At 45.6% G+C, this 72,089-nt stretch overlaps 1 protein-coding gene across 1 annotated transcript; it reads right to left on the bottom strand.

Annotated features, from left to right (window-relative positions):
- Positions 1-22,438: 22,438 nt before the first annotated feature.
- RAB18 (RAB18, member RAS oncogene family) lies at positions 22,439-57,380 on the bottom strand. The gene is made up of 7 exons (XM_048837811.2): positions 57,241-57,380; positions 43,807-43,862; positions 29,629-29,690; positions 27,133-27,205; positions 25,886-26,004; positions 25,743-25,809; positions 22,439-23,753 (listed from the first exon to the last, which is right to left on the bottom strand). The coding sequence occupies exons 1-7, from the start codon at positions 57,306-57,308 to the stop codon at positions 23,578-23,580; spliced, it is 621 nt and encodes a 206-aa protein (XP_048693768.1). The 5' UTR covers positions 57,309-57,380; the 3' UTR covers positions 22,439-23,577.
- Positions 57,381-72,089: the final 14,709 nt, after the last annotated feature.

The raw sequence follows: 72,089 nt of genomic DNA, 5'->3' as shown, positions 1-72,089 counted from the left end.
GCAGCCTCCAATGCCAAAAAGAAGAAGAGCTTTCCATATATTTTGGAGGCCACCACAATGGCCGTGGGCCCCACCACCCTCGCCAACACCCACACATAGGTCTCTATGTAGGGCGAGATGGGTACCAGGAGGCAACGGACGCCATGCTTCCTGGTCAAGGTCGGGAAGGTGCCCTGGATGCTATCGATGGTAGCAGAGGCGGTGGGCGGGAGAGATGACGTAGCAGCAGGCGGGGGTGGGGGGGCTGCCGCCATGTAGACGCACGACCTGTGGGCTGGGGGAGGGGCACCTGCAGAGCTGGTGGAGGGAACAACAGGGAGAGATGCCGTGGCCAATGGCGGGACGGCAGCAGTGGGGGAAGCCCCTGCCATGCAGGGCTTGATCTTTTTTGTGGGGCCCTTACCCTTCTTTTTTCCCACCTGGCCCTTTCTGCTGGCTGGGGGGCTTCCCCAGAGTCGGAAGGGACGAGGGACATGGCAGCAACAGAGGTCAGCCCGGTATCCACTGCTGCTGGTACCCCAGCGGCTGCGGCAGTGGAGGTAGAGGCTTGGGGGGGGGCAATGGGGCGGCAGGTGGGGGAGAGGTGGCAGGGTCTTCTGGAGGGGTCCCACCCGCCTTATCCCCCGCCATCATGAACAGGGAGGGAAGGGGAAAAAACACCGGGGGGGGGTGGAAGGGGAAGCGGGTCGACCACTCCTCCCCACTGGGCTGCAGGCAGGGGAGGAGGGCACCAAAAGGGGTGGGCTGGATGGAGGGGCAAATCAGGGGCTACGGGTCAATCACCGACACAGGGTGGGATTCCTCCCACTTCTCCCGGGACGCCCCACAGAAGGATGGATCCTCTAGGCTGGCGGCCAGACGCCTCTCCAGCTCTAAGACCCCCCGTTCCAACTGCCCTATCGCCGCATCCCTCCGTCGGCTGGCACCCCAGGTGCCGTCACGGCAGAAGAGCCAGGCACACACCCTCCCCAGGTCCCACCACCGCCGCGCTGAGGGAAAGGCACGCCACTGCCCTCGCCAGGCCAGCCAGAACTCCCAGAAGAACGCCACAAAGCCCACATCCTCCAACAAGCTGTTGTTAAAATGCCAATAGGCCGGTCCCGGCGCCTCTGCACAGAGAGAGGCCGTCACGGTGGCTAAATGATGATCGAAGAACAGGGCCGGTCGGATGCTGGGGAGAGGGCCCGTGAAAGGTGGAAACATGATAAGTAGATGCGGTCCAACCGGGAGTGGCGCGACCGATGGGCCTCCACCCGGACAAAAGTGAACGTCGAGACGTCATCCGGGTGGTGGTCGCGCCAGACATCCACCAGGGAGTGATGGTCGACTATCTCCCGGAGGATGTCCGCGGTGGCCGGGCACTGCTCGGTCCCCGAGCAGTCCTGCTCCTCCAGGGTCGTATTAAAGTCCCCGCCCAGGACCAGGCACTCGTGAGGATCCAAAGTGCCGAGGAAGGTGGACACCTGCTGAAAGAAACGCAGCTACTCCGGGCCCGATGTCGGGGCATAGACGTTGACAAGATTGACCACGAGCCCCTCCAAACGGACCCGGAGGTGCAGCAGGTGGCCCGGCACAGCCTCGGCGACCCCCAGCACCTCGGGCCATAGGTCGGGGGAGAACAGGTTCGCCACTCCAGCCGTACGAACTGTGAGATGGCTAAAGTAGACCGTGTCCCCCCATTCCAGCTGCCAGCTAGCTTCGGCGGCCGGATCCGTATGGGTCTCCTGCAGGAAAATCACAGAGTACCCCCCTCCCGAAGGAAGGAGAGCACCTGGCAACTGCGGAGACCCATCCTACAGCCCTGGGTGTTTAACGTGATCATAGAATCATAGAATATCAGGGTTGGAAGGGACCCCTGAAGGTCATCTAGTCCAACCCCCTGCTCGAAGCAGGACCAATTCCCAGTTAAATCATCCCAGCCAGGGCTTTGTCAAGCCTGACCTTAAAAACCTCTAAGGAAGGAGATTCTACCACCTCCCTAGGTAACACATTCCAGTGTTTCACCACCCTCTTAGTGAAAAAGTTTTTCCTAATATCCAATCTAAACCTCCCCCACTGCAACTTGAGACCATTACTCCTCGTTCTGTCATCTGATACCATTGAGAACAGTCTAGAGCCATCCTCTTTGGAACCCCCTTTCAGGTAGTTGAAAGCAGCTATCAAATCCCCCCATATTCTTCTCTTCTGCAGGCTAAACAATCCCAGCTCCCTCAGCCTCTCCTCATAACTCATGTGTTCTAGACCCCTAATCATTTTTGTTGCCCTTCGCTGGACTCTCTCCAATTTATCCACATCCTTCTTGTAGTGTGGGGCCCAAAACTGGACACAGTACTCCAGATGAGGCCTCACCAATGTCGAATAGAGGGGAACGATCACATCCCTCGATCTGCTCGCTATGCCCCTACTTATACATCCCAAAATGCCATTGGCCTTCTTGGCAACAAGGGCACACTGCTGACTCATATCCAGCTTCTCGTCCACTGTCACCCCTAGGTCCTTTTCCGCAGAACTGCTGCCTAGCCATTCGGTCCCTAGTCTGTAGCGGTGCATTGGATTCTTCCATCCTAAGTGCAGGACCCTGCACTTATCCTTATTGAACCTCATCAGATTTCTTTTGACCGAATCCTCCAATTTGTCTAGGTCCTTCTGTATCCTATCCCTCCCCTCCAGCGTATCTACCACTCCTCCCAGTTTAGTGATGATGGTAAGAGGTTCCATGAGGAGGGCTGGGGGGGATCCTCGCCGGCAGGGACACTCGCGGTTCCCAATGGGCCGTGCAACAATCCGTGACCTACCCCGTAGGTGAGTAGGGAGTCATGGAAGAGGCGGACCTGCTGGTAGGCCACAGAGGCCTGCTTCCCGGTCCTTTTACCCGCCCACATGAGGGCCCTCGCAGCCCGGAGGATTTGATGAAAGTCCCCCCATTGCTGGAGAGCGAGCTGCATCTTGTTACGGGAGCCCTGGACGTCCTCAAGGAACTCCCGCAGCTCCTCTCGCAGTGTATGGGGGGCTGGGGTCACTAGCCCCCAACTTTCCTCTGGAGGGACCACTGACACAGCCCCATGGCCCACCAAAATGGGCAGGCAAGGGGCAGACCCCCGACGTGGCGCCCGATGGGCTGTCGTCACACAGCCTCAAACCCCAGCTCAATTGGGGGTGGCAGAGGGAAGATAGCAGCCCCTGGTGAGTTGGGACTGGGAAATACAGAGGCTGCTCCCTGGGGGCTATCCTCTAGGAGCGAGGAGATGATGGCCCCAGGGGCGGCAATGATAGCATGGGAGGTGGACAGGGAGGGGGTTGACATCAGGGGCAGGGCAGGGATCCAGAGTAGGGGCAAGACAGGGGTCGGGTGCAGAGTCAGAGAGAGGGGCAAAGGCAGAATCCTGGGCCCCAGTAGCCAGGCTGCTGGGAAATGGCCCCTCTCGATCGAGCTCAGGGAGCTGGGGGCGGGGAAGGGGGGTCTCCGTGACGCTGGGCTCCGGCACCACGGCCAGCATAGTAGCCATGGCATCTTCAGTGGGGTTCCCGCCCGGGAAGGAGGTTGGTCGCCCCACGCCCACGAGGGACAGCCTGTGGGGCTCGGGTCCCAGCCGCATGGCGCCGGCAGTTGCCTTGGTGGGCTTGGCAGCCAACACCAGGGTGCCACCCATGGCCGGGAAGATGGAGGAGCTCAGGGAACCCTTGGAGGCAGGAGCAGAAACAGTGGTTAGGGGGAGGGAGCATGGAGAAGGCGGGGCCAGGGTGAGGTCACTCAGATTGAGGTCCACTGGCAGAGGGTTGTCCTCCTCCTGGGTGACCGGGGTCAGACTCAGGGCCTCGATCTCCTCGTAGATGGAGGGGCGCGATCCTTCCACCACCCCGGAGGTCTCCCCGCCAGTGCCCAAAGCGACGCTCGCCCCAGGGCTCACAGGGGCTCTGGATGGTAACGGGGCAGGAGGAGCTCCACTGGGGGCTTGGAGGGGAGTGGAGCTCGAGCCTTCCGCTTGCCCCGCTTCCCCTGGACTAGGGCCCAGCCCTCCATGGCATCATCGGGGGGCCGGCTAACAGGGGTCAGGTTGGGGGGCAGGGACGATGGCTCAGGGACCATGGGAGGCAGCAGTGGGGTGGCATGAGAGAGGGAAGATTCCCCCTGGGGCGGGCCCTCTCCCATGCTCGGCGGAATCCCTGCCGCACCCTCCTCTAGGGGCCCCGCCGGATTGCAGGCAGCAAAGGCGGGGCTCTCCCACATGTCTGGGCGTGCTGGGGGTAGCGCCCCTTGGGCCCGAGTGGGAGCAGTGATGGACTGAGTAGGAGGAGGGGCGGCTTCGGGCGCCGGGCAACCAGGGGTGCCGGCAATGACGGGGCCGGCGCCCTGCCGGGGCTCAGGGGTCCCGGATGCCTCTCCTTGCCAGGCCAAGGGACAGTCCCTCCGGACGTGCCCCATCGCCTGGCAGAGGTAGCACCGGGCCTCCCCCGTGGAATAGTGCAACCGGTAATGGGCCCCCTGGTAGGGGATCAAAAATGACCCCTCAAGCGCTTCTCCATCCCGCGCTGCTGGCTGCAGTTGAAGCTGCACTTGCCAGCAGAACTAGAATCAGATTCTGAGAATCCCCCAGAATCTGAACAGGGGAGGGACGTCGCAGCAGCAGAGGTCGCCCCAGTGCCCTCCGTGGCTTGTGCCCCGGCGGGGGCTGTGGCAGCTGGTTTGGCAGTGGCGGTTGAGGTAGAGGCTTGGGGGGGGGGGTGACGGAGGGGCAGGCGGGGGAGGGGTATTTAGGGCTGCTGGAGGGGGCCCACCCATCATGTCCCCCACCATAATGAGCGGGGAGGGAGAAGAAAACACCAGAGAGAGGAGGGGAAAAGGGAGGCAGGCCAACCACACCTCTCCGCTAGGCTGCAGGCAGGGGAGGAGGGCGCCAAAGGGGGGTGGGCTGGACAGGGGGGCTATCAAGGGCTTGTGGGGGACAGCCACCAACTCAGGATAGGAATCCAGCTCCTCTAGCTGCACTAGGGGAGGGGGGGTCATAACATTGGGGGGTGCAGTGAGATAGGGGCAAACTCAAACAGGGGAAGGGCACAAGCGCATGGAAGGGGGCATGGGCGCACCGAGTAAGGGGCCAATCAGGGCAGGGGTATCACATGGGAAGTGGGGAGAACCAGGCTGGAGGCAGGACAGGGAACCGAGGGGCTAGCTTCAGAGGCAGGGGCGGGGCAAACAAAAGCTGCAGAGGGAGAAGGATGGGCAGGCAAACACACTGAAGCCAGCGAACTGCTGGGGTAAAGGGGAGGGCAAAAAGGCTGCAAGGGGAAAAATGGGGCAGGTAACAAGGGACAAAGCTGGGGGCTTGCTGAAGGGGGTCAGTCCAGGATGGGGCGGGGGGGCACGTGCGCCTACGTGCGCTTGTAAAGAGTCAGTGCGGGCTGGCTGCTGCTTCAGGCCCAAAAGGTGGTGAAAGGGGGCAGCAGGCCAAGCAAGCAGCAGAGTCCCAGAAGCAGGAGCTTGAGGCAGATGGTAAGTGTCCACTGGGGGTGGTGGAGGGGGCAGCGCCGACGGTGGTGGTGGTGGTGGGGGACGACACACAGAGGGATTGGGGGGCAGGCTCCACACCACACCCCCTGTGTCCCCACACACACAGTCAAAACCCTCACCAGAAGAGTACAGTTCAGAAGTTACTCAGCCTTCAGGCCCCCTCCACAGTGGTCTGCAGAGTCCCTGTGCGCTCCCCCAGCAGCAGATGGCCTCGTCCCCTCCTCCTTCGGGGTCCGGCAGCTCTCAGGCAGCAGCTCGAGGCAGCAGCAGCAGCTCCAGGCAGCAGCCCGGTGGCCAGGCAGGGAGAGAGGACCCCTCACAGGTGGTGTTGATGGTGGTGGTGGTATCCACAGCAGCGGTAGCAGCAACGGCTGGGGTAGGGGTCCCTCATTACTCCTCTCTGGGGAGCGGGCCAGCAGCCCCCCCCCAAAGGGGCTGTAGTTGGAGCAGTAACAGCAGCACCCAAGGGTGGGTGGGTGGGGGAGTCCAGCAGCTAGCCAGCAACCAGGTAGCCGAGAAGGGGGGTGGGTGGATGGCGTCCGGCCCGGCCAGGGGAGCAGCTGGAGCAGGGGCCCACGGCCCAGCAGCAGTCTCCCTCCTCCCTCCAGGCCAGTCGGGTTCAGCAGAGGAACCTTATTGGGATCCAGGAAGTGGGAGGGCAAAGCTCACCCACTGCTAAAGGATCCCCCCCGAGCCTAAGGAGGGGATTCACAGGACCTGGGAAACCAAATAATTACAGGGGACAACTAATGAACAACAGGGACGGGAGTGCGGTCAAAGGGTCAAACGAAGGGAACCGGACGGGGACACCGAGCAGAGAACCCCGGACAGCGTCCACCGCTCCTCAAAGTCGTCAAGGGAGTCAGTGGACGCCGCCCAGAGGAACTCTGCCCAGAGGTGTGAACGGACAGAGGATCGGAAATAGGCCCCGCAGTCGCAGGAGACTCCATCAGCCAACCTCCTCACCCTGGTTTTATAGATGGCCACTTTAGCCAGGGCCAGGAGGTTGTTGACCAGGAGGTCCTGCGACTTAGTGGGGCCATGGACAGGGAGTGCATAGATAAGGAGGTGAGGAGAAAAGTGCAACCAAAACCTTAACAAAATATTCGTGAGGAGCCGGAATAGGGGCTGCAACCTGGCGCACTCCAGATAGACGTGCGCCAGGGTTTCCCTCACGCCGCAAAAGGGGCAGGTGTCCGGGATTGGGATGAACCGCACCAATTACACGCCCGTGCTTACGGCCCCATGAAGGAGCGCCCAACTGATATCCCCGGCAGGCCTCGGGACTAAGGTGGAATAGAAGCTGGCCTACCGGGGCTCCTCACCCTCTAGAGGTGGCAGGAGGTTCCGCTGCTTTGAGTCAGGGCGGGACGCGAGGGTGAGGACATGAAGGGTGTGGAGCACGAGCGTGTAGAGATGTTGTTTTGGCGCAGTCTGGAACCGGACCGGCTGCAGCTCGCGCAGCCGGCTCACAGTGAAGGGGCAGGGCGGTCGGTCGGGTCCACGGGCCCGATGAAAAGGTCCGGAGGGCCTGGGGTGGAGGGTGGGCGGGGCTCGCCCTCTCGCAGGACCCGGTCGAGGTAAACCCGAGCAACGGGCGGCAAAGCAGCCCTTACCTCCTGAAGTACGCGCAGGGCAGTACAAGGTCTGGAGAGCCCCATGCGCTGAGCGAGCGTTAGGGGATCCAGCCAGTGTCTCCGGTCGTAGTCCAGGAGGTCTCCGACTCTGGTGACTTCTGCCAGGACTAACCTCTGGCGCACCGAGGGGGACTCCGTCACCTGCACACGGAGCTGGGGCGTGTGTAGCAGGGGCTCCGCGAGGAGATCTTCCCCCACAGTGGCCGCCACGGACCTGGTCACTGCGAACAGTTTCCAGGTCCGGAGGAGGTCCTGGTAGAAGACCGGCAGCCCGGAGAGGTCTCGCGGAAGACCCTTTGGATGGAGATAGAGGAGCTGCCGGTCATATCGGAGCCCTTGGAGGCAGCGCAGGAAGGCGTGCACCAATAAGCTCCACGCCAGACTACCTGCACCATAAAGGAGCCTCTGCAGGGCCTGGAGGCAGAAGACATGGACCTGAGTGCAGAGACACTTCAGGCCCTGCCCTCCCTCCTCCAGGGAAGGATGGAGAACCCCTGCAGAGACCCAGTGCAGTCCTAACCAGAAGAACTCCAGAATCGACTTCCGGAGGTTGGCCAGGAAATCCAGGGCTGGAACCAGGGTGTTGAGCTGGTATGATAGCAATGATAGCACAGGAGGTGGGGGGGACAGGGGCGGGGTTGACATCAGGGGCAGGGCAGGGATCCAGAATAGGGGCAAGGCAGGGGTTGGGTGCAGAGCCAGGGAGAGGGGCAAAGGCAGGATCCTGGGCCCCAGGAGCCAAGCCGTTGGAAAATGGCCCCTCTCGGTCAGGCTCTGGGAGCTGGGGGCGGGGCAGGGGGCCCCCCCATGATGCTGGGCTCTGGCACCATGGCCGGCATGGTAGTCACAGCACTGTCAGTGGGGTCCCCGCCCGGGAAGGAGGTCAGTCACCCCACGCCCTTGAGGGGCAACCCGTGGGGCTCGGGTCCCAGCCGCAGTGCATCAGCGGTCGCCTCGGTGGCTAACAGGAAGGTGCCACCCACGGCCGGGCAGATGGAGGAGCCCTGGGAACCCTCGGAGGCGGGAGCAAAGGTAGCGGTTAGGGGAAGGGGACATGGGGAAGGTGGGGCCGGGGTGAGGTCGCTTAGATCGAGGCCCGCTAGCAGAGTGTCGTCCTCCCCCTGGGTGACTGGGGTCAGACCCAGGGCCTCAATCTCCTCGTAAATGGAGGAGAGCTCTCCTTCCGCCACCCCAGAGGTCTCCCCTCCAGTGCCCGAAGCGACACTCACCCCGAGGCTCATGGGGGTTCTGGATGGTAATGGGGCAGGTGGGGCTACATCAGGGTCCTTGGAGGGAGGGGACTCTAAGGGAGGGACGGTACTGCCCTCCCATGCTGCCACATTTTCCCCAGCCGGCACCAGGGGATGGCATGCATCCGTGGGCAAAGCAGAGGGCTTGGCATTGGCGCCCCCCATTCTGGTCTTCCGGGGGGCTTCCGCATCGGTAGAAAGGAGCGGAGCTCGAGCCTTCCGTTTGCCCCGCTTCCCCTGGACTAGGGCCCAACCCTCCATGGCATCATCGGGGGGCCAGCTAACAGGGGTCGGGTCGGGGGCAAGATCGATGGCTCAGGGACCGTGGGAGGCAGCGGTGGGGTGGAATAAAGGAGGGAAGAGTCCCCCTAGGGCGGGCCCTCTCCCACGCTTGGCGGTATCCCTGCCGCACCCTCCTCTAGGGGCCCCGCCGAATTGTAGGCAGCAGAGGCGGGGCTCTCCCGCTCGTCTAGGTGTGCTGGGGGGAGTGCCCCTTGGGCCCCAGGGGGAGCAGTGATGGACTGAGTGGGAGGAGGGGCGGCTTCGGGCGCCAGGCAGCCAGGGGCGCCGGCGATGACGGGGCCAGCGCCCTGCCGGGGCTTGGGGGTCCCGGATGCCTCTCCTTGCCGGGCCAAGGGGCAGTCCCTCCGGACGTGCCCCATCGCCCGGCAGAGGTAGCACCGGGCCTCCCCCGTGGAATAATGCATGGCCCCCTGGTAGGGGATCAAAAAGGACCCCTCAAGCACCTCTCCATCACGCGCCGCCGGTGGCGGTTGCAGCTGCACTTGCCGGTAGAACGAGAGGACATGACGGAGGGTGGGGTCCTTGCAGCCCAAGGAGAGAGGGCTCAAAACAGAGATGGACTTCCCCAGAGTAGAGAGGGCAGGTAACAGGGCGGCATTAGGAAGGAAGGGAGAGATGGAAGTCAGGACCAGGCGGACGCCCAGGTCGTCCAGTGGCTTGAGGGGGACGAACACGCCCCCCACCGCCAGGCCCTTTTCCACCGCCTCCTGGGCAGCGGCCTCCGATGCCAGGAAGAAGACCACCTTCCCGTACATTTTGGAGGCCGCCACAATGTCCGTGGGCCCCACTGCCCTCGCCAGCGCCCGCACGTAGGTCTCCACGTGGGGCGAGGCATGCACCAGGAGGCAACGGACGCTGTGCTTCCTGGTCATGGTGGGAAAGGGGCCCCGGCCGCTATAGCTGGTAGCGGAGGCAGCGGGCGGGAGAGATGACGTAACGGTAGGCGTGGGGGCTGCCGCCACCTGGGCGTACGCCCTGGGGGCCGGGGGAGGGACACCCACAGAGCTGGTGGAAGGAGCAGCGGGGTGGGAGGCCGCGGCCGGTGGCAGGGCCGTGGCAGTGAGGGCAGTCCCTGCCATGGAGGGCCTGGACTTTTTGGCAGGGCCCTTCCCCTTCTTCCTACCCTGGCCCTTCCCGCTGGCTAGGGGGGGCTCCCCCAGAGTCTAAGGTGGGGAGGGATGTGGCAGCAACGGAGGTCACCCCGGTGCCCGCCGCTGCTGGTGCCCCAGCGGGGGCGGTGACAGGTGGTTTGGCAGCGGCAGCTGAGGTAGAGGTTTGGGGGGGTGACGGAGGGGCAGGCGGGGGAGGGGTATCTAGGGCTGCTGGAGGGGCCCCACCCGTCGTATCTCCCGCCATAATGAGCAGGGAGGGAGGGAGGGAAGGAAGGACACCAGAAAGAGGAGGGGAAAGGGGAGGCAGGCAGGGGAGGAGGGCGCCAAAGGGGATGGGCTGGACAGGGGGGCTTTCGAGGGCTTGTGGGAGACAGTCACTGACTCAGAGTAGAAAACCGGCTCCTCTAGCTGCACAAGGGGAGGGGGGTCATAACGACATTCAGAGAGTGCAGTGAGATCAGGGCAAACTCAAACAGGGGAAGGGTACAAGCGCATGGGAGGAGGCATGGGCGCCCTGAATAAGGGGCCAAGCAGAGCAGGGTATCACATGGGGAAGAGGGGGGAACCAGGCTGGAGGCAAGACAGGGAACCTAGGGGCTGACTTCAGAGGCAAGGGCAGGGCAAACAAGCAAAGGCTGCAGAGGGAGAAGCGCGGGGCAGGCAAACAAACTGAAGCCAGCGAAGTGCTGGGGTAAAGGGGAGGGCAAAAAGGCTGCAAGCGGAAAAATGGGGCAGGGAGCCAGGGACAAAGCTGGGGGTTGCTGAAGGGGGTCAGTCCAGGATGGGGCGGGGGGCACGTGCGCTTGCAAAAGAGTCAGTGCGGGCTGGCTGCTGTTGCAGGCCCAAAAGGTGGTGAAAGGGGGCAGCAGGCCAAGCAAGCAGCGGAGTCCCAGAAGCAGGGGCTTGAGGCAGATGGTAAGTGTCCACTGGGGGTGGTGGAGGGGGCAGCACCGCCAGTGGCGGTGGCTGGGGGGGGGGGGGGACGAACACACTGATGGACTAGGGGGCAGGCTCCACGCCACACCCAGTGTCCCCACAAACACAGTGAAAACCCCCACCACAAAAGCACAGTCCAAAAGTTACTCAGCCTTCCGCCCCCTCCACAGTGGTCTACAGAGTCCTTGTGCGCTCCCCCAGCAGCAGATGGCCTCGTCCCCTCCTCCTTCGGGGTCTGGCAGCTCCCAGGCAGCAGCAAAGGCAGCAGCAGCAGCCCGGTGGCCAGGCAGGCAGAGAGGACCCCTCACAGGTGGTGTTGGTGGTGTCCACAGCAGCGGTAGCAGCAACAGCTGGGGTAGGGGTCCCTCACTCCCCCCTCTGGGGAGCGGGCCAGTAGCCCCCCCCAAAGGGGCTGTAGTTGGAGCAGTAACAGCAGCACCCAAGGCTGGGTGGGTGGGGGAATCCAGCAGCTAGCCAGCAACCAGGTAGTAGAGAAGGGGGAGTGGGTGGATGGCATCCGACCTGGCCAGGGGAGCAGCTGGAGCAGGGGCAGTAGCGGCAGCAGCAAGGGCCCAAGGCCCAGCAGGAGCAGCCGTCTCCCTCCTCTCTCCAGGCCAGTCAGGTTCAGCAGAGGAGCCGGAGATAGGTCTACTGACCACTGGATGAACAGGGTTCTGTTCCCTGACTGGTCAGAGCAGGGGCTGCTCCAGGCTAATGAGAACACTTGACTCCAATTAACCTGCAAAGAGTCAGGTGAAGCCATTAAGCTAATGTGACCACCTGATTCTAATTAAGGCCCCTCTGATAATATGAAAGGGCTCACTCCAGTCAGGCAGAGAGGAAGTACAGCTGAAGGGCTGGTTAATGAAGACACCCTCAGTCATTGGTAAGGGAGCCCTAAGGTAAGAGAAGGGAGAAGCAGGAGAGCTGTGGGGAAGTGACCCAGGGAAATGTAGCAACTCTGGCAGTAAAAGGTTGGCTGCTAACAGCTGCTACCATTAGGGTCCCTGGGCCAGAACCCAGAGTAGAGGGTGGGCCTGGGTTCCCCCCAACCCACCACTACAGAAACATCTCCTGGGAGGGGAAAACAGATCCCTGTCAGGACAGGAAGCTAAACTGTTTTGGCATGAGGCTGTAGGAGCAACAGAGACTGTGGGAATTCTCACCGACCTCCATTGCTGGCTTATGATGGAAAGGGCTCAGACTGTATCCCTCTCCCTAGGGCCAGAAGGGCTAATTGGAGGGTTGCAGTGAGCCTCCGAAGCTAGCATAAACTGCCAGGAAGCATGGGAACAAGGTTGGAGCTCTACCACAACTGTTGTGAGCAGTGGGATTGTGATTGTTCAGAGCATGGCAGAACAAAGAGGTTTAAAAAAAGTGCACTAGGGTAAAAAAGTGCACTAGGGTTTTTGGTGTTGGATTTTTGTTTCCACCACAATGGAGGAGGTGGTGAGAGTGCTGGTGCAAGCCACGGCGGCCCAGCAGGAGGCAACCCGGGCTCAGGCGATGGCGCAACAGGATTGCATGAGTCTACAGCAGAAAACCAACCAATTATTAATGAGCCAGGCAACCCAAGATCAAGGCCTCCTGCGTGAGGTAATGGACCAGCTGAAGATCCTCGCCACTCAGGTCTGGTGGGACCCGAATGCTGAGGGCCACCAGTTGTCTGCCAAAGATGACAGCAGAGGATGAATTAGAGGCATATCTCCTCATTTGAAAGGTCTGCTCAGCATGACGCATGGCCCCAGGAGCAGTGGGCCAGCATTCTTGCCCCTTTTTTGTGCAGAGAGGCCCAGAAGGCCTACTTTGATCAGCCGACCGAGGACGCTGCTCACTATTCCCGGCTGAGGGCAGAGATCCTAGCACGATCAGGGGTGACAGCAGCAGTATGGGCCCAAAGGTTCCAGGAGTGGAAAAACAGGGAGAATAAACCTCCGAGGTCCCAACTATTCGACCTCATACACCTCACTCAGAAGTGGGTACGCCCCGAGGCATGCAGCCCAGAGAAGATTTTGGGGACTTTGGTAGTGGACTATTACATGTGGGGACTGCCGCCAGATCTCCGCAAATGGGTATGCCAGAATGATCTGTCCACCTATGATGAAATGATCACGTTGGTGGAAAGACTGAGGATAGCCAGGGAATTGACCAAACTGCAAGGAAGGCCCCTCATGAAGCAAACACTCGACCCTGACCCTGGAGGGTTGGGTGGCTAAATCCCCAGGGAGTCCTAGGTGGAAGAAGAGTGGGACCAAAAACCAGCAGGGAACCCAGAAGGAAGGAAAAGGCCTGAGTGGGGGGAACCCTGGGACTAAACCCCTTAACCCACGTGATAGGGGAGTGACTAGAAGTTATTATAAGTGTTATGGGAGTTGGGGCACATAGTGGCCCAGTGTCCCAATGTTGTAGAGTCCATGCAGTGTAACCTGGGGGACAGGACAGACCCATGCAGCCTACTCAATATTGTATGGGTTGCAGTCACCCCACATAAATATACAAGGCAGATAAAGTTGAATGGGGTAGAAACCATGGCACTCGTAGATGCGGGGAGTGCTATCTCCCTAATTTCAGGTAAATTAGTGAAGCATAGCCAGTTAATGTATGATAAGCGTACGGGCGTGACCTGTGTCTATGGGACTGCTAGTTACTACCCCCTCATACCAATGAAAATTGAAATTCAGGGAAATGTCACCAGGGAAAGCAAACCTCCAATACCCCATGCTCATAGGTAGAGATTTCCCTGGGTTTGGAAACTTGCTCCCTGAGGAGGAATTGGGGGGAGAGAGAGAGGAGCTCCGCGAACTTCAGGAGGCTTCTGCAGCAGAATGTCATCTCCCTTTTTTGTAGAAATGTCCCAGGAGCTATTCTCTGTCCCGGGGAAAGGCAGGAAGACCAAGAGAGAAAGAAGGGAGGCCAAGGTCTTGGGTACCAGAATCCTGATACAAGGACAGGGCAGCCTGTGTAGGCAGATGTACATGGGCAACCGAAGGGGAGGGCTCAGAGATGGAGGAGGGGTCAGAGACCACTTCCAACCAACCTCACGGACCCAGCCGAGAGGGCAGAGACAGATCCCTTAGAGTTCAGACTGATAAGCCCCGGGGGAGAGACTTTTGGACAGGACCAGGTAGAAGACCCAAAGTATGAGAATGCCAGGAAGGAAGTGGCTGAGATAGATGGGGTACCTATAGAAGGAAAGACCCAGGGGCTAGGGCCTTATTTTGTGATCAAGAGGAATCTCCTATACCAGCTCATGCAAATGCAGGAGCAAGAGATACACCAGCTCCTAGTACCCCAGAAACACCAGAAGGCAATATTAAGCCTCACTCACAATCGCCTTTTTGGAGGGCACCTGGGAGTGGAGAAAACCCAGGTGCAAATCTTACAAAGATTCTTCTGGCCGGGGGTACATTAAGACATCCGACGGTACAGTGCCTCTTGCCCTGAATGCCAACTGCATAGCCCTCATCCATATCTAAGAGCTCCTCTGGTACCCCTGCTGATCATTGAAGTTCCATTTGAGCAGATTGCCATGGATCTTGTGGGGCTGCTAGAGAAAACGTCCCAAGGCCACCAGTATGTGCTTGTCATCCTAGACTATGCAACCAGGTACCCAGAAGCTGTCCCCTTACAAAACAGCTTCCAAGAGCATTGCCAAAGAATTAGTGGCAATCTTTGCCTCGGTAGGGCTACCAAAAGAAATCCTTACAAACCAGGGAACACCATTCATGTCCAAGTTGATGAAGGACCTGTGTTTCCCTGCTCCATGTCTGGACCCTACAGACCTCGGTTTACCATCCACAAACCGATGGTCTGGTGGAAAGATTTAACTGGACCTTCAAGACCATAATAAGAAAGGTGGTAAGCAAGGATGGGAAAGATTAGGACAACCTACTACCGTACCTCATGTTCACCATCCGTGAGGTTCCTCCAAGCTTCCACTGGATTCTCCCCCTTTGAGCTATTGTATGGATGCAACCCCTGAGGTATCCTGGACATAGCCAAAGAAATTTAGGAGGAGGAACCCAGTGAGGGGAAGAATGTAATAGATCATGTGCTATGGATGAGGGACCGGATAGCCTGGGTCACTCCCATAGTGAGGGAGCACCTAGAGAAGGCCCAAGAGACCCAGAGAACCTACTCCAACCATCAAGCCAAGGTTAGTCAGTTTCAACCCGGTGACCAAGTAATGGTACTGGTACCCACGGCTGAAAGTAAGCTGTTGGCCCAGTGGCAAGGGCCCTACGAAATAGTCAAACCCGTAGAAGTAAATTACAAGGTGTGACAACCGGGACATCAAAAAGTAGAGCAGACATACCACATCAACCTTCTGAAACCCTGGCATGCGTGAGAGGCATGCAGAGTGGTTCGAAAAGAGCTGCACCCAGGGAACAAAAATCCTGAACAGGTGAGGGTGTCTCCTGATCGAACGAAAGCCCAGAAGAAAGAGATAACTGAGATGATCACCCAATATCAAGATGTATTCTCAACAAAGCTGGGTCGCACAACCAGGACATATCACCACATCATCACAAACCCTGGGGCCAGAGTAACTATGAGGCCCTACCAGGTGCCAGCAGCCAAGAGGGAGGAAATAAAAGTGGAAGTCAGGAAAATGCTGGAGATAGGGATCATTGAAGAATCCCACAGTCAGTGGTCCAGACCAACAGTGTTGGTCCCCAAACCTGATGGCACCATGAGGTTCTGCAACGACTTCCGTCTACTAAATGAGATCCCAGTTTGCCTACCCTATACCCTGCATAGATGAAAGAGTGGACCGTCTGGGGAATGCCTGGTACTGGACAACCCTAGACTTGACAAAGGGGTACTGGCAGATTTCCCTAGCCGAAGATGCAAAGGAAAAGACGGCGTTTTCTACACTAGAGGGTCTCTTCCAATATACGGTTCTCCCTTTTGGACTACATGGGGCCCCAGCTACCTTTCAGCACCTCATGGACAAGTTATTATGCTCCCATGCCAGTTATGCTGCGGCCTACTTGGATGATGTGGTGATACATACCCCAGACGGGGAGACCCACTTGGAAAAAGTGGGGGTGGTCCTTGATACCTTCAGGCAAGCTGGCCTTACAGTGAACCCTACGGCGCACTTAACAGGGTTCACCATAAGGCCAAATATCTTGGCTACGTGGTAGGAAAAGGTCTGGTAAAATCTGAACTGAATAAGTTAGAGGCCATCCAAAATTGGCCATGGCTGAGTCTTAAAAAGCAGGTCTGAGCATTCCTAGGGGTGGTGCGGTATTACTGGTGTTTCATCCCCCATTTTGCCACAAGGGCAAGTCTCCTAATGGACTTAGTGAAGGCCCGTGGTCCTGATCCAGTCAGATGGTCCGATGCAGCAGAGGGGGCATTTGCGGACCTACGGACCGCCCTCTGCAGTAACCCCATACTGCTAGCCCTGGATTTCACCAAGGAATTCATCCTAGACAGATGCATCCGAGGTGGGGTTAGGGGCCGTCCTGTCGCAGATGGTTGGGGAAGAGGAACACCCAATTCTCTACCTCAGTAGGAAACTCCTTCTGAGGGAACAAAAATACACAGTGGTAGAGAGAGAGAGCCTCACCGTAAAATGGGCCATGGAAATGTTGTGTTATTACCTACTGGGGCGCAGATTTATCCTTGTGACTGATTATGTCCCTCTTTAATGGATGCAACAGAACAAGGAAAAGAACACAAGGGTAACCAGGTGGTTCTTATCCCGCCAACCTTTCTAGTTCTGCATACAGCAGGAAGTTGCCATGGCAATGCTGATGGCTTATCACTCCTACACCGTCTCGCATCCCAAGCTGCCCAACCCTGTGGTGTTGAGCAGGGGGGAGCGATATGTGATAAACCCAGGCCACTTAGGTACACCAGAGTAGCAGAAGGCAGATATACTGGCCACTGGATTAACAGTTTTCTGTTCCCCAACTGACCAGAGCAGATGCTGCTCCAGGCTAATGAGAATACCTGACTTCAATTAACCTGCAAAGAGTCAGGTGAGGCCATTAAGCTAATGTGACCACCTGACTCTAAGGCCCCTCTGATAATATGAAAGGGCTCACTCCAGTCAGGCAGAGAGGAGCCAGAGGCGTGGAAGCAGGGCTGGTTAATGAAGACACCCTCAAGTCATTGGTAAGGGAGCCCTAAGGTAAGAAGGGAGAAGCAGGAGCGCTGTGGGGAAGTGGCCCAGGGAAATGTAGCAACTCTGGCAGTAAAAGGTTGGCTGCCAACAGCTGCTACCATTAGGGTCCCTAGGCCGGAACCTGGAGTAGAGGGCGGATCTGGGTTCCCCCAACCCACCACTACAGAAACACCTCCTGGGAGGGGAAAACTGATTCCTGTCGGGACAGGAGGCTAAACTGTTTTGGCATGAGGCCGTAGGAGCAACAGAGACTGTGGGAATTCTCTCACCAAGCTCCATTCGTGGCTTATGATGTAAAGGGCTCAGTAGACTGTAACCCTGGCCCTAGAGAGAGAAGAGCTAATTGGAGGGTTGCAGTGAGCCTCTGAAGCTAGCATAAACCGCCTGGAAGTGCGGGACCCATGGGGACAAAGTTGGAGCTCTGTTACGCTACATTATCAGATTTCCATTTAGCTCCACATCTAGTATAGATCAAAATAGAAATAAATAAATAAATCTGTAGCTGTAGGGCTCCATACAGAAGGCAGGCAATGCTCCTTTAGTAACTACTTCATTACCATAAACAAGTGCTACCCACTTCTACCCTTTCAAAAAGGTAAAGTTTACTCAAGTTTACATCATGAGCAGACCCCACACATCCTCACACATCATTCTATGCTAGTCAAGCAGGGCTTTATGATCAATATGTTGTACATCTACTCAAAAGGATAATCCTGGAGTTCAACACAGTTGCCAGTGTCAAGACCTGAAACCAAATTTTTAAATGGTTCTAATGTTCTCCAATCAGCATTCTCCTTTATTCCCCTAGTGAAAGAAAGGAGGGTTAAAGTAGGGCTGTAGATGGATAGGTTCTCAATGACATCTGCTTAACTACCAAACCTTAGGGTATATTAGCCAATTATTCTCCCTTTCAGGAGACAGTAGATCCTATCCAATGACATATTCCTTACCTACTTTCATAAACCAGGAGGAATAAGGCTCTCACCCATGAATGGCAAACCTAGGGTTCCACACCCTCATGAAGTACGCCCTGGGGTGATGCTGAAACCTAGCAGGGGCAATTTTTGTTTCCTTGCTCTGGTTGTCTCTGGCACGAGAGTCAGCAAAGATAGAAGAATGGTCACAGCCATCACATCTGCCTGGTGTATCCAGACTACTCCCTCAACCTGAATAACTAAGTAATTAGTTATTGCATCCATGGCAGAGAGTCCATTTCCTCTTTATCTCTACAATAGCCCTTTGGTAACCCTGCATCCAGACTCAAGCGTGTTGTCACTTAGGCCAGTATCTCTCCACCAGCATGCCAGACTCCTCTGTCAGTTAGCCATATGTTCTGGTGAACTCTAGTAACACCCAGGCTTATAGGTAATGTTGTCAGCAGCTGATCACAGCCAGTATTCCCCATGAAATGCTTGATAGTCTCTTTCTGCTGGGTATAGGTTTTTTAACATTTGTAGAATCCGCTGGAATAGACTTACTGGGGATCCTCAAGATGAGCCTCTACTTCAGGAGTTGTAGTGGTAGATTACATCAATACAACTATACAGCCGAAGCTGGTCCACCTATGGAAGCTCTGGAGCCCTCTAGGTTTTCAATTAACCATAGGAAAGCAGTTATCCGAATACAAGGCCAAGGTGCTGATGAGTTAATGCGAACAGTACAATCACCTAATGTCCACTACCATAGACATCTTGGCATCAAGCTGCCCACTCCCTCCACACTGACCTAGAGGATCACCAGGGGTCATAGATGAACTATGGCAGATGAAACGCACAGGCAGAAAGTCACAACACCAGTTTTATTGTAAATTCTGAATATACCTACCAGTAGCATAAACAACTCTTCCAGAACTATACCGCTCTAGTAAAAGAGGAAAAATGAACCTTTTACTCCCACCACCCCCTCCCACAGTCAATGCAGCAGACTCACAGCTAGCACAGAGAACTAGCTCATCATCCCAATCTGCATAGCCCAGAAATCCAACCCAAGTATCAACCGATGTGAAAAAACTATCAGCATACTTTGATAGTTCCATGCGTATTCATGTGATCTTAACTGGGAAAGAAAACTCCACCCCAATCCAATTGCATTATTCACCCCATCACCCTTGATTGAGTTGCCACACCCCAACACAAGGGTCAAAATTCAAGGAACCCTAAACAATATTAGTGCCACAACCTGTGAAACAAATCCATACCTCTCCTGGCTGGTAAAAGCCAGTGAACAACTACGCTCACTATTAATAGAAGTTTTCAATGCCTTTTCCAGGGAAGAACTCTTACTCAAATGCAATAGTTTAATCAACCCTCAAGAAACCATCATTTGATCTTGAAAGACCTGTCCAACTGCCATCTCACCTGCAATGTCCCATTCCTGGACAAAATAATTGAGAAAATAGAAGCCAGCAAGCTCCAACACGTGACATCAGCCAACATCCTGGATGCCTCACAAATCAGGGTTCAGAGCAGAGCACAATGCAGAGACAACACTAATAGCCCTAGAGGAGCACCTCAGTCAGTGAACACAGGCAAAATCTCCACGCTCATAATGCTGAGCTTCTCTTCGGCTTTTGACACAATAAAACACAGAAGTTAACCTGCTTACATCAAACAACAGAAGATGGTCCAGCACTGCAGTGGCTTTAATCATTCCTCTCCAGCACAACTCGAAGTGGTGATGGGTAATTGCTCCTTGTCTCTGCAGGCCATCACCTGCATTATCCCACAGTGATCCCCTCTTCAATATCTACATGAAACCACTGGGAAATACTGCGAGATGTTATGGACTCAGCTGCCAACAATGCAGATGACACTGTCTTATTTAGCACTGATGCAGTCACCACTGCTATGGGTATGTCTACACTGAGTTAAAAAACTCTGCAGTACAGACTCAGAGCCCAGGTAAGTTGACTCTCTCATAGGGCTTGGGGGTGGGGCTATAAAATTACAGTGTAAATGTTCCCACTCAGGCTGGAGCATGGTCTCCGAGACTCACTTCCCTCATGGGCTGCTAAGCACCACCAGTACAAACATTGCAAGATATGCTTTCAATCTCCCGCAGGAGGTTATGGTAGAAAGGTTGAATCTTGTGAAAGAATGAAGCTTTGTGGTATTCCACAAATGTAAGCTTTACAAGTAGTGGTGTAACTGCCCATCTCAACCTTCTACCGATCTGAGAGAAAGGATTTGAACCATCTCCACCTATTCTTAGCACCATCCAGTGGCAAAAGAAATCGAAGACTGAAATTCTACAGATATCCAGTAGAATGAGCAAGTATTAAGCAGTTTTCAGTGACAGTTATCTTCCACTAACATACAAAACAATTGTGCCATGGCCTGGTCTAGAGCCTTATTGGACCAATTTCTGACTGCCATGGAGAATATGTGAACTTCCAGACTTTGCTCAGGAATGGAAAATACTGACAGATAGTAGTGAGATATGTAGCATCAAGAACCTATTTCTTGCATATTGGTCAGACAATAGCAAATTTTAAGGTGGAAGGTAGACTTCTAATCCTTCCTTAGTGCAGTCTGTTACTGGAAGGTTCAGGCAGTCTTTCAGTCACAAAGGAGACAATAAAAGAGTCACAAGTGGTGACTTGCATTTTCTTCAGTGTTTACTGGATGTCCTACATAGGTAGGCAAAATTGTGGAGAGCAATAAGCTAGGCACATGGCTGGCTAATTGAGTCACTAAAATAGTCCACCACAGGCACAGGTAACAATTGTACTGAGTTCTGTAATACAAGGGAGCCCAGTTACTGTGGCTTCCTGCCCAGAATAGCTCTACTGGGTATTCTCAGCACAACAGAGAACTCCCATTAGTTGTGGCCACTGAAATTCCCAGTTTATGGAGCGGGGAGACTAGTTCAAGCACACCCTCCCAAGAATGCAAAAAGTGAGACCATTCCAAATTAAGACTTATGTTGCCCCCTTTATCTCCTCCCCACCACATACTAACTTCACAAATCCTACTATTTCAGCAGTTGCTGCTGGACCCAGAGTTTATCCAAGAGCTCCCACAAGCATGAAGTATAGACTATTGATTGAGTTAGCATTATAGCTTAGGCACAATCCTTCATTTTGCAAATTGATTTGCCGAACACTGCTCCTATGGAGGTAGCTGGTGGCAACATACAGACTGTCAAATAGCTGCTAAACAGCTTTCAACACATGTAAGTCAGAGCGCAGATGACAAGTCTAATTTGCAACACAATTGCAAGCACCAGCAATGTAAGCAAGATAGAATGGGATTTTTTTATTCAGTTAACTGGTATGAAGGATTTGGAGCTGCTCTGTACTAGACGGTACAGTGTGTTGTCCAGGTTATTGAGAAGTTTAGTGCATAAATGTTGGTATAGTTTAACAGAGGGTTGTCAGGAAAAATGAGGAAGGGAAAGAATGGCTTAAGATAAATCACCCCTCAGGAAATAGGCACAGAAGATCAAAAGGACTATAGCAGGGTTAAAAATTGGCATTTAAATGTGTGTGTTGGGGGTTAATTATTGCTGTTCAAAACTGCACTGAAACATTGAAACCCACTGAGAGGGTGGCTGAAGAAGTTAGGCCTGCCTAAGTTAGCAGGGGATGGTAAGGTATATATGCTTGCACACCAATTTAAAATCTTTCCTTTAATTCTTTTTTAAATGGGAAAATTAAAAATAATTTTAAAGGAGCTGGATCACTATAGCCCACTGGTCACAGCCTCCCAAAGACAGTCAGACCTGCAGGGTAACAGTTGATACACAGGGAACTGTAGTCCAGGGCTCAGCGAAGTGGCAGAATTCTATGCTGGAATGTAAAAAAGGTACAATGCCTGAAACCTGAGGGGATGCACGCAGCCCAGACAGGACAGAGCAGCAGCTAGCCCTGAAACTGACAAGTAGCTAAAAGTTACGCAATTAGTATTATTTATCAGAAAGTTGCATTTCAGCAGCTGAGATTTTAGGTTAATATTTTTGTAAATGTGTACCTACCCTAATCAAGCATTCAAAGCATAGACCCAGGACAACCTCACCACTGATGAATAATTAAGATTAGGTTAGCAAATGTATGCTGTATCAAGACACAGGAAGACACATCTAAAGCTTTAATGCAACATGGAAGTGTATTAAATTATTGATTACATTTACATATTTAAATGATCCTACTTACAGTAATAGTACTCAAGATACAATATTTGGTAAAAACAGCTAGTCTATTTAAGTCTTCAAATTTTTGTAATGTTTTCTACCAAGTGTAAGAGTAGAAAGCAAGGTTTCCATAAATGAATGAGTGTATTTAAACAGAAACAACCCAACTGGCTGCAAAATACAGACTTACTATAATGGAGTGCTGACATCTACACAAAATGCAGTATTAAAGATATTTTAATGTATATTTACAAGAAACTGCTTAGCAGTGTGTTCCAATAGGGAGATCAGTTACCTGATTAATTTTTAAGAAGGATGTGCCTAGGCTTGTTTTTGTTTTAATGCACCAGAAATAATCCCTCCACAAAAAGTGTACTAGAAAATATACAATTGTACAATAGGAAGAGGATAGAAAAATTGAATACTGTGGAAAAAATTTATTAGTCTATACAGGTAAGTCTTCTGAAACAGATAAACCATTGACTGTTTACAGTAAATCCAAGTGAAATACTCATTGCAGTAGTATTTTCCCCAGAGAGCCAAAAGCAGCATGACTTCCCCCATATTTAGTGTCTGACAGGAAATTGTTTCTGAACAAATAGCCACACACAGCAGTTGTGTGATATAGAACTTCATAGCTGTAAGTGAGCTACAGTTTGAGATACATGTACATTACCAAAGTTTAGGAAAAGAGCATCTGTACTTAAGTGTGGCAAGCTGATTCACAATGAAAGAAGAGACACCATTCAAATCCATGGCCAAAAAAATGAAGACTCTACAGCAGGACTATAGTGGGCAGCATCATAAAGACTACTGTGCAAGAATGCCATGAGTTTAGTATATAAATATGACAGGATTAAAACTCCAGTTAAGCAATCAAGTTATCAACTGAAGTGATGATTTTTAAAAAAATCATCTACTGTGTTTGCTCAACTTCTCAAAGGAAATTTTAGAAATCTCTTCAAAAAGTGTTCAGATTAACTATAAACTGGCAGAGGCCATAGTTCAAATAGCTCTGCTTAATGAAAAAGAATTTTTAACAGACTTAGCGGTAAGAATTGTGTAATCATACTGTTTATGTTGTTATATCAACAAGGACAAGCATTTACCAGTACAAGATACCACATTTTAGCTTGCATCATTTTTAGGATGTGTGCATATAAAGCAATTCTAGAATTCCAACAATACTTAAACAAAAAAAACCATAAAAAATAATCCAGACAAAAAGCACAGAATGCAGAAATGTATATTTGTTAGATAGATTTTTTTTTTTAAAGAATAGTTACATGATGAATGTATAAGGTCATAAAATTTGAGTGCATTCGTTCTTGCACACTATCTTATGCTACATATAAAAAACCTGAAGATTGCACGTTGGGCATGCTAACCATAACATTTTTCAACTGGGAAAGCTGCTGAGCATATTTTCTTACAAATGTTCATCGCCATGATACAAAACAAATATGTGCAAACTGCAAGGTCCCTAAAAATAGCAGTTAATGAATTTACAGAAAGGTGACACTATCTGTTTAAATATGCAAGAGGATAAACTTCCCAGAGTTTATAACATAGAGCAGTATCCACCACAGGCTCTTCCTCCATAGCCTTCTTCCTGGTTTGATAACTTTACACCTCGGTTTTGGCTCTCACTTTCCCACAGTCCAGGAGTCTGAATGATTTTTTCAACAAGTTCTTCAAAGGCACACTGTACACCATCACACGTTTTTGCACTTGCCTCTGGGGGAAGAGAGATTTAAGAAGTCAAGCAAGTGTTAATGTATCTTCCATCTTCTTACTTTAACTGGAGAGAACCAACAGGTGTTAGTCTCAACATGTATCCTACACTTTCGGTATAGAAGGGAAAGTAGCCACAGATGAACAGCAAGTCCTAGTATTTAAGGCAGTAGGCTGACCTGTACTCTCTACAGACAGATATGAGCTTTGACAAGCTATGTGAAATGTTATTCTAACAATTGGCATGTTCAATATTTTTTAACTTGAAAGTCTAGCAATGTTAAAGGGTCTATTATACTTTACAGCAAAGCCTTGTACTGACATAAGTCTTGTAATAAGCTAGTGGTACTGAGTTAGCCGGATATATGGTCCAGTCAGAGTAGCCAGAGTCATTGAGGTTTCTACTAGACACCACCAAGTTTAATGCCACTTAGAGAGGTCTCTTAATATGGGAGAGTGGAATAGAGAATGTGATTAGGAACTTAAAACAGCCTTTATTTTGACCATAGCATTTAAATACTAAGGTGATGGATGCACTGGAAGCGTACAGATTGAAGAGAATGACTCCAGCTCCAGTCAGGCTGTTTCTAGGTGCTGATCAGGTGAGAGCTCAATCTATTTCCGTTTACTGACTGTGGCCAGTACCTTGGAGAAACTCCATACTGGACAGTTCTGGAGTAATGTGCCTATGTTAAGTTTCTTCCTAGCCTTACACGATACTGGTTGATTTATGCCTTGCATTAAGGGAGTTTCTACAGGAAATTAAATAAAATAAAATATATTGTTTCAGAGTGGATGTTCTCAACAACTTAAGATCTTGACTTCTAGGATATCCTGTAGCAACAGGTTCTGCAGGTTTATTATGTGTTGTATAACGTAGTATGTATTTTTACAGTTTTCAAATTTGTTACCTTTCAGTTTCATTAAGTGTTCCCTTGTTCTTGTATTACAAGGGCAGGTATACATAAAGCATCTGATTTGCCTTCTCTATGCCATTCATTTTTTCCCCTGGTGTCCCCTTTAGATAGTCCCCTGATTCTAATAGTTTGTGTCCCATCTCCTGTGCTTTGTTTCTGCAATATCTTTGAGTATGTGTGACCAGAGTTAAACACAGCAAGGAACCAGATGAAGGCATACCATTATTTATGACATGTCACTCCATCCCTGCGTAACATGATTTGATTTTTGGTCACATCTGCTACATAAAGCAGAGAATTTAACTGACCATGTTATGCCACAATGACATCCAGGTCCCCACCGACAGTGGTTATTTAATTTAGAACTCAGCAATGGGCAAGAGCACTGAAGAAGTTATTCCTTCCAACCTGAATTACTTTATATCTGTCAATACTAGCTTGTTTGCCCCTGTGCTGCCCATACACCTAGCTTTGTCAGGTCCCCCTGAAGTGCAATGGTTTTCTCCAGTCCCAAAAGACTTAATTATCTGCAAGTTTGCCACCTCATTATTCTACTCCATCCCTCATTTACAGATCAATACATTTAGACACCAACCCTAATACAGATCCTTGGCATATATCTAATCTTTTTGATATGCTGAGGGTTGGCCATTTATTTAGTTTTCTCTCTCTAGTTCTGATTCTGCCATCAAGTCAATATGTTGCTTTGGGCACTTGTCAGAGGGTGAAATCCTGGTTCCACTGAAGTCAATGGCAATACTCCCATTGACTTCAATGAGGCCAGGATTTCATCTTTAGACTGTGTGTTTATTTTACTCATCTGCCATGAGTCTATACATTTGGATAGAGTCATTTTAAGACCAGTCTAAATAAGATGGGAATACCTATTTTGAGGCTTAAATTAATTTTGTAAAGCACTTAAACACTGCAGCTGAAAGATACTATTACTTAGCTGATACAGTAAAATGGTCACTTTGGCAATTCTGTAAAAATGGAATCCAGCCAGAGTGTTATTTGTTACATAATGATATTTTAAAGTATCATGTAGGCTTTACATACATCTTCAAGAGCATACCTATGAACAACATGGAATGTTTTCTTGCAAATTTGAGACCTTCATTCCTGTCAACTGCACGGTTTTCCTGCAAGAAGAAACAGTATATTATATGCTGTGACAGATGGAAAAATTACCTTCAGAAGTTATATAAGTCTGCTTACCTTATCAATCTTGTTTCCAACTAACATTTTAACTATGTCATTCCTTGTGCAGTATGTCTCCAATTCATTTAGCCAATTGTCCAGTTTGACAAAGGTATCTCTTCTTGTGACATCATAAACTGAAAAATATTGCCAATGGTCACTAACCTGATTTAACATATTATTTTAAAGAAGTTTCCATATAATTTATTGCAACTATTAAGTGGTTGCAGACATTCAAAATCTGAATTACTTTTAAAAAGATATGCTGATTTGTAGACAGACCTAATTTCAAGTTATTGCATATACAGTAGGACACGAGTGAGGCTGAGAATCCTCTTAGAGCAAGGTGATTGTTAGCCTTGCAAACAAAGCACCAAAATTATTTTTGCCCCTGGATTTCCTATCTACCACTCAACTCCAGCAATAGTGAAACAGACATTGAGCTCCAAGTGCCTAGTAAGGAGGCTTCCAACACACAGTGAGGCAAATACCCAAAAGCAAAACAACAGTTACTTCTTGCATCTGCCTTCTGAAGTTAAGGTTTTTTTTGGCCCAGTTCTCCTTTCCTTCTATTTGAAGCATAGACTTCTCAATTTCATGCACAGTCTTTTCCAAATGACATTGGGGGTATGATAAAAAGGTCATCAATGTTGGGAGCACAATGGATGATATATTTTAGTAAAATAAAACATTAAGAATGGTCTATTTGGCACTGTTTATCCAGATTATGGGGGGAGCGTGTATTGTTGGTACCTTTTAGTATGTGCCAGCAGAGTTTACATGGGATAGTAAGAGCACAACATTTCAGTGTGCTCTACATTTCACATCCCTGTAGTCAGAACTGTGGCGCTGCATATACAAGGAGCAATGGAAAGATGGGAGGCGCTTTCCTGACAGAAAGCGATGCTCAAGATGCTTAGATACTTCAGTAATTGGGAGTATGAGTGTATACAACTAGAGGCCAAGAATTTCAGTATTGAACAGCCAAATGTAGTTGGAGAAGAATTAGTTTGTCTTTAACTTTTTCGTAAAACTAGAAAAAAAAATCTAAGGTTTTGAGGGAAGGATAGCTCTGTGTATTGAGCATTGGCCTGCTAAACCCAGAGTTGTGAGTTCAATCCTTGAGGGGGCCCTTTAGGGATCTGGGGCAAAAATTGGGGATTGGTCCTGCTTTGAGCAGCAGGTTGGACTAGATGACCTCCTGAGGTCCCTTCCAACCCTGAGATTCTAGGAGTACAAAGTGGTACGCTGAGTAGCATACTTACCTAGGATAACACCCTGTGCTCCTCTATAGTAGCTGGGTGTTAATGTTCTGAACCGCTCCTGACCTGCGGTATCCTAAAAATATTCAGAACGTTTTCCATTACTGTACTTTCACAAAATAATCTACTCTACGTGCTACTGAAAGTACAGCATCTGCAAGATCTAATTAACACACTTAAAAAGAAACTTCAGAACAATCATGGAATGTAACACCACCAAAGGAATCAAGATTAATTAACTTTAGATGCAATACAATTAAGATTAGATGCAGAGATGATTGACTTTTGCTTTAGGAAGTGGCTTTTAAAATCTTAGCATATAAGTAAAATAAGCCACTCTACAACGATATAGGGCACTCACATTTCCACTGAGGCTATTGCTGCTCTACAGCTAGCAGATAAAGTGAGACACCAGTACAACAGCTGCACTTGTTTCTAAATGAACATTTTAGGTCTTGTGATAATAAGACAAGATATATGGCTTTTCACTGCCCAGTATTTGATAATTAGCTTCAAACCACAGAAAACAAGTTTAACATGAATTACAGCAAACCCAGCTGCAACAGAAGTACCAAAAAACTGACCATGTTTCTTCTTAAACTGAAGTAGCTTGTGAAATCAGATTTATATCTTAGGACTTTATGAACTTAAAGGATGAATGGGTCTGCAGAAACCATGTATTAAAATGCTGATTACATATGCTTTGTTGTAGATCCTTGAAACTACAGTGAACTATAAGCACCACAGATCATGAGAATATATATGCATCAGAGACAGAGAAGCTCATTCACTCAAACTCTGTCTCAGTTTAGAAGCATATTGCTTACAAACAAATAAAAAGTAAATGACACCCAATCTAACTCCAAAAGAGCAGTCATTCCAATAACTAAGATATCAGCAACGTTTTTCATTCAGGTTCAAAATTCACTCCACCACCACAGATCCTGAATATTCAGGCTCTATGTGAGTGGAGTGCAGAACACTTTGGTGAAGAGAAGTCTACCCCCACCCCCATACTCTCCCTCTCAAAACTAGAGCCAGAGTTTTTGAGATACAGGGCATAAGAGGAAAGAGAAGTTATCTTTCCCTTTGAGTAGGGTTCTCTCCACAAAAAGAGGACAGAATGATTCACCCTGTCTCTTCAGGAAAGAATATGCAGGTGTCCTATCTGGCTCATTTTCTTCCTCTCAGGAAAGAGTTCTGCTGCTCTGTTCTACTGCAGAGAAGAAATGTTCCATTGGCTCCTGTTCCTTCTTATATGGCTGTGTCCATTTTCTCAGTCATCATATCCTCTCTGCTTTGCTTGATTGAGGATGCATTTGGAGATCTGACTGTCATTGCCTACCTCAGAGCCTACAATTTGGTACTTGAGGTATGAAGCACTCTTGATATCAAAGCGAGGGAAGTATCCCTGATCTGTATTTTTCTCCCTCCTGCACTCTGCTTCTTTCCTCAGGCAGACCAGGCATCAGCAGAATTGCTCCACTCTTCTCAGCAGTGAGAGAGTTTCAAGCAGCCAGCCAATACAGAGCAACTGACACGGCCCTGGAATTCCAGTGGGTTGTTCCATACCAGAGGTGGATTCTGTGACTATAGAACATGAGCCTTGCTTACGGATTAAAAAGCAAATATATCATCAAGAGTTATTGGGAAAAACTTTTCCCTCCCTTACTTTCCATAGTTCAAGGTTTGAGATTTCCCATCAACAGTCAAAGTCATCACAAGTACTGTACTTAAAACTGAGTTATGCAGGATACAGAGCTTCTTGGTCCATTTTAGCTGCTATGCTAATAGAGGCAATCCTGAACTCAAACCTTAGCAGGCAAACGCCTTTTGGTTCACCTGGGTGTTTCCATTTTCTTGTCACTTTAAAGTTACATTAAAGTTACTAATGTAAATTAAACATGCACAATTGTGGCAATTCTCAAGCTCTGTAATTTATGCAGTATTAGTATTACGTACAGAAAATGTAAAATCTTAGTTCAGAAGAGGTTTTCTTTAGAAATGTGAATATTCAGTGTGAGAAGCTTTATACGAATTTAACATGCTTAGTTATCAGGCTTAAACTGTATAGTCTGATATATCATAAAACTCAAGTAGAATGTTATAAGAGGCACAGGTAATATTTATCTGTAGTCAAATTAAGGACTTTTCCTTCTAATGTAACTCCATATTCTCCAGTATACTTGTTGGAGTCTAAATTTTGTTTGATAACAGTAAAGTCTCTTCCCATAAAAGAATTCTACAGAAGAGTCCCATCCTCTACTTTCAGATACCAGAGCTGATACGATAGCTATGTTACCTATCCTGAAAATGGAAAAATCCCATCAGTAACATTTTCATGAATGACCCAGTACAAAAAAAACCCCACCCCACTACTAACAAAGCCTATTAACATGGCAAATCCCTTCAACTGCATATTTCCATAAAAACTATCACCACTAGTACAAAGCGATAAACTATGTAAAGCTCTGGTGTTTTACTATGTTCAGAACTTACCCATATTGCCAGTTTAGCTTTATTCCCATCAACTGAAATTGTTTTCACCTTGAAGTCAACACCTGGAAGAATAAAAGGTTTTAAATTTTCCTTCAAACATGTGCTATGATTAATTTTGTCAGATGAAAGACAGTGAAAGATCCAAGTAAGTCAGAACTGAAGTTGTGCTTTGACAGTAGCAGGAGGAACAGATTAATCAGTTACTATTTGCGCCCCAAATCCCTTACCTCTCCTACTTTCCCTCTATGGTCCTACACCAGGCTTTGAAGTTAGAGCTTAGAAGAGTCTTCAGGTAACCTTGGGCCATGGGCCAATAGGCATATCACGGAAGTGAAGCAGGTACTAATATTTCCTTCATGAAGGGTAGTATTCTCGAGTATGCTGTTAAAGTTAATTGTTTAAATGAACTCCAAATTCCCTCCTCCACATAGCTTGCTCCAGTCTAGATTCTGATTTCTACCCTTTCATTCCACCGTTACCCAGTGTACTATACCAGAAGCTATGGCCTTGATGCAATTCTATAGCACATGTTATGCAGGAGATCAGACTAGGAGGTCATAATGGTCCCCCTTCTGGTCTTAAGATCTAGGACACCAATCTAACAGTTAAAGACCATTCAGATGAAGATGCTATAATGCCTCTTAGAAAAGTCCTGGCAGACAGTACTGGTCAATTGCTTCTCTGTCCCAGGGAAGCTCAAGGATATCACCTGGGTCTATTCTATTACTTCTTGCTTAGAAAGCCACTGGCAGGATTAAACAGGAAAGATGGTTTCTGGCATACTCATTGCTGATGACACTCAACAGTCTTCCACACATTTGACCCAGCTATTGCAGTGGAACTAATGGCTTACTGTTTGCATGAGGGCAAGCTGCCCAAAGCTCAGTCCAGATAAAATGGAAATAATATTACCAGGTTGTGAGGGAAGAGTATGTATGTCACCTTCAACGAAAGTTTGAGTACTATTATGTTCTGGGTTGCTCCTGAATGCCTAGGCATTGGCTTGGTCAAGACTTCCTCTCCACCCCTGGCTAGGAGAGTGGATCAGTTCCTAGTTGATGAAGACCTGGGCTCAATTACCCATGATTTGTCACCTACAGACTAGATTAGACTGTTCTACATGGGATTACAACCATACCTTTTAGAAACTTTAGTGTGGAATGTATTTTATGAAGCAGTGCTTCACACTGGAAATGCTAATGTAATATGCTTCCTAAGTCACATACACTGTTAATAAGTTTGAATGGAGTTCAAGGTATTTTCAGTTTATCAAGTCACAAATGAGAGCCTGGTTACCTGGCACACTGCTTTCATGTGGGGATGCTGCTGTTATAATCGATGGAGTCACTACAGCTGGAGTCTAACTCAATTTTCTTATGGGTCCTCTACTTTGGAACTCTCTCCTTGCTTTAGTGCTCCACAGCTTGGATTCATTAATTTTCTAGGCACACTGCAGTGTGAAGCACCTAGATTATGGCTATAACATTTATCTCGATCATGATTTTAGAATGCACTGAACATTACAGAGGTTTTGTTTGTTTTTTGTTTTACTCTGGCATTAAAACTACTTTTATAACAAAAAAAAGTACACAAAGGTCTAGTTTAAGTGTTTTTTAAATGAAGATTCTTAATCCATAATTGACAGTTTATAACAGTACCACATGTTTTATTAAGATTGGTTTAGCACATAATTACTGTTGAATGAACAGGCTGCAGAGCCAGAAATTCTAATCACTATATCTCCAACTACAAGTCAGTGGCAAATGTGCTGTAAGTAGGTAAAACAGGAACTTGCCATGCTTACAATTTGATTTAGATTAAGCCTAAATAACCTGTTGCCTTGTCAATTTTCAGCATTCAACATAAAAAGAGTTGGCTCTTAAAACTAATAGCATTCTATGCCAAGCTGCATCAAAGAGCACCTCTGCTAAGAGGAGCCATGACAGCCTTAACAAACAGCTAAGTCGTATAGGTTTTTAAACAGATATTTGGAGAGCCTAATATGCTTTAAGCTACAATTATGTTTTTTTACTACCCTGTTTTTACATGATCATGACCATCTAAACAAAAAACAAAAAAAACCAAGCCACTTTAGCTGAAATTTCTTTCATTCTCAGTCCAATTATAAGTTTCAGGAAGTGAGTGTAGCTTGTCTATACCGCTACAAAAAGTTTAAGTGAACTCTGACGTAATGGCACCTTGCTCACATTCCACAAACAGGCCCAAGATTTTGTTCCTGGATATAGTTATGCAACTTCAACTGGAGATGCACACACACACATCTTTGACATTATTTATCCCCATTATCATAGAATCATAGAATATCAGGGTTGGAAGGGACCCCTGAAGGTCATCTAGTCCAACCCCCTGCTCGAAGCAGGACCAATTCCCAGTTAAATCATCCCAGCCAGGGCTTTGTCAAGCCTGACCTTAAAAAACCTCTAAGGAAGGAGATTCTACTACCTCCCTAGGTAACGCATTCCAGTGTTTCGCCACCCTCATAGTGAAAAAGTTTTTCCTAATATCCAATCTAAACCTCCCCCACTGCAACTTGAGACCATTACTCCTCGTTCTGTCATCTGCTACCATTGAGAACAGTCTAGAGCCATCCTCTTTGGAACCCCCTTTCAGGTAGTTGAAAGTAGCTATCAAATCCCCCCTCACTCTTCTCTTCTGCAGATTAAGCAATCCCAGCTCCCTCAGCCTCTCCTCATAAGTCATGTGTTCTAGGCCCCTAATCATTTTTGTTGCCCTTCGCTGGACTCTCTCCAATTTATCCACATCCTTCTTGTAGTGTGGGGCCCAAAACTGGACACAGTACTCCAGATGAGGCCTCACCAATGTTGAATAGAGGGGAACGATCACGTCCCTTGATCTGCTCGCTATGCCCCTACTTATACATCCCAAAATGCCATTGGCCTTCTTGGCAACAAGGGCACACTGCTGACTCATATCCAGCTTCTCATCCACTGTCACCCCTAGGTCCTTTTCCGCAGAACTGCTGCCTAGCCATTCGGCCCCTAGTCTGTAGCGGTGCATTGGATTCTTCCGTCCTAAGTGCAGGACCCTGCACTTATCCTTATTGAACCTCACCAGATTTCTTTTGGCCCAATCCTCCAATTTGTCTAGGTCCTTCTGTATCCTATCCCTCCCCTCCAGCGTATCTACCACTCCTCCCAGTTTAGTATCATCCGCAAATTTGCTGAGAGTGCAATCTACACCATCCTCCAGATCATTTATGAAGATATTGAACAAAACCAGCCCCAGGACCGACCCCTGGGGCACTCCACTTGACACCGGCTGCCAACTAGATATGGAGCCATTGATCACTACCCGTTGAGCCCGACAATCTAGCCAGCTTTCTACCCACCTTATAGTGCATTCATCCAGCCCATACTTCCTTAACTTGCTGACAAGAATACTGTGGGAGACCGTATCAAAAGCTTTGCTAAAGTCAAGAAACAATACATCCACTGCTTTCCCTTCATCCACAGAACCAGTAATCTCATCATAAAAGGCGATTAGATTAGTCAGGCATGACCTTCCCTTGGTGAATCCATGCTGGCTGTTCCTGATCACTTTCCTCTCATGTAAGTGCTTCAGGATTGATTCTTTGAGGACCTGCTCCATGATTTTTCCAGGGACTGAGGTGAGGCTGACTGGCCTGTAGTTCCCAGGATCATCCTCCTTCCCTTTTTTAAAGATTGGCACTCAGTTACTCTAAACTGAATCCAAAATGCTCCTTCTGAGCAATACAAGCCAATCAAGATTAACAAAAATCTTAATTTTGAATTTGATGGAGGTATTTAAAAATGTAAACTTAGTGTTATATTTATTATTATACAGGTTTCAGAGTGGTAGCCGTGTTAGTCTGTGACAGCAAAAACAAGGAGTCCTTGTGGCACCTTAGAGACTAACACATTTATTTGGACATAAGCTTTTGTGGGCTAAAATAAATTTGTTAGTCTAAGGTACCACAAGGACTCCTCATTGTTTTTATTATTATTATACTGTTTTCCTTTAATACAGTGGTGGCCAACCTGAGCCTGAGAAGGAGCCAGAATTTACCAGTGTACATTGCCAAAGAGCCACAGTAATGTGTCAGCAGCCCCCCCCAGTAGCTCCCCACACTTGCTCCCAGCGTCTCCCTTCCACCAGCATCCTGCCAATCAGCGCCTCCCCCTCCCTCACCATCCGCTGTTTTGTGGTGTGCCAGAGGCTCTGGGGTAGGGGGGTGGAAGGAGTGAGGGCACGGCCTCAGGGGAGGGGGTGGGAAGGGGTGGAGTCAGGGCAGGGCCTGTGGCAGAGCCAGGGGTCGAGCAGTGAGCACCCCCCAGCACACTGGAAAGTTGGTGCCTGTAGCTCCAGCCCTGGAGTCGGTGCCTATACAAGGAGCCGCATATGAACTTCTGAAGAGCAGCATGTGGCTCTGGAGCCACTGGTTGGCCACCCCTGCTTAAATAAATTGCATAAGAAAAAGTATTTTTAAATAAAGCATACTGCTTAGCATTACACCAAATTGTATACTTTAACCCTTTTAGGTGATAAAGGGAAGGAGAGCATAGTTACAGTATAGCAGAAGAAATAAATAGTAAATTGACCTATGTTTCTAACAAACTGAAGGGCTCTTGATGCAACAAGACTATCACCTTAACTTGTACAAAAGAAACCCGTTATCATAACGCTAAACATAGCTATGATCTCTGTAAATGTATCACTGACACACATTAATATTTGAGCTGTTGCTACTTTAGTCTTCATTAATTTGATTATAAGAAGCCTAATACAAAAAAAGTGAAATTGCTGAAAAGCACATTTGTAACATAGCTAGATTCCACAGACAGACTGATGCAAAAAGGGTCAACAATTTAAAAAAGTCTACTGGTACAAACACAGCAAACGCGCAATCCACCAGCATAGATTCAGAACACATAAAAGATATTTGTATTTATACTGTATCTAGTTCCTTTCATCCAGAAAGATCTCAAGAACTTTGAAATGAATGCAAATATTACTTCATCCACTACTGAAGTAAATTGTCTAAGAGTGCATGTGAGACACCATGCTACACAGCAATTGTGGGGTGCGGGGGGATGGTAGGATGAGGAAGTGAGCAAAAGGTTTATCCAGCTGGAAATATTGGGGATTATTAAGTTATTTAGAATGTAACTTGTCCTCTGGTTGGACTTTGGCCAGGTAAATCTACTCTTATAAAAGATAGGTTTCAGAGTAGCAGCCGTGTTAGTCTGTATCCGCAAAAAGAAAAGGAGTACTTGTGGCACCTTAGAGACTAACAAATTTATTTGAGCATAAGTTTTCGAAAGCTTATGCTCAAATAAATTTGTTAGTCTCTAAGGTGCCACAAGTACTCCTTTTCTTCTTATAAAAGAGTATCTTTGGATAGTTAATGAATCTGTTCGGGCTTTCATTTCACAGTGCCACCAGAAGACTATGTACAAATACATGGCTACATAGGGTGAAATCCTGGCCCAGTGAAGTCAGTGGAAAGACTCCCATTTACTTTAATGGAGCCATGATTTCATCCACAGTAATTACATATGCAGCACATTAGTAACTCTGGACTTTCTACTCCCAGCCTTCAGCCATTTGAGCTGACGGAAAGTTGACAGTAATCATCATAAGTGACTAAACAAAGCAGTCTGACACTTAATCCAGTAGAAGGCAGTGCTACTCACCAGCTAGTACAGTGGTTCTCAAATTTTTGTACTGGTGAACCCTTTCACATATCAAGCCTATGAGTGGGACCCCCCCCTTACAATTTAAAAACACCTTTTAGTATATTTAACACCATTATAATGCTGGAGGCAAAGCAGGACTTGGGGGTGGAGGCTAACAGCTCCTGACCCACCATGTAATAACCTCACAACCCCAAGGGGCCCCGAACCCCAGTTTGAGAACCCTGAGCTAGTACATGACAATGGCATGCCTCAGCTTCATAACACTATACAACACCATGCTGGAGTACTGGTCCATAGAGCCCTGCGAGGATACAAAATTGGTATCCGCATGTGATCTGCAAAAAGTGATCCATGGACATCTGCAGATTTGCAGAGCTTTAGATATAAAATATGGATCTGCATCCATCCACAATCCACAAAAATGGTCCACGGATGTGGATATCTGTGAATATAAATTTGATATTTGGATGTTTACTGGATCAGTAGAGCCCTGCAGATCCGCAGAGCTATTCTCTGACCAACCAAGCTGACAGTGTCACAAGCTAGGACCCCCAAAGGGCAATAGCCACTGAAGACCTCATGCCACAGTTCAGCCTAGAATTTCAGAGGCCTTCCCTGAGTTGAGCATGATCATTGGTATGCATACAAATATGCAGACAATAGCAGTTATGCCTTAGCAGAGGCTAAGAGAAAAGAAAGCTAACTATTTCACAATGTAATCCCTCTCCAAAGTGGACAGGGCACTGCACTTTGTATGTATTTCACAAGTGGAGTTCATTCCCAGGAGGAAGGTCTTAACATTTTTAAACCCCCATTCCAAAAAAGGAACACAGTTCTAACAGCACAATAAAATAGCTCAGCTCCTACATTTCTGTTAGCTCAGCACAGCCCCCACCCCGTCCCAAAACAATGGAACAAGAGCATAAAAGGAGATACTTTTACAATAACGTTAGCCACGTAAGTCAACCCTTTGGAACCTCAGTTCTCCCTCCTCCATCCATTAAGAGAGTCTTATATCCATTACTGGAAAAGTGGTTTCAGGATTTTTTTAAACTAAGCACACTGAAGCTTTAGTCTGTGTCTATGTATGCATATACTAGAATTTGCTTTTCCCCCTCCCCTTTAGAGCATTTCAGAACACTGGCCATGCATAGTTCAAGCCACCTTTTTTTGAGAGCTATTACACCCAGCAAATAAATTAAGTGCCAAAAGTCAGCATTGTAGCAATGCTCGGTTGAGAAGTCACCTTTTTTGAGTTAGGAGTTTGATAATTTAAGATTTCAGCTTATGCCAATTAATTACATATAAGCATTTCTAATGTATTCCTGTCCTTTGTAAGGCTATATTTGTTGCTATGTAGTCTACAATGTAAGTTAGCGCTACTATGCTTGACATTAATGATGCCACTTTCTTTAAGTTCCTTATTTTCTGAACTGATTGCTCCATATTTCTCAAATCTTTCATTGATACTAGGTTTTGCATTGTTACATGGTACGTGCACCAACTTCAGAAAGTGAACAGTCTACAAAGATGCACGTTAGAACCAGAAGTCAGGCCAATTGTGCATATTAAGTGATAGCAAAATTTCAAACATGAAATTTGGTCCTATTGGCTCCCAAAGACCTGTTACTAGACTAAATCATTCCTTCTCTGGGAGCACTTGCAGGCTTTTCATAAGAACAGAAAATGTGGGCATAAAGACAAGATCTGGAATTCCTCATGGGCAGAGTCACAACTACAATGGAATGGTTAACCCAGGACCATCAACAAAGAGGTTAAAAATATGATTAATGCCAGTCAGCAAGATTTAATGGAAGGTATTACTCTCTCACCAAGTCAATTCCCCACTATTACAAGGACTTCAGGCACTGGTGACACCTCAGGCCATCCTGTTTTCTGTCTGTGACACAACAGTTTAAAGAAAAGGAGTACTTGTGGCACCTTAGAGGCTAACAAATTTATTTGAGCATAAACTTTCATGAGCTACAGCTCACTTCATCAGATGCATGCAGTGGAAAATACAGTGGGGAGATTTTATATACACAGAGAACATGAAACAATGGGTGTTACCATACACACTGTAACGAGAGTGATCAGGTAAGGTGAGCAGGAGAGATTGTGCCAAACACTCAAAGAAACTGTGGAACCACCTGATCAACATCCTATACAGCAAACAGGGAAAGATTAAGCATGAGCACTCAAAACTGGATACTGTCATAAAAAAACCAACCCTCCACACAAACTTCCTCATGGCTGGACTTTACAAAAACTAGACAAGTCATTTCCAACACACACTTTGCTTCTCTACAAAAGAAAAAGGACACTAAACTATCTAAACTACTACATGCCACAAGGGGCCAGAACAGTCGTTCCCTTAACCCATCCAGCAATACCGTTAATCTATCCAGCTATACTCTTCGCCCAGCAGAAGAATCAGTCCTATCTCGGGGCCCCACTTTCTGCCCCTCCACCCCCACAAACATGACACAGTTCTGTGTTGACCTAGAATCCCATTTTCAACATCTCCAACTCAATGAATATTTCCAACACACCTCTGAACAGCAAACTAACTCAGAGACCTTCCTATCAACACTACAAAAAGAAGGATTCTGGGCGGACTCCTCCTGAAGGTCGAAACAGACTGGACTTCTACACAGAGTGCTTCTGCCGACATGCACGAGCTGAAATTGTGGAAAAGCGGCATCACTTGCCCCACAACACAATGCCATCCACAGCCTCAGAAACAACTCTGACATCATAATCAAAAAGGCTGACAAAGGAGGTGCTGTCGTTATCATGAATAGGTCGGAATATGAACAAGAGGCTGCTAGGGAGCTCTCCAACACCACTTTCTACAAGCCATTACCCTCTGATCCCACTGAGGGTTACCAAAATGAACTACACCATCTGCTCAAGAAACTCCCTGAAAAAGCACAACAAATCCGCACAGACACACCCCTAGAACCCCGACGTGGGGTATTCTATCTGCTACCCAAGATCCATAAACCTGGAAATCCTGGACGCCCCATCATCTCAGGCACCCTGACAGCAGGATTGTCTGGCTATGTAGACTCCCTCCTCAGGCCCTACACTACCAGCACTCCTAGCTATCTTCGAGACACCACCGACTTCCTGAGGAAACTACAATCCATCAGTGCTCTTCCTGAAAACACCATCCTATCGACTATGGATGTAGAAGCCCTCTACACCAACATTCCATGCAAAAATGGACTACAACCCATCAGGAACAGTATCTCCAATAATGTCACGGCAAACCTGGTGGCTGAACTTTGTGGCTTTGTCCTCATCCATAACTATTTCACATTTGGGGACAATGTATACCTTCAAATCAGCGGCCCTCCTATGGGTACCCACATAGCCCACAGTATGCCAACATTTTTATGGCGGACTTAGAACAACGCTTCCTCAGCTCTCGTCCCCTAAAGCCCCTCTCTACTTGCGCTACATTGACGACATCTTCATCATTTGGACCCACGGAAAATAAGCCCTTGAGGAATTCCACCACGATTTCAACAATTTCCATCCCACCATCAACCTCAGTCCACACAAGAGATCCACTTCCTTATATACTCCAGTGCTAATAAGCGATGGTCACATAATCACCACCCTATACCGGAAACCTACTGACCGCTATACTTCCCTACATGCCTCCAGCTTTCATCCACACCACACCACACGATTCATTGTCTACAGCCAAGCTCTGCAATATAACTGCATTTGCTCCAACCCCTCAGACAGAGGCAAAACACCTACAAGATCTCTATCAAGCATCCTTACAATTACAATACCCACCTGCTGAAGTGAAGAAACAGATGGACAGAACCAGAAGAGTACCCAGAAGTTACCTACTACAGGACAGGCCCAACAAAGAAAATAACAGAACGCCACTAGCCATCACCTTCAGCCCCCAACTAAAACCTCTCCAACGCATCAAGGATCTACAACCTATCCTGAAGAACGACCCATCACTCTCACAGATCTTGGGAGACAGGCCAGTCCTTGCCTACAGACAGCCCCCCAACCTGAAGCAAATACTCACCAGCAACCACACACCTGAACCACTAACGCAGGAACCTATCCTTGCAACAAAGCCCATTGCCAACTGTGTCCACATATCTATTCAGGGGACACCATCATAGGGCCTAATCACATCAGCCACGCTATCAGAAGCTCGTTCACCTGCACATCTACCAATGTGATATATGCCATCATGTGCCAGCAATGCCCCTCTGCCATGTACATTGGCCAAACCAGACAGTCTCTACGTAAAAGAATAAATGGACACAAATCAGACATCAGGAATTATAACATTCAAAAATTAGTCAGAGAACACTTCAATCTCTCTGGTCACTCGATTAAAGCCCTAAAAGTGGCAATTCTTCAACAAAAAAACTTCAAAGACAGACTCCAACGAGAGACTGCTGAATTGGAATTAATTTGCAAACCAGACACCATTACATTAGGATTGAATAAAGACTGGGAGTGGATGTGCCATTACACAAAGTAAAAGTATTTCCCCATATTTATGCCCCCCCCCACACACACAATGTTCCTCAGACATTCTTGTCAACTGCTGGAAATGGCCCACCTTGATTATCACTACAAAAGGTGTTGTTTTTTTTCTCTCCTGCTGGTAATAGTTCACCTTACCCGATCACTCTCGTTAGAGTGTATATGGTAACACCTATTGTTTCATGTTCTCTGTGTATATAAAATCTCCCCACTGTATTTTCCACTGCATGCATCCGATGAAGTGAGCTGTAGCTCACAAAAGCTTATGCTCAAATAAATTCGTTAGTCTCTAAGGTGCCACAAGTACTCCTTTTCTTTTTGCGGATACAGACTAACATGACTGCTACTCTGATGACAGTTTAGTCTCCTGAGGACTGAAATGCTTTAGTTTAACAGACTTTTTGCAGAATTTAATACTGAAGACTTCATTATTAAGTCTTGCAAAAGAAAGAGCTGGATGTTTGGGTGCCCAAGAATGTATGTGAAGCAGCTAAAACACACATTTGATAGCTGTGTCTGCTTAGGAAATCAGCAGTGAAATGGTGATATAGATCTCCATATTAACTATTTAGATTTTATTAGATTTTAGAGTCAACACTTCATTGAGATGAACGGTGAAAGCTCTCATATAAATTTTTTTGAGTCTGTTTTACATAGTATTTCTTTGATTTATGCTAGGCACCTGTTGGGAAGGTTCTCTTGCAAAACAGTTTAGAACATCAGTGTTATTAAAGTCAAGCTTTGTTCCAGAGTAAAGGGTGGATACTGTGGCTCCTTATACAACTGTGGAGTTATAGTGTCCATGGGGCTAGCAACAGAATGTAGTAGTAAAACTGTAACTAGTAATCTACATCAACTAATGATATGGTTAATGAAGTTAAACAAGACGCTTCAAGTTAAACTTTGTTAACTTTAGGTTGATACAGAATCAATTTTTGATTCCTTTACTGAAAAGTTTTAATATTTGGGAGTTTATGAAATAGTTGACAACTATCAGCTTCATATGGATTTGGCCCCTTGAGAAGAGACATTTTCAAAACTCAGACAAGTTGACCTGCATCATGAGTTTTATCCTCAATGCATGTTCCATTAATGGCTTCCTTCAGGGCCTGCATTGTTTAGGGAAAAAGCAGCAGGAGCTCAAATACCTCCTTTTTTCTTGCTAGGATGAGCTCAAGCAGTTCTTTAATTGATGTGGAAATATTTATACTCACTACCCACATGAAAGCAAGTGAGCTGACAAAGTACTGACATTTTTGTCATCACACTGATGATTGTCCATAATACTGTACTGCTGGTCAGACATGTCAAGTCAGATGGTAGGAAAACTTTTTAAAAAATTAAGTTTCCTTTGGGCTGGTCTATACTACAGGGCGGGAGGTGGGAGGAGAGGAATTGATCTAAATTACGCAATTTCAGCTACGTGAATAATATAGCTGAAGTCAACGTACTTAGATCTACTTACCGCCATGTCTTCACTGTGGTGTGTCGACGGGAGACGCTCTCCCGTCAATTCCCCTTGCACTCTCGTTGAGGTGGAGTACCGGAGTAGCCACCAGAGCGATTGGCAGTCGATTTATCGCATCTATACTAGACACAATAAATTGACCCCTGCTGGATCGATTGCTGCCTGTCGATCCGGCCGGTAGCCCTGAGTAAAAAGAAACTCAACAGCTGTTCCTAGCTCAAAAGAGTAATCTGTGTGTTCCCATATTTGAGTGGCATCTAGCATGAGGGCCCCAGCTCTTATCAGGGTCTCTGTATGCTAATCTAACATTAATATTCCACTTTAACAGACTAAGATTGAAAGGCATTCAGAAGTTAGGAAGTGACAAGTAAGGTTGTCCACAGAACCTTAATTCTGCCTCCTTATGTATATATTTTTGCTACAATCTATATGTAATTGGCTTGCAACCTTAATCTAACAATACAGTTTATGCTAGAGATGGCAGCTAGTGCCAGGGGTTATCACTGAAAAGAAAGGTATGGCTTTTTCTCACTCCACAAGCCATTAACAGAAGGTAGATTCAAGGGAGGGTATCAAGCAATGCCTTGTCAACAAGTCTCAATTGCCCAAATTAGTAGTTGGGACATCCAAAAGAAACGAAGTGTTAGTATTTCTGCAATAGGAGTTGGAATTAAAACATGGCTATCCCTAAACAATAATTCAGTTAAATAGTTTCCTACCCACCTCGCCAATATTTAATTTAGCTAGTCAAATACATTAGACAACTAAACAGTTATTTTTGGCTTTACATTAGTGTTTCTCTCTCAGTAGCCACCTTGACTGATCAAGAGTTTAAGGAAAATTACTTGCTGTCTTCAAGGTCTTTAGTTAGAACCTCCATTGCAGTAAGTCTAATGTTAGAATTCTAATACCTTGTACAGGAAACAGAGTAGCAGCCGTGTTAGTCTGTATCAGCAGAAAGAACAAGAGTACTTGTGGCACCTTAGACACTAACGAATTTATCTGAGCATAAGCTTTCGTGGGCTACAGCCCACTTCATCGGATGCTGATAATACCTTCTCTTAATTAAACAGCCTCTTACAGTTGGTATGGGTGCTTCCACCTTTTCATGTTCTCTGTATGAAAATATCTTCTTACCATATGTTCCATTCTGTGTATCTGATGAAGTGGGCTGTAGCTCACAAAAGCTTATGCTCAAATAAATTCGTTAGTCTCTAAGGTGCCACAAGTACTCCTGTTCTTTGTGCTGGAAAGTTACCTTAATGTACTCCCAGTTCATCAGTTATTTGTTTAGCTTGGATTATGGGTCATGAGATATATCACATAATAGCAGGACGGGTTGTAGGCGTTTTTACTGCCTTTTGCAAACTTCAATATCCACACCAGCATCCCTCCCATTCTGGGGTCTGTCTCTTCCTCCTAAATACAATTCAATTAATGCTTGGCCCTTACTGCTGCCCACATCATCCACACCCTCCCAGAACACAGTTTTTTAGCAGCTCTGGGCACTCCCCTCTCCTCTTGGGCCATTTGCCTAGGAGCTAATAGTTGTTTTGGGGTAGGTAAGAAAGGAGCCACTTCCTACTATTCAGACATCTGTTCCTTGAAGGGGGAGGAGTGGGAGAGAAGAGTTCAGTGCCCAGTAAAACTTAGAGCTTCTCTGGAGCAGGAGAAACTACCTGCCTTGGATCTAGAGTGCTTGAATCTTTCTCCAAAATATTCAGTTCCCTAGGTGGCCATCTATGCAACCTACTCTAACAGGAATCCTGTGCAGTACTTTCATGACTATTAAACTAAGTTCCAATCTCCTATTACTTTTGAGAGATTTTACAGATTTCTCACAGAGGTTAGCAACAATCTTTTGCACACGGATCTAATAAATTCACTAACACCATGCATGTGGTTATAGTGCCTACAGATGCAGGTCTTCTTCAGTGACAGTCCATGTCTATAGCTTCCATCTTCAAGAATACAGAGTACACAGGACAACATTGTCTCAATTCTGAACTAATTTTGTGCAAAGTATTACAGCACTCAACTTCTGTAGTGTTTAACTCCATACACTATGCGTATGTCTACGCCTAAAAGGCTTCAGCGGCACATCTGCGCCACAGTAGTGCTTCAATGTAGACACTACCTATGCAGACAGGAAGCATTCTCCCATTGGCGTAGGTAATCCACCTCCCCAACAGACAGTAGGTAGGTCTTCCGTCAACCTAGCATTGTCTACAGTGGGGGCTAGGTCAGCTAAACTACGCCACTTGGGGGTGTGGATTTTTTACACCCTCAAGCAACGTAGTTAAACCGACTTCATTTCTAGTGTAGACCAGGCTAATGACTGAGTAAGATCATCCCCTCCCCCTTTACTGAAGGGCAGATGAGGCTGAACCTCATTACCAGTTATGCAAGCACAGCAAGTCATGGTCTTCTACCTAAGTTAGTTTGAATTTTTATGAAGTAGTGTTAGCACCCACTTACCAATTGTTGCTGCAAGTTCTGGGTCAAATGTATCATCTGTGAACCGCAATAAAAGGCTGATGGAGGGAGAAAAAAAAGATACTATTAGAACACTTAAGTATTTTGTTGTTGCAGCATAACTGTAGCTTGCCAGATGCGTGCTTTATTGTATACTACAAATCGGAAAGCAACATTACATTAATATAAAACAAGGTAAACCCGAGTGTCATCTTCAAGACAGTGCAAATAAAAGTAATGCATGTCAGCTTGCTGTATAACTACCATTAACTATGTTTTGAGAAAAGGAGTAGTTATTTTTACTTTTCAATTCCAATACCAAGTAAGCCTCTTTGAGGCTAGGCCTCAATCTCTGTCCCTGACTAGGGTTGTCCTAAACAATGTCACATCCTCTACTGTTCAGAATATTTTATTTCTATTTCAAGTCTCCTAAAACTCGTTGGGAGTTAAAACTACTTCAAAAAAAGCACAACATTTTTCCAAGTTTGAAAGAAGGTTCCAGAGTGCAAGTTAACTTACCACAGTAGGAAGAATCTAAGGAACAACACATGTGCAAAACTTCTTAGCCACAGAACTTTAGTGGTAAGTATTATGAAAAACCCCAAAATTATTTCTATTCCTCATGTACAAGTTCCAAAATACTTTGAAAAATACAAATGCAACCTCACACAAATTAAAGTTCTGATGAAACTGTGAGCACTAAAGTTAAATTTTACATTGAACAGGTGTGGATGGCATATCAAATTATAGAAAATTCAGTAACTGGGCCAGCTAAAATCTATTATCCAAGAGCAGCTTGTCCTATAAGAAGAGGGGAAGAGTCAATGAAGACACCCAGATTTCAGAGCCCCTGGAGGAATACATGATGACTTGCAGAAGATTGCAAGGGAGAATAAAAGACAAGAGAACTTGCAGTCAGTGTGATTCTCTGGCCTTCCTCCTGTTTTTCCTATCACCAGGAAAAGGCAGATCTATGTGATTGGTGACTTCCTACTAAGAACAGACAGGCCTGTCACCAGAGCTGATCCGGAAAACAGAAGGGTGTGATGTCTGCCAGAAGCTAAGACTTGGGATGTGGACCTGAGGCTGATCCTAATGGGAGCAGGAAAGAATCGACTGATTGTCCTTCATGTGGGAACAAATGATAAAGCAAGATTCTCACTGGAATGTAATCAGGGAGGTTGTGTGAGGCTAGGAAAGATGCTTAAGGAAATGGAGGCTTAAATGATCTTTAGTGGGATTCTACCTGCCCCTAGAGTGGGAGAATGAAGGGGAGACAAGATGATGATCAACAGTTGGTTCAGGCAGTGGTGTTATAAAGCACAACTTTGGGATGTTTGACCACTGGAAGGCAGTCGTGGACAGAGGACTGTTCTCCTGGGATGGACTCCACCTGAGCAGGGAAGGAAATAAACTTCTGGGATGGGTGCTGGTACAACTGATTAAGAGTTTAAAATAGGAACTCGGAGGAGACAGTTGGGAGATGCTCATGTAATCTTCATGCCTGATTTGAACACAGGAGGAAAATCAAGTAAGGAAGGATACAGGAATGGAGAAAGGAACAGCAGAGGCTGGAGAATGGACATTAAGAGGAAAGACAGTGCTGATACCAATGAAGCTAACAGTTAGGTAGAGGATAGTAAAAGTAGAAGGATTATGCATTTGGCTGAGGAATCTGGGTGACGCCAAGCAGAACTAACTAAGACGTTTGTACACCATTGCAAGGAACCTGGGTAACAAAATGGAAGAACTAGAACGACAGGGACAGGAAGTGAAACCAGATATTATAGGGATAACAGAAACATGGTGGAATAGTAGTCATGACTGGAGTACAGGTATTTAAGGGTACATGTTGTTCAGGAAAGACCGAAATAAAGGTAAAGGTGGTAGAATAGCACTGTATGCTAATGATGAGGTAGACTGTAAAGAAATCAAAAGTGATGGAATGACTAAGACAGAATCGGTTTTGGCCAAAATCACTTTGGGGAAGAAAGCTACTAGAGGTTTCCCTGGGATAGTACTAGGGGTATGCTACAGAACTCCAGGATCCAATTTGAATATAGACAGATCTCTTTAATGTTTTTGGGGAAATAAATACTACTAGGAATTGCGTGACTATGGGAGATGTTAACTTCCCAGATATAGACTGGAGGACAATTACTACTAATTATAGTAGGGCCCAGATTTTCCTGCATACGATAGCTGACAGATCTATTCACCAAACAGTTGCTGAATGAACAAGAGGCGATGCCATTTTAGATTTGGTATTGGTAAATAGTGAGGACCTCAGAGAAGAGTGGGTTGTAGGGGACAACCTTGGTTCAAGTGATCATGAGCTAACCCAGTATAAACTAAATGGAAGGGTAAACAAAAACAGATCTGCAACTAGAGCCCTTGATTTCAAAAGGGCAAACTTTAAATAAAATTGAAGGAATTAGTTAGGGAAGTGGACTGGACTGAAGAACTCAAAGATCTGAACGTGGAGGAGGCTTGGAATTACCTTAAGTCAAAGCTGAAGAAACTATCTGAAGCCTGCATCCCAAGCAAGGGGAAAAATTTTGTAGGAGTTGCAGACCAAGCATCTCAAACAGGTAATTAAGAGAAAGCCTACAAGGAATGGAAGATGGGATGGATGAGCAAGGAAAACTACCTCTTGGAGGTCAGGAAGTGTAGGTATAAAATGAGAACGGTCAAAAGCCAAGCAGAGTTGGACCTTGCAAAGGAAATTAAAACCAATAGTAAAAAGGTCTATAACCCTGTAAGTAGGATGAAAAAAGGAAAGTAGTGGGACTGCTAAGCATAGAGGATGGGGTGGAGATTAAAGATAATCTAGACATGTCCTGACACCTAAATGAATACTTTGCCTCAGTTTTTAATATGACTAATGAATAGCTTAGGGGCAATGGCAGGGTGGCTAATAGGAATGAGTATATGGAAGTAGAAATGACCACATCCGAGGGGGAAGTCAAACTCAAATAGTTTAATGGGACTAAATCTGGGGACCCAGATAATCTCCATCCAAGAACATTAAAGGAACTGGCACATGAAATTGCAAGCCCAATAGCAAGGATTTTTAATGCATCTGTAAACCTGGGGGTTATATCCTATGACTGGAAAATTGCTAATACAGTTCCTATTTATAAGAAAGGGTAAAAAAAGAGATCTGGAAAACTACAGGGCTGTTAGTTTGACTTGAACTGTATGCAACGCAGGGTGGATTTGATTTAAGTAACTAGTCAGGAAGACTTGATTTAATCATGGATTTCTATATAAAAGTGCATTCTTGTTGGTTGTTATAACCTTAATACATATTCTTCACAACTCAGAGATAGACATAGGTTTCATTTTTAGAAGGTACACACGATACATTTTTAGAGTGATTTATTTTGAAAACTTTTTCTGATATAGCTGTAAAACTAATCTGAAATGAATGATTGTTTGGTTATTTCATTGGGAGGTGAACTATCTCCAATTCAACAGGTTAATAATTAATTATTTGGAGGATTTTCTTGCCATGCTGTATTAGGAGATCACCACCAGACAGACATTTAAATTGTTTTATTTAACTAAAAACAACAATATTATGTATTCTGGATTTTTTTCTTCAACAGCAAACATATCATATTTTAACAAAACAAACATATGAATTTATTTTAACATTCAAGTTTTTTTTTAAATCAGGTTTGTTTTTGTTAAAAAAAAACCTAAAATTGTTAATGAAAAACAAAAATTAAATCTACTATGTCAGCCAGGTCAACATGAGAAACTTAAAATATTGGCTTCTGCAGCTAACTCAGTCGTCTTCACCTTCATTTTCCTGTTTGCTCATAATCTGGAAAAGAAAAACAATCTTTCCTGCTTTTTCAGGTCCCAATTTCTCAATTTGGAATGAATTAGTCCGAAGGAAGAAAATATTCTTTCTACACCGGCAGAAGCAGCTGCTACTGTTAAAAGTGAGATTATCACTTCAGTCTCTAAATCCAAGTTCTTAAGTGACTTCTACCAGTTCACTGGTGTGACTTTCTTTAAATGATCATCAGCAAATATATACTTCTTGAATGGTTCTTATTCCCAAACTGGGTCTCTTTTACGGCCTGCTGCCATTATAGGTTTTCCCTTCTCATGAGAGAATGGTATGGTAGATCTCAAATCAACGAAGGCTACGCTCAGACCTCTAGATTTCTGGAATATACTGCTCAAACAGTTTCACTTTTGTTTCTACTGCCTGTCCGCCCCTTCTCACATTTATCTCCAGACTTCTTCTCCTTGTCCGGATCTATTCTACCCTCAATCTTCTATTCATTGAACTTTTTGAACCTTTGCACTTTTAGAGAGAGGTAAGGGATTGTCACTGGGTACACAAATTTGCAGAGGTCTGTTATTTCTCACTTCTATATATTATTTATTTAAAACATTTTTGCTGTTAACAAGCATGTTTTCTCTGGAGATCACAAATCCACAGTTTGAGAACTGCAAAACTGAGCATCTCTGATGGCATCTTCTACACTGAGCCCCACTGGGTACATAGAAAGATTAACCTAAATAATCTGTACAGAAGCCCCTGGAACCCCATAAGATTGGGTCCCTAATCCATGAACTATTGGAACTCATTTATAAAACTTTTCTTAAACATTACATGAATATATTGTCTCATCCTATAGAATTAGAATTTATAATCCCTATTCCATGATGAGATATCTTTGAGCTATAATGTAGTTTTAATTAAGATATCTTTAGATTGGATTTTTTTTGATAAGTTTTTCCTGAAAAAGCATTTTATTTAAATAAAAAAATAATTGATTTTTATCCACTGATGCAAGGCTTTGGAACAAATTTTGAAAGAGAAAGCAGCTAAGGACATAGAGGTAAACAGTAATTGGGATAAAATACAACATGGTTTTACAAAAGGTAGAGCGTCCAAATCAACCTGATCTCCTTCTTTATCTAAAAACTCGGTTAACGTCTCAAAAGGAAATGCATTAGATCTAATCTACTTGGTTCCAGTAAGATACTTGATACACTTCCACCTGAGACATTATTAGTTAAACTGGAGAAGATGGGATTAATATGAGAATTGAAAGGTGGATAAGGAACTGGTTAAAAGGGAGACTACAACGGGTCATAGTGAAAGGTGAACTGTCAGGCTGGAGGGAGGTTACTAGTGGAGTTCCTCAGGGATCAGTCTTGGGACCTACCTTATTTAACGTTTTTACTAATAAACCTGAAACAAAAAGTGGGAGCGTGCGAACAAAATTTGTGGATTACACAAAATTGGGAGATATTGCCAATATGGAGGAGGACCAGAATATCATACAAGAAGATCTGGATGACCTTGAAACTGGACTAATAGAAATGGGATGAAATTTAATAGTTCAAAGTCATGCACTCAGTGAACAAAAATAATGTTTGCTATAAGCTAGGGACATATCCTTTGGAAGTGACAGAGGAGGAGAAAGATCTGGGGGTACTGCTTGATTACAGGATGACTATGAGCGGCCAATGTGATGTGGCAGTGAAAAAGGTTAATGCAGTCCTACGATGCATCAGACAAGGTATTTTCGTAGACAGGGAAGCGTTAGCATCATTATACAATGCACTGGGGAGATTTCATCTGGAATACTGTATGCAATTCTGGTCTCCCATGTTTAAGGCCTGGTCTACACTACGAGTTTATGTCGGACTTAGCAGCGTTAAATCCGAATTAACCCTGCACCCGTCCACACAACAAAGCCATGTTTTTCAACATAAAGGGCTATTAAAACCAATTTCTGTACTCCTCCTCAACGAGGGGATTAGTGCTGAAATCGACATCGCCGTTTCGAATTAGGGTTAGTGTGGATGCAATTCGAAGGTACTGGCCTCCGGGAGCTATCCCACAGTGCACCATTGTGATCGCTCTGGAGAGCGCTCTGAACTCGGATGCACTGGCCAGGTGTACAGGAAAAGCCCCGGGAACTTTTGAATCTCATTTCCTCTTTGGCCAGACGAGCTCATCAGCACAGGTGACCATGCAGTCCGAGAATCGAAAAAGAGCTCCAGTATGGACCGAGTGGGAGGTACTGGATCTGATCACTGTATGGGGAGAGGAATCCGTGCTATCAGAACTACGTTCCAAAAGACAAAATGCCAAAACATTTCAAAAAAATCTCAGAGGCCATGAGGGACAAAGGCTACATCAGGGACGCAACACAGTGCCGCCTGAAACTTAAGGAGCTCAGACAAGTGTACCAGAAAACCAAAGAATCAAACGGAAGCTCCGGGACAGAGCCGCAGACATGCCGCTTCTGCGCTGACCTGCATGCAATTCTTGGGGGCGGCCACCACCACTACCCCACTCCTGTCCGTGGACTCCAATGACTCTCCGCCATGGCTGAGGATTTTGCAGATGGGTAAGATGAGGAGGAGGAAGAGGTTGGGGAGAGCACACAGTACACCATTCTCCCTAACAGCCAGGATCTTTTTATCACCCTGACTGAAATACCTTCCCAACCCAATGAAGCCAGAGAAGGGACCTCTGGTGAGTGTACCTTTTTAAATATAATACATATAAAAGCAAGCGTTTTTTAAACATGATTAAGTAGCCCTGAGGACTTGGGATGCATTCGTGGCCAGTACTGCTACTGGAAAAGTCTGTTAACGTATCTGGGGATGGGCAGAAATCCTCCAGGGACATCTCCATGAAGCTCTCCCGGAGGTACTCTAAAACCCTTTGCAGAAGGTTTTTGGGGAGAGCAACCTTATTCTGTCCTCGATGGTAGGACACTTTACCATGGGGGAGGAGGGTGGGCGGGCGCTTTGGCACTGAGCTGTTCGCGTTTGGCTAGCAGGGATCTTCCCTGATGCCAGCCAGGTGGTGGGGGGAGGGGAAAAGCAATCATCCCAGAGAACTGGATGGGAGGGCGGGAGGGGGTCAGTTTGGTTTTTGCTGCTGCACGTTAACAGGAAAACTGCAGCACTAAATGGCCAACTCAATGGGCTTTGCTTGGTATGGGAAAGAAGGGGACTGCTGTTATGAAGGTTGCAGAAGCCAAAAGACCATAGCTTACCATGGCCGCCTGCAAGCCGAATTCTGTTGCCCGGCCCTGCGTGTGTGATCTCTAACACCAAAGCCGCAGGCACTCAATACAAGATGCAAAATGCAACCTTGTACCAAAATCACATGTGCTATGTAATGTGAATAGTGTTGTTCACCGTGAAAGAGTATAGCCATTGTTCTGTAAAATGTATCTTTTTAAATATTTCACTCCCTTTTTTCCTCCAGCAGCTGCAAATATTTCAAGCCTCCCTCCTCCGTCCCAAAGGCTCTCTCAAAAAACGCACACGCGATGACATGTTCTCTGAGCTCATGCAGTCGTCTGGCACTGACAGAGCTGTATGGAGTGACACAATAGCAGAGTACAGGACAGTGGCCGATGAACGTGAGGAGAGGTGGCGGCAGGACGATCAGAGGAGGCATGAGGCAACGCTGGGGCTACTGCAGGATCAAACAGACATGCTCTGGTGTCTCGTGGAGGTTCATGAACGGCAGCAGGATCACAAACTGCCACTGCAGCCCCTGCTTAACTGCCCTCCGTCCTCCCCAAGTTCCATAGCCTCATCACCCAGATGCCCAAGAACACGGGGTGGGAGGCTCCAGGCACCCAACCACTCCACCCCAGTGGACAGCCCAAGCAACAGAAGGCTGGCATTCAACAAGTTTTAAAGTGGCCTTTTCCTTCCCTTCTCCCACAACCCACCTGGGCTACCTTGTGAGTTATCTCCCTATTACAATTAATAAAGAATACATTTTTTTAAACGATAGTGACTTTATTTCCTTTGCAAGCAAGCTGTGATTGAAGGGGGGAGGGCAGGTGGCTTACAGGGAATTTAGAGGCAACCAAGGGGGCGGGTTTTCATCAAGGAGAAACAAACAGAAGTGTCACACAGTACCTTGGCCAGTCATGAAACTGGTTTTCAAAACCTCTCTGATGCACAGCGCTTTCTGCTGTGCTCTTCTAACCGCCCTCGTGTCTGGCTGTGCGTATTCAGCCGCCAGGCAATTTCCATCAACCTCCCACCCCGCCATAAACGTCTCCCCCTTACTCTCACAGAGATTGTGGAGCGCACAGCAAGCGGCAATAACAATGGGAATATTGGTTTTGCTGAGGTCTGAGTGAGCCAGCAAACTGATCCAGCAACCCTTTAAATGTCCAAATGCACACTCTACCACCATTCTGCACTTGCTCAGCCTATAGTTGAACAGCTCCTTACTACTGCCCAGGGTGCCTGTGTACGGCTTCATGAGCCATGGCATTAAGGGGTGGGCTGGGTCACCACGGAGAACTATAGGCATTTCAACATCCCCAACAGTTATTTTCTGGTCTGGGAAGTAAATCCCTTCCTGCAGCTGCTTAAACAGACCAGAGTTCTTGAAGATGCGAGCGTTATGAACCTTTCCCGGCCATCCCACGTTGATGTTGGTGAAACGTCCCTTGTGATCCACCAGTGCTTGCAGCACCATTGAAAAGTACCCCTGGCAGTTTATGTACTGGCTGCTCTGGTGGTCCGGTCCCAAGATAGGGATATGTGTTCCGTCTATAGCCCCACCACAGTTAGGGAATCCCTTTGCAGCAAAGCCATCTAGTATGACCGGCACATTTCCCAGAGTCACTACCTTTGATAGTAGCAGCAGCTCAATGATTGCATTGGCTACTTGCTTCACAGCAACCCCCACAGTAGATTTGCCCACTCCAAAATTGATTATTGACTGACCGGTAGCTGTCTGGCGTTGCAAGCTTCCACAGGGCTGCAACTCGCTTGTGAACTGTGAGGGCTGCTCTCATCTTGCTATTCTTGCGCTTCAGGGCAGGGGAAAGCAAGTCACAAAGTTCTATGAAAGTGCCCTTACGCATGCGAAAGTTTTGCAGCCACTGCGAATCATCCCAGACCTGCAACACTATGCAGTCCCACCACTCTGTGCTTGTTTCCCGGGCCCAGAATCGGCGTTCCACGGCATGAGCTTGCCCCATTAACACCATGATCTCCAACTTGCGGGGGAACGCGGTTTTAGAGAAAAGTGTGTTCATGTCCTCATCACCGCACTGCCATCGCCTCCTTGCCTGGATTTTCAGGTGCTGGTTCTGCATACACTGCACGATAATGCGTGAGGTGTTTACCATGGTCATAACTGCTGCGGTGAGTTGAACGGGCTCTATGCTTGCTATGCTATGGCGTCTGCTCCTGCTTGGGCAATCCAGGGAAAAGGGCGCAAAACGATTGTTTGCCGTTGCTCTGATGGAGGGAGGGACAACTGACAACATGGCTTACAGGGTTGGCTTATAGGGAATTAAAATTAACAAAGGGGGTGGCTTTGCGAGAAACAGAATGGCCCCCTCAAGGATAGAACTCAAAACTGGGTTTAGCAGGCCATGCGTTTCATGGAGGGAGGTAGGAGAAAATGAATACAAAACAAACCTGGTCTATTTCTTGTTTTAATCCACTTCATCTATCTTTATACATCTTGCTGGCAGCAGACTGTGCAGTACGACCGCTAGCCAGAGTTATCTCCTGGGTGCTTGGCAAAAGACGGTGCAGCATGACTGCTGGCCATCGTCTTCTCCTGGCTGCTGATTAAAAGACAGCACACTGCCAGTAGGACTGAATCGCCATGAGACAAAACTTAAAAGGGAAATGGCCTGGCTGAGTCAATCCCATGTTTTCCCAGGAGCCCCTGACCGCAACGAGGTTGGTTAAAAGAGCACCCTGGACTATGTCGATGACGGCTACCAGTCATACTGCACTGTCTGCTGCCAAAAGGCAATAACCTGCTGCCGTGTAGCAATGCAGTATCGCATCTGCCAGCATCCAGGAGACATACGGTGACAGTTAACTGAGCGGGCTCCATGCTTGCTGTGGTATGATGTCTGCACAGGTAACGCAGGAAAAAAGGCGCAAAACGATTGTCTGCAGTTGCTTTCACGGAGGGAGGGAGGAAGGAAAGGGGGACCTGACCAATTGTACCCAGAACCACTCGCGACAATGTTTTAGCCCCATCAGGCACTGGGATTTCTACCCAGAATTCAAATGGGCAGCAGACACTGCGGGAACTGTGGGATAGCTACCTACAGTGCAACGCTCTGGAAGCTGATGGTTGCCTCGGTACTATGGACGCATTCCGCCGACTACATGCACTTAGAGCATTTGTGTGGACACACACACAATCGACTGTATAAAAACGCTTTCTACAAAACTGACTTCTATAAATTCAACCTAATTTCGTAGTGTAGACAAGGACTAAGAAAGATTAATTCAAAGCGGAACAGGTGAAGAGAAGGGCTACTAGGATGATCGATGAATGAAAAACCTACCTTATGAGAGGAGACTCAAAGAGCTTGGCTTGTTTAGCCTAACCAAAAGAAGGCTATAGGGAGATATGATTGTTCTCTATAAATACATCAGAGGGATAAACACCAGGGAGAGAGAGGGGTTATTTAAGTTAAGTGCCAACACGCACACAAAAACAAATGGATATAAACTGGCTATCAACAAGTTTAGGCTTAAAATTATTCAAAGGTTTCTAACTATCAGAGGAGTGATGGTTCTGGAACAGCTTTCCAAGGGAAACAGTGGGGGCAAAAAACCTAATTGGCTTCAAGACTGAGCTTGATAAGTTTACAGAGGGGCTAGTATGATAAGACTGTTTATGCTGGCAAGCAGCCAATCTGTGACTGCTAGCAGCAAATATCTCCAATGGTTGGTCATGGAACACTACATGGGGAGGGCTCTAAGTTACTACAGAGAATTCTTTCCCAGGTGTCTGGCTGGTGGGTCTTGCCTACATTCTCAGGGTCTAACTAATTCCTGTATTTGGGGTTGGAAAGGAATTTTCCCCTGGGTCAGACTGACAGAGACCCTGGGATTTTTTTGCCTTCCTCTGCAACATGGGGCATGGGTCACTTTCAGACTTAAACTAGTGTAAATGGTGGATTCTCTGTAACTTGAAGGCTTTAAATCATGATTTGAGGACTTCAATAATTCAGCCAGAGGTTGTGTTTCTGTTACAGGGTGAGGTTCTGTGGCCTGTAATATGCAGGTGGTCAGACCAGACGATCAGGATAGTGCCTTCTGGCCTTAAAGTCTATGTATAGAGATTCGCAAAAAGAAAAGGAGTACTTGTGGCACCTTAGAGACTAACCAATTTATTTGAGCATGAGCTTTCGTGAGCTACAGCTCAAAGCTCATGCTCAAATAAATTGGTTAGTCTCTAAGGTGCCACAAGTACTCCTTTTCTTTTTGCGAATACAGACTAACACGGCTGTTACTCTGAAACCTATGTATAAAGATTCTCATTTTGGCATACTAACCATAATACTACACTGAAAAAGTTCCTTTTAAGATACTGATCAGTGATTTTACGTTTGTGACAAGAGTTTATAACCATGTGGCAGACAGCCGATAATGATGGACATCCTGTATTGAATTTCACTGTCTAGTGCAGCAAAATATAGGGCATCTGAAGTGTGATACTGTCACATATAGAAGCCAAGTTTATTTTACAGAGAGTTTGAACTTAAAGTGTTGGTATGGCCAGAAATATGACTACAGTACTTCCTCAACTTTATCTGCTGTGTGGGTGTATTGCAAGTCCTAACTGCTTCTTTTACCTACCAAAAAAAAAAAAAAAAAGAGCTTAATTAAGGAATGGTTAAATTGTCCGAGCACAAGAAGTGTTTTTAGTGTAAAAAATAACACTACTTGACACAAAGCTGCAGTTTACCTTCCAAATAAATGAAGAGAACTTTAAATGCTAAGTGGCTTTAATGCTATTCTTGGATACAAAATAGTAAAATCCTTATGACATAGAAATAAGAGATAATAAATGTCTGTTTTGAGATATTAAATACATATAATAGGTAACCAAGACATGGGAGTTATTTATCTAAGTGTAAACTTTCACAAAGTCACATGAACAAGACATTACCTAATCTAAAAGAAATTTGCTCAAGTCATGTCTGTCATCACAGGATTATTGCAAAACTTTACAGATCCTTTACATCGAGGATTAGAAAGAAGCAGTGACTAGCTGTCACCTTGTTGAAACTATTAGAAGGCAAGACTCTTCCCTTTTATCTGATGCAAGATAGCAGAATTAAGTTATTGTTTTTAAAAGCATTTATTTCTAAATGTAATATAGTTAGGCTTGGAATGATTAGATTTGTTATTAGTAAATGTCAATAAACGGTAATTTAAAACAAACAGAAACCAAAAAATATTTCACTTGATAATAGCAGAAATTTACAGATAGGCAAAAGAAGAAAAAATGATGCTTCAGAACTGCTTTTGATTTAAGGATATTGATTTTGTACATTTTGACTTGTAATGTTCACAATAAGTGAATATTCTAAAGCTTGAACATTGTATCTCTCAAGGTCAACTGCCATTAAGTAATTACTGTGACACCCGCAACTGTCCAACCCCACATAATTTCCCACAACTGTGAAAATAAATTAAAATCAATAAAAACACTATTATCCACCAAAAAGATAAAAAATAAAAATCAAATTCTGCCAAGCCTAACTATGATAACCTCACCTGTACAGCACATACATCTTTTCGACACAGTGTGGTCAGGACCCTCTTTTCAGATCTCATTTGAAAGATGCATGCATAGTAAAATGGAGGGGAATCAACAGATATGTCTGAGTAGGACAGTTTTGATATTTTTATTTAGTCCCTGTTTTAACTAGGTCAGGGGACTGTTCAAAGAATCCCTACTCACTCACTGCCAGAAGGTTCATGCTAGTATGATCCTCGGGTACTGGGAAGCAGTGGTTCAGAAGAAATTTAACAAGTTGCACCTAAAGCACCGTGGGTGGGGAAGTGAAGAGGGAGCCTGCCTCTGAACAGAAACTGAGGAGACAGCTAGGTAAGAGGGTCCGTCAAGGATAAACGGGGGGGAAGATAGCCTGACTGTGAGGAGGAACAAGGAGGAAGGTCCCAGACAAGGCATAGGAGGCACCTAAATGAGGAGGGGCAGAGGGTAGAGTCCCAAACCTGAGGCAGGCTGTGACCAGGGCCAGGACGTGACCAGGGCCGGGGGGGAGGGGCCGTACCTGGGGGACGGGGGGGGCCTCTGCTGTCGCCAGGGCCGGAGGGGAGGGGCCCGGATCCTCCCGTTGAATGTAAACAAGGGAGGGGCCCGGACCTGAAGGGGAGACGGTCCGGACCTGGGGGCGGGAGGGGGCGCTGGCTGTCACCAGGGCCGGAGGGGAGGGGCCCGGACCTTAGAGCCCCCCCCGCGCAGGCTGTCAACAGGGCCGGGGGGGGGGGCGAGACGGAACCCGAGACCGGCAGCCCTGCACCCGGAGGCCTCGCCGGGCCCCTCGGGAGGGGGTGGCCAGCACGGCACCGGGCCCAGTCGTGACAAGCCGGCCCGGCAGACTGGCGCCGCCGCCTCACCTGGACTTGCCGACGCCGCTCTCGCCGATGATGAGGATCTTCAGCGTGGTCAGTATGTCCTCGTCCATCCCGAGCGAGCCCAGCCGACCCCAACTCTCGTCTCCTTGCGCAGCCTAGTTTACTCCGCTCGAGATTGCGCATGCGCCCTCAACCCTTTCTGTTTTCTGTTGCAGCCCTTCTACGCATGCGCTTTGACCCGCCTCCAATCTGAGTCCGAATTTCCGAAGCCTCCCTTGTGGCGCATGCGCCAGAGAAGGCTGACGGGAACGTCTCTTGCAGCTTATAGACAGGTGCGTTCGGCGACGCGCTGTGACCGCGCGGCGGGGTCTGCGCGCCCCGCTCAGCTCCTCAGCGAACAGCCCCGTGCGCTGCGTCACCCGCGCACAGACTGGGGCCATTGGCTGCTGCCCGGGGGTATGGCTGCGCTGCGGCTGGGGGATCAGCCTCCCCACCCCCCCATAAACGAACTCGCGCTAGCTCCGCTCCAGCATGCCAAAAATTGCAGCATGGGTGTTATGACGAGGGTGGCAGCTCGGGCTAGTCACCTGACTCAGACCCAAAAGGGCAAGTGCATATATATATATATATATATAGACAGACCCCTTCCATCCTGCTCTCACAGAGCCATTCTGTACTGGCTGAAGTTTCAGGGTCCAGCTGAGAAGCAGTTTAGCACCATGATTCCTTTAAAAGTGAGGAGGGGTTGCCATCCATACCTGCCTGTCTTCAGGGTTTCATCTGAAAACTGAGAATAAATTATTTTCTTGATTTAAAATAAGGTCTAAATTATCCCTCCCCTCCCCAGATTACTTAGATAAATTTGGGGATAAGGGTGGATGACAAGTTGCCCAAGAGGATATTCTCAGGGCTACCAAATGGAGATTAGCAAGCAAATCATGTTGAAATGGAGAATGAAACCTCTCCCAAAGTTCTCTCCCAAAGGGCTGGGGCACCCATGCTACCCCTCAAAACTGAAATATTCCAGTACGTAATTGGAGCATTTGGTCATCCTATCTTTACAAACATTAATATTGATGCAATCACTGCTGGAATACTGTATTCAATTTTGCTGTCCACAGTTCAAGAAGGATATTGAAAAATTGGAAAGGGTTCAGAGAAGAGCCACAAGAATGATTAAAGGATTAGAAAACCTGCCTTAAAGTGATAGTATTTAGCTCAATCTATTTTGTTTAACAAAGAAAACATTAAGGGGTGACTTGTTTACAGTCTATAAGTATGTACATAGAGAACAAATATTTAACAATGGGCTCTTTAACAGAGAAAGGTATAACACGATCCAATGACTGGAAGTTAAAGCTAGACACATTCAGAATGGAAAAAAGGTGTACCTTTTTAACAGCGAGGTAGTTCACTGGAACAATTAACCAAGGATTGTGGTGGATTCTCCATCACTGACAATTTTTAAATCAATAGCAGATGTTTTCTAAAAGAGATGCTCTGAGTATTATTTGGGGGAAGGTCTATGGCTTGTGTTATACAGGATGTCAGACTAGATGATCACAATAGTTCCATCTAGCCATGGAATCTAGGAATATAAATGCATACAAGCTCATATATAAAAGTTACATGGACATGATACAATATTGTACCAGTACCTTTTCTGTACCAACTGTACCTCTTTGCCTATACAAAAAGAAAAGGAGTACTTGTGGCACCTTAGAGACTAACCAATTTATTTGAGCATGAGCTGTAGCTCACGAAAGCTCATGCTCAAATAAATTGGTTAGTCTCTAAGGTGCCACAAGTACTCCTTTTCTTTTTGCGAATACAGACTAACACGGCTGTTACTCTGAAATTTGCCTATACAGTATCTGCTTTTCCGGGCTGGTTACAGGTATATCAATAAATGTATTGGTTTCCCAATGTTCTCCATTCACTTCCCCCATCTCCTGTCTCACACATACTGCATATTTTGAGATATCTTTTTTTTCAGGTTAACATGACCCATCCCCCTTCTGGACACACTTGATGACACAGGCCCTTCCCTGGGAGACACTTGATCGGGATAAGAAGTAATGGGTTTAATCTGCAGCAAGGGAGATTTAGCTTAGACATTAGGGGACACGTTCTAATTATAAGGATAGGTAAGCACTGGAATAGGCTTCTAAGGGAAGTTGTGGGATCCCTGTAATTAGAGGTTTTTAAGAACAAGTTAGATGAATACCTATCGGGGATGATCTAAGTCTACTTGGTCTCACGTCAGCACAGAGGGCTGGGCTATATGACCTCTTGAGGTCCCTTTCAGTCCTAAAGTTCTGTAATTCCCTCAGGGATCCTAACTCCCAATGATTGTACTGTATGAACACAAAAACAATCATTATCTTACTATTAGATGTTACAGGCACATCCCTTATTTAAACCTGTGCAAATAGATTACTATGGCTGTCTCTCTTTATAGTAATATTCTGAGATGTGTTGAAGATGTTACATATTATTTTATTATATTATGTATATAAATCCATAGAATTTTGGGGCCCTGTGCACTGTGGCAGTTGCTCTCCCCCCTTCCCTGCTTCTGGAGGGTGGGAGCTCCCGGAGGGTGAGAGAGCAAGCCCTCCCTGCCCTCATCGCACAGCAGCTCCTGACCGGCCTGGCTCTTCACTCTGACCTGTTGGCTTTCTCCACATTGTTCAGGAGTGACAATCCCACTGTGATGTGATGCCCTGTCACATCCCCTTTGTGGTCCTGAGTTGCTTTGTGTGTGGGTGTGGGAGGGTGTTTTTTCCCTCCGGTGGTTGGGGGCTCCACTGAGATGGGAACCATATGCCAGTGCATATTGAGTTAATATACTGAGTGCACATTGTTTAATCCGGGCCTGTTGAAGGCTCTTAGCACCTCACAGAATCAGACCTTACATCTCAGTTTCCATTTAAATAAAAGAAAGTTTCTAGCGGTTTTGCTTTCAAAGATATCTTTGAAAAAGTAAACTGATCACCAGGATTGAAGGTTTGTTGCTTCTTTTCCTGAAAGCCAGTGACAGCCTCTCCACCCCTTTACCTAGAGCTGATCTATGAAAAACAGGGCTGCTGGACTCCTTGATTGATGGCTGCATGGATAAGTGCCATCTAGGTCACTACTGATTTAATGCTGATACCACTCTGTGAGGCACTCTCAGCCAGCTGTCTGCAGCTGGACCAGCTCCTATGCTGAGCAGAAGATGTAACTTCTAGCCACAAGGATGGGTGACTCAGTAAGGTGAGATGCAATGTAAAGTATGGGATTAACAACTATGGGCTGTTGCATTCTAGTCCTGGGTGTGACAGACTCCTTTGACAGTTTTGCCAAATCACTTAACCTTTCTGTTTTAATTGCTACATCCGTAAAGTGGGGATAATAAAACTTACCTCAGAGTATGTTCCAGCGATTGATTAGGTAGTATTTATGCATTTACTCCGGGTTGCACACAAAACCCTCTGAAGCAGAGGTCCCCAAATTGTGGGGCATGCCCCTCGGGAGGGAGTGAAGGAACGTTCAGGAGGCCTAGCTGGGGCCCAGGCCTTTTCTGGAGTCCTGAGTATAATGAAAATGAGCCTGCTGTGGCTGACCTCTCCTTTGAAGGCTCCAACCTATTTTTATGAAGGAGATTCATGATAATACTGTTTCTCTCCCTCCTGTCAGCAGCCAGACTGAGCACTGCCTCTCCTGCAGAGATTCACAAGCCTACACATGCTCAGTGAGTTTCCGTGACCAGCACATAGGACTATGGAGCCAGGCATGTAGCACTGAGCAATTAAAGTAAACTGCTCATAGTCAACACACTTTTAAGAGATGGATTACACACCGTTGTGATAATGATGGACAGGAACTGGCTATTTGCTAGGTGGGTAACAGGAGAAATTGTGTTACAGGCCTACCCAAAAATGCTAAGGCTGCTTTTGATAGTGACATCATAACTTTGAACATTTTTCAGGAAAACTCAGTCCTTGCTGGTAGTGAAAATCAACCATTTTTAAGATAATTAAAAAGGTACTCTATATTAATCATTTATAGACTATCCTGGTTTTGTGCTAAAGGAATTTGGTTACCTTACATAGTGTTCAAGTTTAGTTGCGTGCTGTTAAATGTGGCAAATTTACTAACTAAATTTTAGGCTTCAGTGCTCATTTCGCGACTCACCACACTTTTTATCTCAGCTGGAAGATTTTGTAAAAGGCTGACCAACTCTCCATTCTATTGAATTCTGTTAAAATAAATGGACTAATCATTTAATCCCAACAAGTGCAAGCAGTAGTTTTAAAACTCAAAGCCACTTTTTCAGCATTAAGAAAAGGAGTACTTGTGGCACCTTAGAGACTAACCGATTTATTTGAGCATAAGCTTTCATAAGCTACAGCTCACTTCATCGGATGCATACTGTGGAAAGTGTAGAAGATCTTTTTATACACACAAAGCATGAAAAAATACCTCCCCCCACCCCACTCTCCTTACAATGTGTATGATAATCAAGGTGGGCCATTTCCAGCACAAATCCAGGGTTTAACAAGAACGTCGGGGGGAGAGGGTAGGAAAAAACAAGGAGAAATAGGTTACCTTGCACAATGACTTAGCCACTCCCAGTCTCTATTCAAGCCTAAGTTAATTGTATCCAATTTGCAAATGAATTCCAATTCAGCAGTCTCTCGCTGGAGTCTGGATTTCTAGTTTTTTTGTTGTAATATCGCAATTTTCATGTCTGTAATCGTGTGACCAGAGAGATTGAAGTGTTCTCCAACTGGTTAATGAATGTTATAATTCTTGACATCTGATTTGTGTCCATTTATTCTTTTATGTAGAGACAGTTCAGTTTGACCAATGTACATGGGAGAGGGGCATTGCTGGCACATGATGGCATATATCACATTGGTGGATGTGCAGGTGAACGAGCCTCTGATAGTGTGGCTGATGTTATTAGGCCCTGTGATGGTGTCCCCTGAATAGATATGTGGGCACAGTTGGCAACGGGCTTTGTTGCAAGGATAGGTTCCTGGGCTAGTGGTTCTGGTGTGTGGTATGTGGTTGCTGGTGAGTATTTGCTTCAGGTTGGGGGGGCTGTCTGTAGGCAAGGACTGGCCTGTCTCCCAAGATTTGTGAGAGTGTTGGGTCATCCTTCAGGATAGGTGTAGATCCTTAATAATGCGTTGGAGGGGTTTTAGTTGGGGGCTGAATGTGACGGCTAGTGGTGTTCTGTTATTTTCTTTGTTAGGCCTGTCCTGTAGTAGGTGACTTCTGGGAACTCTTCTGGCTCTATCAATCTGTTTCTTCACTTCAGCAGGTGGGTATTGTAGTTGTAAGAATGCTTGATAGAAATCTTGTAGGTGTTTGTCTCTGTCTGAGGGGTTGGAGCAAATGCGGTTGTATCGCAGAGCTTGGCTGTAGACAATGGATTGTGTGGTGTGGTCAGGGTGAAAGCTGGAGGCATGTAGGTAGGAATAGCGGTCAGTAGGTTTCCGGTATAGGGTGGTGTTTATGTGACCATCGTTTATTAGCACTGTAGTGTCCAGGAAGTGGATCTTTTGTGTGGACTGGACCAGGCTGAGGTTGATGGTGGGATGGAAATTGTTGAAATCATGGTGGAATTCCTCAAGGGCTTCTTTTCCATGGGTCCAGATGATGAAGATATCATCAATATAGCGCAAGTAGAGTAGGGGCGTTAGGGGACGAGAGCTGAGGAAGCGTTGTTCTAAGTCAGCCATAAAAATGTTGGCATACTGTGGGGCCATGCGGGTACCCATAGCAGTGCCGCTGATTTGAAGGTATACATTGTCCCCAAATGGAAAATAGTTATGGGTAAGGACAAAGTCACAAAGTTCAGCCACCAGGTTAGCCCCCCTTTCCCCCGACGTTCTTGTTAAACCCTGGATTTGTGCTGGAAATGGCCCAACTTGATTATCATACACATTGTAAGGAGAGTGATCACTTTAGATAAGCTATTACCAGCAGGAGAGTGGGGTGGGGGGAGGTATTTTTTCATGCTTTGTGTGTATAAAAAGATCTTCTACACTTTCCACAGTATGCATCCGATGAAGTGAGCTGTAGCTCACAAAAGCTTATGCTCAAATAAATTGGTTAGTCTCTAAGGTGCCACAAGTGCTCCTTTTCTTTTTGCGAATGCAGACTAACACGGCTGTTACTCTGAAACCTGAAATTTTTCAGCATTGTGTCAATAACCTTTCAGTTCAAGCAAGAATTGACTTTTGACACTGACTGGATGCACTAAATACACTTTTAAAAATATCTCTAAAGCTATCATTAAAAAGGCATAAACATGGCAATGCACAAGTATACCTCTGTTTAGGCATCAATTTCAGCTGTGCATTCATTACATCTTAAAAAGGAGCAAAATATCTTTTATATTTTTAATTACAATAAAAGTACCAACAGTGAAAAGGATGGGGCAACAATCAGTAAAAGATCACAGAAGGACCAGTGACACACGTGGCTACTTCTGAACGGTAGCCAAATGTCAGTAAGGCAGAGGTGTGCGCCTTGTAAGCATACTGAAACAATTAGGGTTGTGATGACATTTCTTTGTTCATAGCAAGTATATTTTTATCCAGTACAGTAATCTTAGAAATATTTTACCTAACACCATAAAAAAGTAGAAGTTAAAGAAAGGACTATTCATAGAACAGACCAAGATGACAAGTCAATTTCACATAAAGTATATATGCATGGGTTTTGAGGAGTTATAAAAAGAATTAGTAACACATTTCCAAAGCTTACTATCTCCACCTCACTGCATTCATTTCTGAAAGGCTAACTCAAGACTTCCTGCAGATTTATAATGGTGGTGGTAGAGCAAGAGATATTTTTCTGAATATAGGAAACTCTTGCTTGTGGGTGGAGAATATTTTTCTGACTATAGGAAACCCTTGCTTGTGGGTGCAGATTAGGCTGGTATGTGTCTGCAAGCAAACTAAATCAAGTCATTTCTTAGAGAGTAATTGTTCTGGGAAAGAAGAGAAATAGACGACTTTTTTAAAAAATAGATTGACCCTGGACTAGAGGTTTTTAAAAGGAAGAAAGTCAGCAATGGGCCTGAAAACAAATACCCTCATTTACCAGTTGGTCTCATGACTTAATAAGGATAATGCAGCACCTCACAAGAGCCTTTGCCCTCATATGTGTCTGCAACATATGGTTCAAAGGCTGCCACAGAATACAAGCCATCTGGTAAGTTAGGAATACAACCAACCAAGTGAAGAGATCCTTTTCTGGCACAGGAATATGGATGTGAGAAAGTGAGGAAGTGACGAGGGCCCGTGATACCAGAGGGAATGGGCCCATCTATCTGGCAGTGCTGTGTCTGACAGGTTGAGAGTCTGAATGCAGTGCCCCTAAAGTTCAGGTGCTGGATGGAAGGTGTAGCGTAAGCAAGGATGCCTGAGTAATATATCTGCTCTCTCCTGTAGTTGCAGATAATGCTGCATCCATATATTTCCAGGCTTAGACAGCAAGGACTGGGAATTGGAACCCAAGTTTCTGTATATTATGTAAAAGGCCAATACTAGATGCCGAGGCTGGCCCAAGTCAGCTGCCATTATTCAATTCTCTCCTATGCCCTTTCATCACTAAGTAGCCATGGCAGCATAACAGCACATATTGTATATCCTTTCTTACATCTTCCCCTATAAAAATTGCAGCAACGAAGAGTCTTGAAAAGATTTCCTTCTATATAGCTATTGAGTATCTATGTTTTCTGTTTCATCATGTTACTTTTTCATTTCTAATATTTTATTATTTTGGGGGCTTATGCTGGAGCATTCTTAGCAGCTGCAACTCCCTTTCAATGGGAACTGGGAGTGTTCACCCTTCACAATGAAGTCTATTATAGTTGTAGTTATTATAGTGTCTCACATAATGCCTTTAATCCCAAAGTGATTTGCAAACTCCTTAGGAATCTTTTTAACAACTGCTTGTTGTGAAGCTATCCCTGCTGTAGAAGACAGCAGTTGTTTAACAGCACACTGCAGTACCATTTAGGACAGGGAGCAAAGAAAAATACACCCTCCCCCCCCACCGTCCCCACCCCAGGAGCACCTGCGGCACTCTCAAGATTTAGTCAGGGGTATAGTACAAGTCATAGACAGGAATTATTTTGTTATTTTATTTATGGCCCGTGACCTGTCCATTACTTTTACTAAAAATACCATGACTAAAATGTAGCCTTAGTCACAACTAATGTTCAAAGCCTTGTTTTTACATTTTATTTGATGTAAAATACCTACTAATTAAACAATCCTTTTTCACACCATGCTGGGATATTGGTTTACTATTATTTTTAATATTTCTATTGCTTTAGTGTTCAGAGGCCTGCCTCGGGATTGGACCCTACTGTGTTTAGGTGCTGTATGGCCACAGGTCTGTGTCCTGAAGAGCTGATCCAGAGAGAAAAGCACCATCTATTAGGTAGGGAATAATATTGCCTATGCCACCTTGAGTTTTCTTGGTGAACTGCTCCTTCAAATACTGACCAGGCTTGACCCTCTTTAATTCATGAGATAAGAACAGCCATCCTGGGTCAGACCAAAGGTCCATCTTGCCCAGTATTCTGTCTTCCAATCGTGGCCAATGTCAGGTGTCCTACAGGGAATGAACAGAACAGGTAATCAAGTGATCCATCCCCTGTCACCCATTCACATTCCCAGTCACAATCCTGGTGGTGATACAGTGCACAGTACTAATTTCAAGAACAACATATGCAATTTCATCTTCTCATAACAACATGTAAGCCAAAATGCTTACAAATAAACCAAGACATTTCTTCTGTATCAGGAGTTTGAATTAGGTGACTGAGTTTTCCTGGCATTGAGAGGATTATTCTCTGTTTTACCTATTCCATCCCTGTTATAAGTATATATAGTTACACATACTTTTTTTGTGTCTTGTTAATTTGCAAAGATTACTTTTCCACTGGGTTTCCTGCATCTTGATAGTATTCCCCCTTGATTCTCTGGATTCCGTTGCTCAATTGTCTGTTTATGAAGCATCTGGTAACTTGAATGCAGTTAGAGTTTTTTAGATTTGTCATTTAGCCTTTGGATAGTCTTCACTATAGTCCCCAGAGTCTTGTATTCTGTTTTTAACTTCTCCTGTTCATATCACATGCCATCCATTGTGTCTGGATAGCTTTTCAATGAGTATTTCAATTATGTGTCAATATGAAGTATTTGTTATGGACTTCAAAAGACTCTGGTTTTCATTTGTCATTTGAGCTTTTGTACATAGAGTACTTAGAGCATACTGAACTTTGGAAGCACTTTTGCAGATCTTCATGCCTTTGTTTGATCCCTAATTTCTAGGGGACTCTTAAGTATCTTTAGCTATTAGCAATTGTTTTAACAAGATGATTTAAACCTAAACTATTCTTCATGATAATCTGAGCTGGTGAGGCACAGTATGTTCACCAATATAAGTGATTCTAGATTCCACAGTACTGTGATATGAATCATTTCCTGCTGTCTCTAAACTTTTAACAGTCTGATGCCTTCCTCATGCAGAACATTTCCTTATCAACTTTTTGGGTTATACAACATAGCTTTACTGAGATTTGCCAATATATAAATACTCATTCCTATGGTATTTGAACAAATTTGTTTCCAGAATTTTCCCTCGGCAATCTATTACCTTATTTTTTAACTTAATTTCAGCTTTGCAGTTGTTCATTTATTTGGAGGCTGTCAAAGATGAAAAAGCACCACTGTGTTATTAGTGATCATCATGAGTTATACTGGTTCCAGATTTCAAGCTTGATCCAGCTTCCATTGAGGTCAGTGGGACAAATCTCTGACTTCACTGTCAGCAAGACAAGGCCCTAATCCAGTTTTTTAGTTGCAGTATTGGTTCTGGGTTTACAATACCTCAATATAGAAATAAAACACAACTGTACAGTGTTTGTGTCTGAAGAGTAATATATACTTGCTGTTGAATGCTCCATATTAGAACAAAAACTCAGTTCTTATTTTTTCCCATGGTGATCTGGATTACTTAGTGGGTTTCTTGTAGAATTACAGATGCCTGAACTTGTTCCTGTTTTTTTTTTTTTTTTTTTTTTTAACATCTGGGTCTGCAAACCAGAAATCAGGGAATTTCAGCACCTAACATTCCCAGTATAGAGCTCCTTATTTTCAGTCTCTGTCCACTTAGACAGTGCTTGAGATTCCTCCTATTGAAGCTAATAGAAAATCTTCCAGTGACTTCAACAGGAACAACATTTTTTGCACAGTCCACTGTTCTGTCATGATTCATGAATATGAGTATGAATCTGTAATGCAGAGTCCATGCATAGTGATAAGGAATGTACTTATTTGTTTGGAGGAAAATTAGAAAAAAAATTGTTTAATAAGAGAAATTAATTCATCTATGCAAGCAGGAAAGAGCTAAATCCAGTTCAGAAATGCCACCTACCAAAGCTATGGAAACAGGATATAGAGTTGTAAGTGTTACATCCTCAGAGTACACTCTAATTGACTGACCTGGGTGCACGAAACAGTTAACCAGCAGCTTCTGTGAAGTGATGACCCCTCTTCTACATGTCACATACATCACAGTGCTCACTGTGATATCACTGGAGTTGGTATAATGAAATTCACAAATCCATGAGATGATATAATCTTCCAGTTTAATTTTAAATTAATTCTGGGGCACATGTCACCTCAGCCTTATTGTCTGGTTTTTCAGCAGTGATTGGAGACTGATGCAATCCAAGTAAGAACAGGAAGGTTCTAAAGACTTATTTGTTCAAGAGCACTGTTCAAAAGACTCTTAATTTGATCACTTGCTAAGAATTATTCAGAATTATTTTTAAAACAGGTATTAATAAATCTTGTGTGCTGCTGATTTTCCATTCCTTTGAATTCCATGAGTAAATCCTGTCCTTTTTGCAGTCAATAGGGTCAGAATTTCACCCCATATAGTTAAATATTGTTTTGGTTTAGCAATAATTCAATATTTCAAAAACCTAAAATAACAGATTGTCCTAATAATTCAAAATTTTCCTGTTGCAGCAAAAGATGTCTAGGAAAAATTTAGCAGCACATGAATTGTATTCTTGTAAAGTTAAGTAATGGATGAATAATATGCAAAATAATCAAAATTCTCATCTTGTGCTAGCGCAGTGAAGATTTATTGCACCTACAACATTTGGACTTAGTACTTTCTTCTCAAAGCAAAAGGTATGCAAAGTTTCAACAGGTCCAACATGCAAAATAAGTGCTCTGTGGAACTAACCTCTGATCATGCTGGAAAGACTGTGTGATTGAAGCACTGAATTAAAGGCAATAATACTCAGCTCCCACGCTGAGAGGAGTCAGATCTGTGTCTTAACTGTATAATCCTTCCGCCTGAGTATCCATTGGATGGATGGACAGATGGACTTTCTCTATCTGCTAGAATTCCTCATCATCTCATTGCATGCTTCCTTGAAAACCAATAAAATAACGCTGATTTTTCCCACTAATTCTGCAAAGTCTTTATTAATACTTGTTTCTCAGTGTGTGGATGGCTCATTGGCAGTATCACAGTGCAGCCATCTCTACTCTGTGTTATACATTTCACAGTTTCTAAGCCACGTTTTGGGTCAACCTGCCATTATATAAACAATGTTCTGCTTAAAAACATTTTTTTCTCCATCCCATACCTTTGTATGTCTGTAATCCTACTGTTTGGCACATCACCTTTTGGCACAGCAAGGGGTATATATGTGCTGGTAAAATAATATGACAATTTAGTGTCCATGGACTCAGACTTCAGTCTGCTGAAAAATAGAACATGATATGTCCATAACTTGTTTCCTATGTATTGAATTGATCCAGCCTTTAACTGCCCTTTGGGAGATATATATGTGCCTCAGAATTAAGTTAATAGACTAGTATGTGTGTATATATACACATATATATATATGCTGTTAAATATATACACACACACACACACACACAATTGCTGTCTGAAAAAGCCTCTCCATTTACTTCCTTCCCAACCTTGCTGTGAGCCCCATCTACTGAAAAATCTCCTTCCAGCTAAGAGAAGATGGAGGTTCCTTCTCCTATTGCTCGTAAACTTCATGCTGAATACAATATGGAGGAGGAGGTAGCTGAAGTGGAATGTGAGACCTGTCCGCTCCCATATACACATCAGGGGCTGGGTGTGTTGCCACTGCCGTGCTTTCAGCCTCTGCCATCCTGGGTAGTTCAGAAGCTCTGCTTTGCAGCACAAATCACTGGATCAGATTCTGAGATGCGAGTCTAAATTGCTTTAACTTACACCTTCTTCCACCCACTCCGCATATAAGTTACATCAGCTTAGATTGCCTTAGACTCACACTCACATACTGTAATTTACACATCACCTCTGAATTTGGCATCCTGATTATGAACTCACACTGGTGTAAATCAGGAGCAACGTCAGTGAAGTTAATGATGCTGAAACATTGTAAAATTGGTGAGAGACAAATCAGAAGTAGGTCCACTGAATCTAAGGGAAGGGAAGGTTGTGTAATTTATATGAAGAGTTGTACATAAGGGTGATAGCTGGAAAAGTAACTGAAAGAAGGTGTAAGAGTTACTGACCTTCCACCTTATTTTACTGTACTAGTAATTATAGCTATTGTTTGTACTGCAGTAATACTTTGGGGCCCCTGTCAGAGATCAGGGCCCCAACTCCCATATTGTGTTAGATTTTTTCCTGTTTTGTTGCATAAATAACAACTATTGCATATTATCTTTGGTTTTTCTTTATGACTTATGGAAGAATAACAAAGGCAAATGCAAAAAGAACACTGCTGTTAAAAATCTAAACTGTGATCCTCTTCTGGAATGATATGGCAATGTAAATGTATGTGGTTATAATTACACTAACCTGCAAAGGTAAAACATGGTTTATGCCCTTTTTTGCTGCTCTATGATGTATATAACGTCTTGACAGGTCTAAAAATAGTGTTGGGATGAAGATGTTTCTATATATTTCTTACCTTAGAAATATCAGGAATATTCAATCTAACTTTTCCATGTTTTTTATTTTCTGTATTTGAGGACACAGATTTGAATTGGGAGATTTCTTAGCCCTTAATTAGGCCTTAATCCTGCCCCATAGAAGTCAATGGGAGTTTTAGCATTGGCGTCAATAGGAGTAGGATCAAGCACTTCGTGACTGGAGAGTCCAGTCGTTACAAACAGCCTTTCTTCCACTATTTATAGCAAGTTTGATGTTTATTGTTTAAACTCCCTTTTTGTCTTTGTTTCTGCATATACTTATGTAATGCACTAGTGTGGTATGTGTGATGTCATAAAACTACTAGTTCTCCAGTTGTCCAGAGACTCTTCCAGGAAAAACAGGACAGACATGCAGAAAAAGTCAAAAAAACCCCCAAACAACCCAACCCTTCCAAGTCTTCATTACACATCATGGGGGAGGGGCGGGAGGAGGGGTAGAAGGGTGAAGACACAACCCCCTTTTATTTGCTTGATTTGTTTTTTCAGGTCACCTTTAAAGCAGCTAGAGTGGTGGTGTGTTGGTCTAGTGGCTACACGTTGCACTGTCATATACAGATCTAGGTTTTGTTCCTGAACCCCTAAGCTTGCCTGTGCTAACCCTAACTGGAGGCTGTGCCTTGCTCATCTCTAATGTGTCTTTCTTGCAACACCTGGAGTGATTCTGATAAGGTCCAGAGGGAGTTTCCCCCAGCCCTCTTTGACAAAAGGGATGGTTGTCATGATTTAAGGCCATCAGTGGCTGGAAGATATATATCATGAAAACAGTGGGAACACTGGGTCTCAAATAAATAAAAGGTCTCTGGGAAATATAGAGTAGGTAGAGATGGCTGAGATTTTTGACAGAAAAATGTTCCCATCAAAAACAGAATTTTAATGAAAGTAAGATTTTTCACCAGAAAACATGCTTTAATTATATTTTTCCTATGGGAAATTTGTAAATGAAAATTTTCATTTAGTTTTAAAAAGTGAAAAATGTATTTCAGTTTTTGAAAATCACCTTTTTAAAATATTTCTCTTTACAATTTTTTTCTTTTTTGTCACTTAAAGCAACAGAGTGAATGATGCAGGGAAAGGTTCCCTTTTTTTTTTCCTGTTTAGTGGGTTTTTTCCCCCCCTCACCAATTTACTTTTTCTATTCTGTTGCTTTTCAAAACTTCCCCAATATTTACAAAGTTAGAGGGGCAGAGTTAAGTTGGACAAGTTTTGAAAAGTTCAAGTAGAAAAGGAATAAATGTCTGGAGGGAGCAATACCCTGGACAGTATTCATTTTATTTCATGCAGTGGAAATTTAAAAAAAAAAAAAGGGAAGACTTTTTTTTAAAAAAAGAGAGAAACCAGGTAGAAAGGAGAAAAAATAATTTTAAAAAATTGAAAATTAAAAAAAAAAAGGTAAATTGCACCATTTCAGACTCCTCAAATGGAAATGACATCACAATTGTTCATGAAATTGTTTTCCAGTGTTTCAATCAGCTCTAATAAGGGGCTTGATTCATCACTGTGTTCCAGTCTTATGTCAGTTGAATTCCATGGAAATCACTGGACTTTCACTGACCTAAAACTGCAGTAATGCAGTTTTGAATCAGACCCAGCAACTTGGAGTTTAAATGTTATGGAGTATATTTTCAGTTAGCCAAAGATCTAGTCACTGCAGTTGGAGTAATTTGCACTTGCAGTTATCCACAAACAAGATGAACCATGGGAGTACATATAAGTAGTTATACTTGTAACTGAATTGTAGGTACAAAAATGTGGGTGTAACATGTGCCTTTAAACTGGAGGCCACTGTCCTGAAAATTTCACAGCTTCTAATGTTCTCCTAGGGAGGAATATTTGCGAGTGTAAACAAATGATCTTCCAAAC

Source organism: Caretta caretta, chromosome 2 (assembly GCF_965140235.1).
Source record: "Caretta caretta isolate rCarCar2 chromosome 2, rCarCar1.hap1, whole genome shotgun sequence".
NCBI lineage: Eukaryota > Metazoa > Chordata > Testudines > Cheloniidae > Caretta > Caretta caretta.
The sequence above is the reverse complement of the archived record's forward strand: the minus strand, read 5'-3'. Positions and strand labels throughout refer to the sequence as shown.

Coding starts and splice junctions, on each gene's coding strand:
- RAB18 (XM_048837811.2), bottom strand. CDS start 57,308: ATGGACGAGGACATACTGACCACGCTGAAGATCCTCATCATCGGCGAG. Junction 26,005..27,132: donor AGCACAGGGTGTTATCCTAG/GTAAGTATGCTA, acceptor AATATTTTTCAG/TTTATGATGTCACAAGAAGA. Junction 23,754..25,742: donor ACATTCCATGTTGTTCATAG/GTATGCTCTTGA, acceptor CTCTTCCCCCAG/AGGCAAGTGCAAAAACGTGT.